The sequence below is a fragment of the Protopterus annectens genome, chromosome 2.part1 (assembly GCF_019279795.1).
Source record: "Protopterus annectens isolate FY-2018-M chromosome 2.part1, PAN1.0, whole genome shotgun sequence".
Classification (NCBI taxonomy): Eukaryota; Metazoa; Chordata; order Ceratodontiformes; family Protopteridae; genus Protopterus; species Protopterus annectens.
The window spans coordinates 1,431,495,658-1,431,567,746 of record NC_056729.1 but is presented as its reverse complement, the minus strand read 5'-3'; the positions used below and the strand labels follow the sequence as shown (position 1 = coordinate 1,431,567,746).

The following is a 72,089-nucleotide window of genomic DNA, read 5'->3' as shown; positions in this document are numbered from 1 at the left end:
TGCAAGATAAAATTCCTAGAAAAATAGGACAATCTGTCATCTCTCACCTAGTTGACAGACACTGAATCATTGACTCTCCCTAAAACAGGGTCTCAAACTCAAATGAGTGTGAGGGCTGTATAATTACTGGCACACACGCCTGGTGGCCACAGTCTCCAAAACAAAAAGTAAAGTAACCAGTGCAACTATAAATGTAGAGTTGTAGCTTCCTTTACCTAGAATCAAGCTGGTTTAAGATCTGCTTGAGGCCTGAGAGCCATGAGCTTGAGACCCCTAACCGGCCTAGAATGACAGCAGTTAGGGAGCCAATTGTCAAAGTCAATTATTTTTGGTTTATACTGTGCAGAGTCTGCATGTCCTGTTTGTGTTCATGTGGGTTTTCTTCAGGTACTCCAGTTTCCTCCAACAGTCCAAAGAAATATACTAGTTGGACTGGAGAGATTAAACTGACCATAGGTATGATATTGTGTGTGCACATATGTGTTACAATGGAATGACCTCAGCAGAGCTAGCCATTCAGCAGTGTGAACACTGGCTCTAGGTGATGTTAATTTTGATATGGCACCCAACCCCCCATATACAAAATGAGAAAATGGAGATAGATGCCTGCCATTTTGGTATTATTCACTTGATAGCACATATGGTCTAAGTGAAGTTCCTTTTAGCACAGTTATACAACTGTAATGGTACACTCCCTTGTGTGGCTTTAGTCAGATAATTTAATGTTGCCATGAGTTTCACCGCACTGTATCATACTGTGCAAGCCGGTGGTGTACTTCTCAGGAGGTTTTCACATTTTCTTCACTTTGGTGTGACAGTGGGATCGGTATATATAATTTCAGGGGTGTGGAAGGCTTACCCCCATGTAAAAAGGATTTGTGTTTTTTATGGTTTTTCACTTCACCGTTTTCACCATAGGAGGTTACTAGGCTATTGGCCTTGAGGCCCTTATAAGTCTAACTAAGAGTTTAACCCATGTTTAGACAAATCAGTACCCGATCCCCCTGTCCAGCAAGGACACAGGTGGAATCCAGGGGCATATTTTCTGTTTCCTATCCAGTTATCCAGGTTGTGCTTAAAAAGGGGTAAAGAGGTACTCTGCTTGATGTGGAGAGGGACTCTATTCCATAGATGGGGGAGTCTGTGGGAAACAAATCTGTCCCGCCGACAAGTCTTGTTGATGTCACAGACCGGGTTGAAGCCGAGCATGCAGGTTACTCGAGTGGAGCTTGACTTGCGGATATACAGCGGTCCCATCAAGGTGGCGTCCGTGATCACCTTGTATGCCAGACAGAGGTCACCTCTGAAGAGTCTGTATGAAACCTGAGTAGAGGGATAGGGCTTTTAGCCTATCTGTGTATGGTAGACGTTTGAGGACTTGGATTCTCTTGGGTGAGGAACCTCTGTGGTCTCTCCAGCTCCTACATGTGCTTTGCGAGGTACAAGCTGAAAGTGGAATTATACTCAATAATGGGCCTTATAAGGGAAGAATACAGGGATGTTATGACCTCCTTGTCCCTGGATGAGATAGACTTACTTATGAGGTGGGCCATGTAGAAGGCTTTCCATTCAATGGAAGCAACAAGGTGGTCAAAAGTCAGGTTGCTATCAACCTGGGTGCCCAAATCCCTCACGACTGATTGCGTGCTTAGGATGTTGTTATTAATATGATAATTTTTGGGACATCACTCTCCCCAAAGGGGATGATGATGCATTTTTTGGTATTCAGCTTGAGGTCATGTTTCTGGCATCTGTCATTTGTCTGAGTGAGACCCTCTTGGAGGATGTCCACATCACTAGGGGAACCAATGACAGCACCCAGCTTGCAATCACCTGCAAACTTAGTCAGCCATAGTCCACTGGTTTTGGCCTGCACCTCTGAAAGTATATCCCAAATAATAGAGGCCCCAAGACCAAACCCTGGGGTATGCCACTTGTTACGGGTCTACTACTTGAGGTGGCTTTCTCTATTTTGACTACGTGGTAACATATAGATTGATGTCTAGTTGAGAGTGTTTATTGAGTTGAGAGTGTTTACTAAGGATTTAGTCTTGGAAATAACCTACAAGCGCCAAATAGGATTTTACAAACCTATATAGTGCAACTAGGTCTAACATCACTATCCTAGCAGAATTGCCAAAGATACAAGAAGATTTTTTGGTACCACCTTTGAGTAAAGTGACACACTGTGTTGAACCTTGAGACACATACAGAATGAGTTTTGTTGTGACATTTAGTACTGACACTTTAGAATTAAAGAAAGTTATTGTGAAAAACTGGAACCTCCTTATAAACGACAATAATATACTTAATAAGGTTGGATATAAGCCAAAACTCACCTTTAGGAGGGGTAATAACTTGAAGAACTTAATGGAAACTTATATTATTAATGTAACAAGAAATCCAGGTATGTACAATTGTGAATGCTGCAACTACTGTGGATTTATAGCAACAGGACAGAGATTTACTATTAGAAACAGAACATATTCAAAGGGAGATACAACTGTAACACTAAAATGGTTGTATATCTAGCCCAGTGCGAATCCTGTCCTGCTTTCTACATTGGAAAAATGGATAGAAAGCTAAAAGAGAGAGTATACGAACATCTTTATTGCATTAGGAAAAGAAAAACAAAAAAACATACTGGCTAGACACATGGAATATTTACCTAGTCACAAGTTTAAGTTTAGAATTATTTATCAAATTACCCAGGACATACATGGAGGGGGCCTGTTTCATTACTATTAGAACAATCAGAATTATTGTGGCAACTTTGAGTTAATGTCCACCAATACCTAGGGCTTAATAAAACATGTACTATTCTTCCATATTTAAAATTGAAAAGTATGTGGAGATAAACTTCACTAAATGCTTGCTAGGTTATGAATAAGAACTGTGTTCATATTTAATTACTGTTGTTTATATAAGAAAAGGTGTGGTATACTAACCTACCTTATTTCATGTCATTAAGTTGAACTCCAGTTTTGGTTATTTATATACTTATGATTTGAAATGTGTATGGGGTATTTTCATTATAGTACTTTATGTGAACACTAGGTTTACTTCAGTTAGGTTAGGGTTAAGATTCCACCCCTATGTGTTTACTCATCTATTAATTAATTAAATCTCACACGGTCTAGTCACATGACATTTTTAAAACACTTTTTAAACAGTGATTTGAATGTTACTTGTTATCTGAGGAAGTCTGGTCATTGTACTAGACAAAAAGCGCTTACGAAAACTGTTCATTGTGTATTTTGCTGTTTGTGATTTTATTAAACCTTTAGTCCTTCAGTCCTCAAATTATCGGCTTCTACATCTTTTATTTTACTACTTAGTTTGGTTTTTGTGTTTTACTTAGTGTTTATCTATTATGCCTGACTGGGGAATAGTGTCAAAGGCTTTAGCCAGGTCAGGCTAGGTGGTGTGTACCATCTTCCTGTCGTCCATGGCTTTGATGACTGTCTCAAAAAGTAGACCAAATTTAGTAGACATTACCTCCCTTTGATGAAGTCAAACTATGTGGGATCAAGTATTTGTAGGTTGCCAATGTCCTTGTTAACGAGGTCCATGATAATCTGTTCCATGGCCTTACAGATAATTTCCCAGACTGGTGGACTTTCCACCTTTGTGTAAAGGGATGACAGTGGCTGTCCTCCATTCGGCTGGGATGAAGCCAGTACTCAGGCTTTGGTTGAATAGGGTACTTAATGGTGCTGCAAGTTCCTGCCCAAGTTCATGTAGGATGCAGCCTGGGATGTTATCGAGTCCCATGGAGGCCGTATTTTTTTGCCTTTGAGAGAGCAGTGATTACCTGTTCCCAAGATATAAGGGGAAGGGGGAAGGTACTGGCAATGTCCTGATTTACTGATTGGGCTGACAGAGGGGTAAGGTTTTCACTGAATCTGTCAGCCAGCAAGTTTGCTATATCTACAGCATGTGTATATGTGGTGTCCTTGACCACCAATTCTGAACTGACCTGGGTAACATGTAATTTTTGATAAATGGCAAGCCAAAAAAATGTGGTTTGCATTTATATAATGAAACTGTTCCTTTTTGGCTTCAGAAAATTCACTTTAGTTCAAGAAGACCTGCTTCCCTTTATATCTCCCAAGATGGAATGTCATTGAATCTTATGTGTGCAATGATCAGGTCATGTGTGTATTAGGGATGAGGCCATCTGACTACCTTGCTGGCATCACAAATGCTGACACCTAAGAGACAACTTACGATCATTCTTGTCTTGTTCATCATAGAGAGTGGTGCATCAGTATATCTGACTGTAGAATCACCTATGACTAAGACTTTGTTGTGTGCAGGAACATACTCACACAGCCTTAAGGACTTAAGAATACAGCTTAGTGACCCTCTGCTTGCAGTGACAGATGAAGATGTCATTCTGAGTGCTGTTAGCTGGAGGTGTTCTGAGTGTAGTAAGTGAGGTATGAGTGTGTTGGTGAAGTTTTTGTGTTGGTGCTTTGTCAAGGACACCCAGGAAGCTTACAGAGGGAGTTAGTACCACAGCATTTATGGGCTTACTGATATTGTTGTGGCAGGGTGACAGCACAGGTGTACTACTCACAACCAAACAGTGTTAGGCAGCCATGTGGTCTGTCAGTGAACATGAGGCATTTGTGAAGGTACCTCATGTTTGTATAGTAGCAAAAGATGAGATAAGGCAGAATACGGTCTTGTTGTATAAGGTACTTTAATGGGGGGTGGGGCACAGTATAAAAGGGTACTATGCTAACCTTGGCAATCAATCTGATGAAGTAAGGGTTCTATGATAATGATTCAGGGTATTGTGCCAATGAGATATGGTAATATTAATTTGAGTACTATATTAACAGAAACAAGATGAAATTTGCTGCAAGGTCTAACAGTGTACGCAAATGAGTCTATGTATATGGGTGCCACTAATGAGGAAGAAAACCAAATGCCACAACACACTGTGGAAAAGCTGAATTAGATACCATATACACAGTATAATGAGTCAGAAAGGCACAGAATATAGGCTACAAGACTAGCTAGCTCAGCACAATAATTCAAAAGGGATACTATGTGCCAGATGAAACAAAGATGACACAAGACCATAGAATGTACATGGCAACTGGGCTATGTGGCCATCTACAACTTGCCAGTACCCACCATTAGAGCTTACCTCCTTTTACAAGGAGCAACAGGCCAGTCATATCATGGCTGTGTTTATGGATATCCATCTAATTGTCTAATTACTTTTTAAATGGAAGATAGTATGTCACATTGCTTGACCTGGGGAGGAAGTTTGTTCCTTACTGAGTATAAAATTAGTTTTTCCAATGTGATTTGTTTATTTGATGAAGCAGGTTCACATCTCTGGTTCTAGTGTTCACAAGGCTGTTTACTTTGTGGAAAAATAAGAAGTCTTGGTTTGCCAGATTGCTAATGGCCAAAAGGCAAGACAAAGATCATCCCTAAGGAGTCTGTAATGCACCAAATACAGGGACAAGGCCTTTAGCCTCAACTGATAGCTCAGGTCCTTTAGTCTTATGATGTTTTTTTTTTTTTGTCAGGAACCTTTGGGTTCTTTCTAACTGCTTGATATGTTTAGTAAGGTACATCCCAAAAGGGGGGGGGGGCACTGTAGTCTATGAATGGCCTAATTAATGCAGAATATAAAGGAGTCAGGATTTGCAAAGGGTATTTCCTCTAGGTCTTAAGATCAGCTGTGCCAGATAGAAGGATTTCCTGACCACTATTGCAATATGATAGTCAAAGGAGAGGAAGTTAGCTACCCACATTCCAAGGTCTCTCACAGTATCTTAATTTTGGTGTAGGGTGTTTGCTGGGTGCAGTGCTTGATTGCCAAATGCAATAATATTGCATTTTTTACCATTTAGTTTTAGCACACCAGCTATTATCATGTGTAGGCTCAGTTTCTAGCTTCTGAATACCAGAAAGGGATTCAATGATATTACCCAGTTTACAATTGTTGGCAAACTTAGTTAACCAGAGTTCCGGATTTTTGGTTTGGATATCAGAGAAGCATATTCGAAAAAGCAAAAATCCTAGCATGGAATTATGCGGTATCCCGTTGTTTACCATCATGCTTTCTGTGGCTGTGCCTGCCACCCTCACAGTGTGGGTTCTGTCCCTCAGCCAATTAGTTACCTATCTAACTTCACAGGGTTTATTTGGAGTGCATTTATCTTGATAATACTGGCATGCAGTATAGTATCAAATGCTTTGGCGAGGTTGAGGAATGCTGTAAGGATAGCATGACCACTACCCATGACTTGCATTATTGGCACAGTTGTAATGAAACTAACAAATCAAGTATCATAATTTAATAGCGATGCGATAATGCAGAAATGGTACATGATATAATCTTGGTGTTCACAGGACTAGCAAGCACTGTACAGCAGTAAATGGAAAAAACACATAGGTGCCACACAAGTAGTAAGCATAGTAAAACAAAAACTGTTTCCTGCCTTTTCTGCAACTAGTCTAGTCCAGATACAGATTTGCTGTATCCTGGACTGCTTGTAAGCTTCTGTGATCTCCTAATTCTCTCCTCTCCTGCACTTTTACTAGCTTATTAGTCTAGCACTTTACCAGACCTCTTGTAGCAATTATTGTAGCACATAAAAGTCCTGCCAGCACTAAACATTCTACAAGGAAACAGCTCCAATACTTATTATTAATGCCCACCCCTCCAGGCATGTCTAAAGGTCAGTTCCCTCTGCTTTCTCCTATTATCCTGGTGAACCTGGGTATCCTGAGGCAATGTAGCAACTGCCTCACATACACTGATAACCCTCTCCTCTTACCTCCCAACACTCAGACTTCTGAGAGATGCACTTATATATCCAAACTGGAAGCCACACACTCTCCAGCCAAGACCAGAATAGCTGGTCAAGTGGAGAAGGTCAACACTTGCACAACACTACATGGAACACATAGCCCTCCAGAACACGCACCAGCACTGCCTTCACATAAAAACACAAACCACACACCCACCTTCGCGGAGGCTCTCAATAAAAATCTACCCAAAAAGCAGAGACTTCCAAGGCAGAAATGCATTCAACCACCACAACACAACACTAATATTGAGACACATAACCCTCTTAAACAGTGTGCCACTCAAATAAAGCCCTAAGGAAAAACAGCATGCCCAACACACTAGTGACTTAATAGTGAGGCGCACTGATGTCCCACTCACTAGGATGAATAAGGAGAAGGTAACAGTCACCTGCCTGTCAGGTGCCAGGATCCGCCACATAACGCATGCACTCAGGTCCCTCAACAACAGGTACAAATATGACTTTGTCACTGTACATGTGGGTGTGAATGACTTGAGACACACCTTCCTGGACTATATGAAAAGAGACATGGAGGAGCTCTCAGATTATGTAGCCCAGGCGGGTATGACCCTAGCCCTGAGCAGCCTCCTACCATCACCCAGAATGATACCACAGTACAAGCAGAAAATTATTGATTTCAACAACTGGCTACGTTTCTGGTGTCATTCTAAGGGGATCCAGTATCTGTCTGCCTGGGATGACATGATTGATAGACCTTGATGCTTTTCCAGAGATGGCCTGCATCTCTCACCCCTTGGCTTCCAGATACTGGCCAAGGCTCTTACCACCCCTATAGTGTCTTTTTAGGCGGTGTTCCAAAGACCAAATTACCACCACAACAGCTACAAACAAATGCAATCTGAGGATCATGCTGCTCAACGCTAGAAGTCTAAATCTCAAAATGCACTCACTCGAAGCACTCCATAAAATGGAGAACATCGACATTTGTGCTGTAACAGAGACATGGTTCAAGGCAGCAGAAAGCATCCCTGCACTACCAGGCTATAACTTATTCCACACCTTTTGGTCCCAGAACTTGGACCGAAGCTCCAAAGGTGGTGGTATTTTCATATTCATAAAGGATGCGCACACCTCCAGACTGGTAGCCCAACATAACTTATCAGAGATACTTCAGGTGCAGCTAACATTGGGTAAGACAGCGATTCAGGTCGTAGACTGCTATAGGTCCCCAACCATGTCCCAAGACTCACACTCCACATTCCTAAGCACCCTGGAGAATATCAGGGTCCAACCTAACACTCTCATACTGGGCAACTTCAACTATCCCTCCATTAACTGGGAAAATTACTCATGTACCAATACACTTGCCCAACACTTCCTGGAATTTGTTAATTCCAATGCCCTGGACCAGCTCGTTCTTACCCATATTAGAGGTAGCAACATCCTTGACCTGGTCATTACTAACATGGGTGACCATTGCTCTATACCAATAGTTAACTCCTCCCTGATTAGAGCCGACCACAAACTAATCACCTTGAAAATCCACATCCCTCCCACCCCCACCAAGGTAACCACCATGAAAAACTTCTCCAAAGCTAACTGGGCTCCAAAAACAGAGGTGGCTAACTTCACGGCACCCATGCAATTGGACAACAGCTACATGACCACCGAATCATACACTAATGCCCTGTACGAACACATACACAAATGCATGGATCTCACCATACCCAATAGAACCAAGATGCTCTCCTCCAAAAAAATGAAGCCAATCTGATGGTCTGCTGCCATAAACAAACTCTACAACAGAAGGAGGAAACTGATGAGGAATAAGGTGAAGTCCCTAAACTGGAAAATCTCCATTATCAGCCTCAACAAAAAGTTGAGATCCCTCATCAAATCCTCTAAAGCTAGCTATGAAAACAGAATTACAGCAGATAGTAAAGACAACCACAAGGCCTTCTATACTTATGTAAAGAATCTCCATGGCAATACCCAGATTTGCTCAGAGCTTCTGCACAATGGCAACTCCTCTACCGAGCCAACATATATTGCCAATATACTAGCCGACAGATTCAGTGCCAACTTTCCCCCTCTTTCCCCCACCAAAGTATTACTGCTGCACAGGTTAAAACAGCACAGCACTGTCCAAGGCCAAGAATACAGCTTCTATGGGACCTGACAATATCCCTGGCTGTGATCATAGGTTCATAGGTTTGTACTAGGCTATCAGCCCTAGGGCCTATATAAGCCTAGCCAAACAATTCCCTGGATATTTCTTCCCACAATATTTACTTCCCTGGACCCCTGTCTAGCAGAGCAACTGACATGATCCCCGGGGTGAATTTTCTATCTCCCATCCAATCATCAAGGTTCCTTTTGAAGAGGGCCAAGGAGGTGCTCTGCTTGACATTTATGGGCAGTCTATTCCAGAGTATGGGGAGTCTCTGGGTCAGGAACCTAACCCTCGAGCATGTTTTGTTCATTGTGATGACAAGGTTTAGATCCCTGGAGCGTGTGACTCTGAGGGATTGGGATTTCTTTAAGTGTAACTTCTCCAAGAGCTCTGGGTTTGACGTGGCCTTATATGTTAAGCTTCTATAAAGTTTCACGACCAAAAAATATGAGGCAACAGGGACAGTTGAGAATGAAGTAATGTCTTGTAAGACCCAACCATAACAATGCTTAGGGGGTGTGTAACAATTGTTAAAGACCTCTGAAGCACTGTCACATGTTTACTAGCTATGCTCCCTTCTGTCTAGACTATAAGGTAGTTTCCACCACTACCAGCCACTACTTATCAGCTACTTTAAGGCCCTTAGCAAAGGGTGGCCAATCCTACTGTATAATGTTACTGTTAATCCAAATGGTAGTCAGACCAACAACAAGGCTACTAGGAGTGGCCTGCACAGTGGAACAAAATAAATATGCAAGTATTCTCAGAGCTTAAATATATCTCACAAATATCAGCTACAAAGATATGTTGAAATATATTTAATAATAAATAATAAAATAACAAGACAATACTAAATATGTATTCACAGTGACTTCAGAGTTCAAAATCACAGGAAATATTTAAAACAACATTGCAGGACAGTCTCAAATAAATACAGAAAACATCTAAACTAATCTTTACTATATTCCTTGCTGAATCTAAAAGAATTTACTGTACCCTAGTTAACTTACTTATAGAGCAAGGCAAGTGTGGTGAATGGATCTTCTAGCGGATGTTGTTGTCAGGTCAAAGACAGGTACAAAATGCCCAGGCAGTCACTCTCTCTCAGAGAGCTCTTGAATTAATATCTCAAATATTGCTGCTGGGATATTTGCAACATGACATCACTTTTCTGTCACCTGACTTCAGTTCCCAGGCTCAAAAACACCCATTGCTTGAAACTGCTAGGATTTAACATCTCCCTGTGAAAATACATAGCCTTCAGATGTTTGCAACTGCTGGAGGACATAAAACAATAAAACACATACAAAGCAACACAGAGAATCCCCTAGTGTAGACATCCTGTCTCCTGTTGACTGAAACTGAAAGATAACATCCCTTCTTTATGGCCCAGCAATAAAGTACTTTCTCAATTATTCTTAACTTTTGCAAGTTAATCTCCTGTTAAAATACATACATCTAAACAATTACAATAGTCTATAAAAATATCTCATCAGCACCCGTCTATACAATATGACATACAGTTCTAATACATTTGCAACACAGGCCTATGAATCATGTTGATATTCACAATTGGCATATAATTATTTACAACATTCCAGATAGCTGGGCTGGCAGTGTCTCCTTCGGTCACACTTCTATATAAATCATATTCTTCTTCTTCTTCTTTCGGCTTTTTCCTGGTTAGGGGTCGCCACAGCAGATCACCTGTCCGCTCATGATTGGCAGTGGAGTGTTACAGTGTTGAGTTGCCAGCCCGGCGCCCAACCTTCCACAGAAGGCACTTCTATATAAATCATATTAATATTCACAATGACATATACGCCTCATAGCAAGAGGTTCTCTGGTTCGATCCTCGGCTGGGGTGCCTTCGGTGCAGAGTCTGCATGTCCTCCCTGTGGTTGCATGGGTTTCCTCCGGGTGCTCCGGTTTCCTCCCACATCCCAAAGACATGCTGTAGGTGGATGGGACACTCTAAATTGGCCCTAGGTGTGAGTGCGTGTGTGTGTGCCTTCTGTGGAAGGTTGGGTGCCGGGCTGGCAACTCGACACCATAAAACTCCACTGCCAATCATGAGCGGACAAGTGATCCACTGTGGCGACCCCTAACTGGGAAAAGCAAAAAGAAGAAGAAGATTCACAAATGACGTATAATTATTTACAAAATTCAAAGCAAGCTGGGCTGGCAATATTTCCTTTTGTGACGGTCACTATCTATGCATCCAAGCTGAGGTTCAGATGGCCACAACTATGTATTTTAAGTGACTGCTGTCATAACATGTATATAGCATGCCTTCTCACTCTTCATCCCTACCACTCAAAGGCAGTCACCTGTATTTGTGTCTGATGTGCTACTGTAAGAAAGTAAAACAAAATAACGATAACAGCAATCAACCTTCTTTGCACACTTCTGAGGTCTGTGAGAAAAGTAAGAGAAACAATGTCCAAGAACACAGCTCTAACACAAGCAATAATTAAGGTTTGATTGTGAGGAATATTAAAGAAGTAATAGCAATACCATCCCCAGACTGCTACACAAGCTACAGTAACCTTCGTACACACGTCTGAGCAGCACTGGTTTTAGAGTGAGTGTGGTAGAGGGTAGAGGCCATCACAAAGTCCATGTCAAAATCCATTTATACAGTCTGGGATGTAGTGACCAGTAGGCCCAGGGAAGCTCTAAAATTCTGAATGTTCTATGATGTATTTTATGCCTTATTTTTGAAAAATACTGCATTTTTTACTGCTACCCAAAACAGTTATGCATATGTTTCACTACTGCGTGTGTGTACATTTAAAAAACAGTGATTTTACACACACTGCATACTGACCATCAGGAAACTGAAGGAAATAAATTTCACTTAGAGGAAATCAGAGGACAAGGATTGGTGCATACAAAGAAAGGAAAGGAATACAGACTCCACATTGTTAAAGCCACAGCCAAGAACTCAACCAGAGCAAAACACTGTGACTGTGAAATGGCAGTGATACTCACCGTGCCACTATGACAACAACCAGTTGCTTTCACACAAATCCTCTTCCTGCCAAACCACCAAAGATAGCCACCTATCATAAGTAAGGCCTGTGCTTGGTGATTATTGAAAGAAATGAGGGCCATCTTAACCATACTGCAACCAGAACCCCACATACACAAGCATAAGGCAATACTAACGATGTTTGTGATAGAACATGAATGAAATTATAGCTAGTGTGCTACTCTTACACTGCAGCGTGCATGGAAGAACGCATACACACATGCACTCAAGAATAATCCAAAGTAATACAGATTTCACACTGATTTCAGCAAATGGAAATACAATGTGTGGTGCCAGCATTGCCACACCACATCAATTAATGCTGTTTAGCAAATCAGGGGTAATACATACCTTTCACTGTCTCTGAGTTCGCAGAATGTCTCTGATTTTGTCTGATATTTTCACCCTATCCTTTGTAAAATGTTGATTTGCTAGTAAATCATTCAGGATTGCAGGCAATTGATAATGCCAGACAGAGTTTCATATTTATTGTCCAAAAACGCATGTCGATGCAAAACATTTAAGTCTTGACTTAGCGTAATATGTAAACATGTTCCTGATTTTGAACCTTTATTCTGACATTATTTTTCACTTTGCCCAGAATTCTTTTTTTTTTTTTTAAACAAGAACATCTTTATTAAATTAAACTTAAGACATAGGCAATGGTACCTTTATATAAATAAAAACAAACCATATTGACATATTTTTAGTTACAAACATTACATATCCAGTCATTGTCAGTCAAACATTGCATAACTCATTCAAATCCTGCCTTCTTAAACCACATTCCTCCTCCAAAACATTATTTTGCATGCATTGTTCCCATAGTTCCCATTTTTTCTGTGTAATTTGCTCCTACCCTTTCCAGCTGTTTTAGCTCTGTTCCTGCATTCACTACTTGTAGTACAGTTGGTTTAGACTTTGATTTCCATTTTCTAATTGCTTTTTTTTTTTTTTTTTTTTGGCAGCCACCATAATTAGACTCAGCAAGGCCTTATTAGGTCTAGGCACTGAATGCTGTAACATATGATCATAGGAAGTTACTACGCTATTGGCTCGGAGGTACTTATAACCCTAGCCAAGAATTTAGCCCATGTTTAGACAAGTCCCTGTCCAGCAGGAACACAGGTGGAATCCGAGGGGTCTATTTTCTGTTTCCCATCCAGTTATCTAGGTTGCGCTTAAAAAGGGATAATGAGGTACTCTGCTTGATGTGGAGAGGGAGTCTATTCCACAGATGGGGGAGTCTCTGGAACATAAATCTGTTCCACCAAGTCCTGTTGATGTCAAAGACCAGGTTGAGGTCATGTGTGCGGGTTATTTGAGTGGAGCTTGACTTGCGGATATGCAGCAGTCCCATCAAGGCGGGGTCTGAGATTGCTTTGTATGCCAGACAGAGGTCACCTCTGAGGAGTCTGTATGAAACTGAGTAGAGGGGCAGAGCTTTTGTAGGTTCATAGGTGTTTACTAGGTTAACGACCACAGGAGCCTTTTTAAGCCTAGCTATGCATCCCAAATTTCTGACAAGTTCTGATACCCTTGATAAGTGTAAGCGTGGGCGTGGGAGATGAACCATTTACAGGTTACCTCTGTCCATTAAAGACATTGGTGCCAAACCAAGGGTGAATTTCTGGTTTCCCATCCAATTGTCAAAGTTGCACTTGAACTGGGTTAGGGAGGAACTCTGCTTCACATGGATGGGGAACCTGTTCCATAGACGGGATAGTCTCTGGGATACATACCTATCTCTCCAGCAGGTCCTATTTACATCACAGGCAAGGTTTAAGTCTTTAGAATGGGTAATTCTGGTGCTGTTTATTTTGTGGATATGCAGGAGGTCCATCAGAGTGGAGTCTGACAATGCCCTGTATGCCAGGCATATATCTCCCCTCAAAAGCCTGTAGGAGACAGAATACAAGGATAGGGCCTTGAGGCGGTCTGCATAGGACATATTACTTACACCCTGTATTCTTTTAGTGAGGAACATCTGTGGATGTTCCAATTGTTGGATATGCCTGGTTAGGTACATACCAAAGGGGACACTGTATACAATGATAGGTCTGATGAATGCCGAATACAGTGGAACAATGACTTCCTTGGACTTGGATGTTATACTTTTGTTTATAAGTTGTGCAACACAGAATGATTTCCTCACCACTGTAGACATGTCATCATCAAAGGCTAGATTACTATCTGTGTGTGTCCCTAAGTCCCTGACTACTGGGTCAACTCTAAGGGGTGTGTTATCAATATGATAGTTACCAGGGATGGATGACTTCCCAAAGGATACTATCATGCATTTCTTGGCATTTAGTTTTAGTCCATGGCTCTGACGCCAGTTGTTTGTCGGTGTCAGCCCCTCCTGGAGAACATTTCTGTCGGTGTGAGATTCAATGACAGCTTCTAATTTGCAATCATCTGCAAATTTAGTCAGCTAGAGACCACTGACATTGGCCTTGACTTCTAAGAAGCAAATGCCTAAAAGGAGCGGTCCAAGGACTGATCCCTGAAGGACTCTACTTGTAAAGGTGGACTCCCCAATTCTAACTTCCTGGGTCCTGTCTGTGAACCAGCTGGCTATCCACTGGCTGACATACGGGTTTGTAACTAACCTCCTGAGTTTTTCAACAATACCCGAGTGAGTTATTGTGTTAAATGCCCTGGCCAGGTCAAGGTAGACAGTGGGAACGACTTTGCTCTCATCCATTGCTTTGGTGACCTTCTCGAAGTCCACCAGGCTGAGTAGGCATGACCTGCACCTAACGAAACCAAACTGGGTTGGGTCCAGTGTCTGGAGGTTTACTATATTTCTGTTGATCATCTCCATGAGAATTCTTTCCATGGCTTTACATATAAGACTAGTGAGACTTATGGGTCTGTAGTTTTCAGGGTCTGTAGATGGCCCAGCTCTGTGCAGAGGGATGATTATTGCCTTTCTCCATTCATAAGGCACGAAGCCTATTTGGAGTCTACAGTTAAATAGTAATTCCAGAGGCCCTGATAGGTCATGTTTGATGGTATTCAGAAGGCATCCTGGGATATTGTCTGAGCCCATTGATGCAGTGTTCATGGTCTTAGGAGAGAGCATTAAGGATCTGTTTCCTAATGATAGTAGGGAGTTATATTTGAAGATATTTCCTGAGGGAAGGTTGAGAGGGAGAGAGGGGTAAAGTTGAAGCTGAATTTATCAGCCCGGAGGTTTGCTATATCTTTTGGCTCATTATAGGTGGCTCCATTTACAATGAGCTCTGCACACAGTTATGTATTGCCTTTGAGGCCGCCGACGTAGCTAAAGAATGCTTTGTGTTGTCCTTGGCCTGGGAGGCCAAATATACCTCAAATTTGGCTTTTGTAGACTGTATTTGTCCTCTTGAGTTGTTTGTTTAGTTTGATGAGATTGTTTTTATTCTGCTGGGTGCTGCACCTCCTGATGTTTTCATGATTTTCTTCCTCCTGTTATACAGCCTGTTTTAGCCTATCTGTGTAGGGTAGATGTTTGAGGCCCTGTATTCTCCTGGTGAGAAACCTCTGTGGTCTCTCCAGCTGCTGCATGTGCTTTGTGAGGTACATGCCGAAGGGGCCGTTGTACTCAATAATTGGCCTTATAAGGAAAGAATGCAGGGATGTTATGACCTCCTTGCCCCTGGATGAGATATGCTTACTTATGAGGTGGGCCACGTAGAAAGCTTTCAGTACAATGGAAGCAACATGGAGGTCAAAAGTCAGATTGCTATCAACATGGGTGCCCAAATCCTTCATGACTGATTGGATGCTTAGGGCATTATTAATGTGATAATATTTGGAGACGTCACTCTCCCCAAAGGGGATGATGCACTTTTTGGCATTCAGCTTGATGCCATGTTTCTGGCACCAGTTATTTGTTTCGGTGAGACCCTCATGGAGAATGTCCACATCACTTGGGGAATTGATGACCGTGCTCAGCTTGCATTCATTTACAAACCGGGTCAGCCATAGCCCACTGGTTTTGGCCTGCACATTAGAGAAGTATATAACGAATAACAGCAGCCCCAAGACCGATCCCTGGGGTACGTCGCTCGTTATGGGTCTACTGCTTGAGGTGGCTTCCGCTATTTTGATTAGGACGGTTCTATCAGTGAGTCAGTTTACTACCCATCTGGTAACATATGGATTGATGCCTAGTTGAGAGTGTTTATCTATTATGCCCATAACTTAAAAACATAATTTCCTTGGTAACACCTCCAACATTTGCTATCTACCTGAGGAAAAATTATTTGAAGTCTACTTGGGTATAAAAATATGTATGTAAATATTTCCACACAAAGGTCCTACATCTTCTAGCTTCTGTTGCATATTTTTGAGTCATACATATATTTCATACTGTTTCTTTGTGAATTGCAAAAAAAAGTTGAGAGTTGTAGTATCTGGTGCCCTGCCAGCATTTATAAAACTCCCTGACAGAGAAAACCATCCCTGAAGATCAGAAGCATCTGCTCTTCTTAAAAATCCTAGGCTAGCACTGAGAGAAGTCACTCTGGCTTTATCCTAACAAGGTCATAGTGCAAATGTGTTTAGAATAAAGTGCCTAACTGAAGACTGAGAAAAAAAAAAGATAATGCATTGTCCCCCAAATAACAGCAGCTTTTGCAGGGCCTCCACAAAGTCAAGGATGAGCTTGGGATCATGCAAGTGCAAGTATATGTTCCTTTCAGTGTACAGAATGTCCACTAGCATAATTTAAATAAATCAGGGGCAATATGCTAGTGGCAAAATATTTAACAAAATTAGGGAGCCCTGCTACTTGCAAAGGATAGCTCTCAACTGTACAGATTTTGCCGAATGTCCAGAATTTCCATGGAAGGTTGGGCGCTGGGCTGGCAACTCAACACTCTAAAACTCCACTGCCAATCATGCGTGGACAGGTGATCCGCTGTGGCGACCCCTAACTGGGAAAAGAAGAAGACCATTGCTGTAACGGTATCATAGCTCTCAACCTTTTATCTCCAAAATGAGGAACACTAGCCCTCATAATGTGGAGCAAATGGGCAAAATGTGGAACACGTACTAATGACTTACTAACAACTTCAGCTAGGAAGGTCATAGGATGGTTAAAATATGCTGGTTTTACTTATAAAGAAGATCTTTTAATGAATTAATATGATTTATTTCAATTTACCATGGATTTCACTTAAAAAAAATTCCCAACTATGTTACAGACCATTTCAATGTGGAACTTCGAGGAACGTGAACTTTTTAAGACCCCAAATGAGGTACGTTCCTCGTAATGAGGTACACTTGAGAGGCATGAACGGCATTGTGACAAATTATCAAAATTAAGATAACTCTCTGACAGTAGGGGCCCCCAGGGCCAAGTTACAGCAGGGTTCACTGGTGCCTAAAACCGGATATTCCTACACGGCATTTGTTTACCTTTTTATAAAATAAATATAACGCTTTCAAAAGTGACCGTGAGACATTTAACTAATAAACGTGTGCTGAAAATGTTACAGGTTTCAAAACAGCGTTACCAAAAACCGCATACAGCGCTGTTATAAACGGAATTATGCAAAATTCAAGGCCGAAGTCGCATTAGGATAGTAGTAATAACCTAGTCTATCATCTTGCAGCAGTTCTTGTATTCCTCTATATAAATTACTAGGTGTCGTTCAATGGTGGCAGACAGTACTTCTGGTTTACGGAAGCTATATGTTAATGTGAAAATTCTGCTTTTAACAATTTCCGCGTTGTTTCTCATTTGGTCGTATCCTGTGCTCTTTGTTCCTGAAACTGTCCCTGTAGGCAAAGTATTTCACGGGGCGCGACCCTATTGCTGAAGGAGTTTTTTTGTGTAGCTCCGAGTATTTTATTCCCTGAGTATTTACTCCAGGACGTCCAAGTAATAAGAAAGAATTGGAGTAGTCGAAGACAGGTTCAGCAATCTTAACAAAAGTACTAAAAAAGTCCAACGTTTTAGGGGAAGTCCCAAGAGGAAATTCCCACCCTCTTGAAAGAGTACTGTATTGCGTAATGTGCATATATCTGGCTTTTATGATTCTTGAGTAGTGCTTGCATATTTGCTGGCGGTACTCTTTCGTTATTGGGATTTTTTGTAGATGAGCAATAAAAACCTTAGAGCTATATTTTATGTTTTTTTCTGTTTATACTGCCCCATAACTATGTGACAACTCCTCGGCGCTCGCATTTAAAGAGTTAGCTGCTATCGGCCTTTGGATTGTAATTTAACGGTGGCCTCTTTTCTGTGTTTTCTTTTTTTTTTACTCGTTTCCCCAACAAGTGACCTTTTAATGCTTACAATGTCCTCTATAAGTAATGGAAGTACTGATGTCATGATTTTACGATTTAAACAGTTGGAAGATGTAGTGGAAGCATTGCAAAAAGAAAACAAGAGTTTGAAAAACAAATTACGGACTTTAAGCACTTTTAGCACTTTTTACCACGAAGCGCGACAACAGATGGGGGAGCTGAATACACAATTATCTACTAAAGACAATGTTATTGAAGATCTGAAGGCTAGGCTAGCTAGGTATGAAGCCACCAGTGTGCAAGTAGGGGGAGAAGAACGGCTGATAACTTTTGGTCCCTCAAAATCTTTAGTGGAAAACTTAATTGAGGAGCTCGCCAAAGTAAAACAACAACTCAAAGACTCCGAGAAGCAAGTTGGCACTCTCTCCCAGGTAACCACGCTTTGTTGTATAATTAAGGGCAAAACCACAAAAAGTGTTTGATTTTATTCATTGAATGTTTTCGTGCCGGTATTGCAGCAAGGTACGTGCCTCTCAACTGCACACATTTGTGCAGATTTTTGCATCAGATACTTGGTCTCTTTCCCATAACATTTGTGGTTTTCTGGCAAATCACGGAATATTGAAGTAATTAAATAATGAATAATGCCATATGTTTGTGTTTCAGACTTAATTTCCTTTCCTTCAGAAAATGCATGCTAACACAAATCCCGTTCTAACAACTTTCTAAGTTTATAAAAGCAGTTGGCTTTCCATTATTTCAGGCTTTGTCTAGATTTCTTGCATTACGAGGTTGAGAGCTATGCCCATTGGTGGAGTTTGTGTAGTATTAGTGTAGTTACATTTAATTTATTTTTTAAGTTTAGTAAAATTACCCTTCACAACAGTTATACTTGCATACCCACTGTAATATTGATATGTTAATTGCTTCTCTTCTGGCTCTTTAGTGTAATGGGTCATTATTTTGTATCTTTTTATTCCTGTAAAACTTCCATTTATTATGTGTTGAATGCTGATGCCAGGTGTGTAGATAGATTACCACTGTGTTTTCATATCTGCATTCGGAAGTGGTAAATATGCAGAATATCTTAAGTACCTGAATTAAATTGCATTTTAATTTGACTGCATAGTTATCTTCCCCTGTTTAAAATTGTGTAAGCTTAAAATGACTTCTCTATGAACCTTGCACTGCAGAGACGCTGCTCAGATGAACTCCTGAAATGCAACATCCCAGCTATCTGAGATGATAGTAGTACATGGTAGATCAGGCTGATGCAGATCTATCTATCCATCCATCCATCCATCCTCAACCCCCTTTTTCCCGTTTTACCCATGGGGTCGGGGTTTCACTTCAACAGTGACTATCATCTTAAGCCAGGGGTGGCTAGCCTTGCTGTGGTAGTTCATCCGTACCACTCACCCGCACCTACGTCCAGTTTAGTGTCCAGTCTACCCACTGGCACTTAATTATGACCATTTTAATGTATTTTATTTTTATTATTTTTTTTTTTTATTTGTTAATTGAGTCCACTAGACATTTTCTGGGATGATTCAGGAACACTTTGTGGTTAAATAACTTGCTCAGAGTCACACAGTAGATACATGGAAGTGGAAGGAATCCTATAACCTGAACTACAGAAAGCAACTCATCAGCAGCTCAATTTCATTGTGCTAACTTCTGTCATTCATTATAAACAATCACTTTTGGTTGACCAGTAGAAAGAACCATACTCTTAGAGCGAAAAGAAGAAAAATAAATAAATAAATACATTAATCAATACACAGTGTTAAGGTAGTAATGACTTGGGTTTAATATCATATATTGGCTTTGCAAAGGTATTGGGATAGATACAAAATATATGCTGTTACAGACTCTAGTCACAAGAGGGTCAGCTGTCCATTTATGTCTACACACATTTTATATAGATGCCAGTCAGTATTGTTGATTATGAAACAGAATTACATCAAATGTTTTCACAGACTGCACTAGTTTTCTTCCTTATCAATACATACATTTAGAAATAAGCTTAGAGCTAAATTAGATATCCTAAAATCAGAAGAAGGTGCTTTACAGGTGATTCTTTTGACACCAGGGTTAGTCTAATTTTAGTTCTAGATTTTGCAGAATGGATCTTCGTGTACAACACTGATCACTTGTGTTATTTATAGTATGCACTTATGCAGTTGCGTGATCACGTATGTTATCTATAGTATGCACTTGTATGCCTTGTACCATATTTTCTCTTTTAACTGTTGATACAGGTGCACTTATGGCCAAGTACAATATGCTTGTAAGCAAGACTGATAAAGATGTTTTTTATCCGTTTTTGTTTTCAAATGATATCAAATGTCATTGTTAGAAGAGAATATTCACTGCCAACATTAACCTGATGACACTTGCTTCATCTTAAAATATTTGCCCATAATACTTTTAAGTACTTCCGGTGTTCCTCTAGAAATTGTAATGAACTCTCTCTTAAGCTGTCATAATGTAAGCATCCTGTAGAGGGGGATGTATTCATATTTCTTAAAAAAAAACATAAATGTTAGATTTATTTCTAGTTAGTACTGTCTGACGGTGGTGCAGTAGTGCTGTCACCTCACAGCAAGAGGTTCCCCCTGTTCTGTTTTCAGCTGGGGTGCCTTCCGTGTGGAGTCTGCATGTTCTCCCTGTCTTTGCATAGGTTTCCTCTGGTGTGTTCATTTTCCTGCTATATTCCAAAGACATATGCAGTATGTGGATTGGACACACTAAATTGTCCATAAGTGCGAGTGTGCATGTGAGTTTGTGGTATGGAAGAACAACAGCGGCAGGGCTAGCCATACCATTCAGCAATATGAACCTTGGCTGTAGTTTTGTCACTGTTAAAGTGATACCCCGACCCCATGTGCAAAAATGGGATTGTGGATGGATGGGAGGATTGTGTGATTAAAAATGCGATTGGATGTCTGTAATGTACTTTACTGACATGTTCATAGTCAAGTCGCTTAAATACTGTTTGGCCAATAATCCAAGTATTGGAGCAGTCCTTCTTCCATTAAAATTGTGCCTCTAAAGAGGAATGCATGTATAATATCAGTATAAGGATTATGGAAGTGGGCTAACAATCTTAGGCTGCCCCCAGTAGACTGCGGCACTGAGCCAATGCAAAAGATTGCCTGATGCAGTGTAAGCATAATAGGTGCTTTGGTAGTAAATTTTATTAGTGCAGTGAAAGTGAAATTTTGGGCAATTCTAAATTGCTGCCATCCAGGACATGCATTTCCTGTGTTCTTTCTTTACTGTCAGTGCATTCTAGGAGCTTCTAACAGAGTTAATCTTAAAGTCAGCATCAGAATATTATACATGTGGTTTACTACGGAATTCACCAGATAGCCCGGTACCTATTTCTTCTATAAATTTATGCATGTGCATATTATTTATTTGCATTTACGTAACTGGAAAGTTTCACTGCCATGGCAGGTTCCTTAGAGGAAAGACCCAAGAAGTATGAAGTACTTGTAATTTTTGCTCAGAATCATAGTCTGTACTAAAAGGAGCAAATAAGTGTCAAACTCTATTCTTTAGGTTTGCATTCCAGCACTTTTACTCACTGAAAAAACGTCCCTAGTCACAGCTGTGACCTGTTAAGGAGTGTAGCTGCTGATCTTCTGTTTAGAAGCCTATGTATTGTTTCCAGGCACCATTTAAGTGTAATTTTTCCTCTTAAAGAAGACCATTATGAAACTGAAATTCAGTTTTTATTACACATTCATTATATTAAATATGATAGCATTGCATATACTATTTCATTTTCACTAATTTATGTTTTGTAAAGATTGACATGGAAAGCAGAAGTAATTCTTTCATGTAGTTTGACCAGTTTGGTACCTGATATAAGTTATAAATCTTCTTTTAAATCAAATCTTTTGCATTTCGCCTCTATTTCAAGAATTGTTTTATGCTTGTTTCATTCATTCCAAAGTTTGCACTTTACTTTTGATTGTGCAGTCTCCTTGGAATGTCTTTTTGAAAAATGTGGCTGTAGATTTTCCTTGAATCATCAGTCCTTTATCTGGTTTATTTCAGTCTGTAGTCCAGTATCTGTCATTTATTTTATTATTTACTTTTTGTTATGAAGATTGTTTTTCATTTGCATTCCACGTGAGAGTTTATAGTATCCCTTGGTATACTCAGATTGTCCTCGTCTATGCTTGCCCCCCCCCCCAAGTTTGCATGTGATTCATTCATTCATTCATTCATCATTGCATTCATAATTTATTTTCTAATATGATACCTGTGTTATCATATTCATACAAGTAGTGGAGTGACAGCCTATCCTAACAAGCATTGTGCATGAGGAGTAAAACCATTTCTGTATGGGATGCTAGTTTGTCACAGGTCACGCACACCACAGAAACATGGGCAAGTTAGAGGATCACAAATTCACCTGCCCACATGTCTTAGGATCATAGGAAGTTACCAGGCTATTGGCCCTGAGACCCTTAAAACCTAGCCAAGAATTTAGCCAATGTTCCAACAAGTCAGCACCTTCGGCCACTGTCCAGCAGGACACAGGTGAAGTCCCAGGGGTATATTTTCTGTTCCCCATCCAGTTATCCAGGTTGCACTTAAAAAGGGTTAATGAGGTACTCTGCTTGACGTGGAGAGGGAGTCTGTGGGGCACAAATCTGTCCCGCCAACGAGTCCTATTGATGTCACAGACCAGGTTGAGGTTGTGTGTGCAGGTTACTCCAGTGGAGTTTGACTTGCGGATATGCAGCAAGTCCCATCAAGGTGGGGTCTGAGATTGCTTTGAAATGTGGAAGGAAACTGGAGCACTCACCCACATGGATATAGGATTGACATGAAGGTGCTCTGAACAGAAATTATGCTAGCCAGGAACCAAACTGGTGAACTAAGCTTCTTCACTGTGCCATCCGAACTTTTGTTATCTTTAAGTATGTGACTTCTTTTACAGGCTATACATGTTACTTGCCTTCCTGTGAGCTGCGTCTATACTGTTATTATGTTGCTGTGAAAATTAGCAGATCAACACAGTATACGTGGAACCTTTTGCCAGCTGTCTACACAGATGGCAGATGATGATCTTGTTTTTCTGATGATGGTATTTTTAGTTTTACCTGCCTTTTCTGCAACTTTCTTTCTTGACCTTATAGATGATAAATATCTCTCTAGGCCTCTGCTGAAAAAGGGTTTTATCCCAGTCGGCCACAAAAGGAGCTGATTTCCCAGTAAACAAAGATAAATGTGATATCCCCATGCCTAGTTCCTGTTTTATTTTATTGCTGATGCAGCTTCTCCATTTTTTTCTTCTTCCTTTATTTTAGTTTTCCACATATACGTATCTGCATTACATTTAACCTGTCGTGCATTTTGCATTTTATTCTGCCATGCTTTCATGCTTGGTTTGGAGGTTGTTTGCATTCTAGAAAAGAAGACCGTTTCTTCCAGCTGTACCAGTTCATCACAAATGAATGGACCATGTCCAGCTCTGTTGTGTAGAGGGATAAAATACTAGAATATGCTATGAATAACCCATGTTCAAATAACACTGCAGATGGAGATGCCATGGGGTGGAGGGTGACTGTAAGCATCTGATGCCAGTTCACCCTTCCTGGGGGAAGGTTGAGAGGGTGGAGGTTCAGTCTGCTGCAGTACAAATACCTGCAGAAGTGTGAGGTGTAGTGCATAAAGCACCACAGGTCATGGTGGCAGCCACACTGCAGGAATCAAACAGGAATGGATATGTGATGCATGTGTCTCTATAGCGAACAACTGTAATGGAAATGGCAGCTTACAAGGGGAAGTGGGGTTAAGATGGGAAGTTTGGATGACCCACTGTCAGTGCCATACTCTTGCCTTTAAGAGAAAACGAATAGGTCAGTTAGACCTAATGAGATCTTGCCCTAAGCACCATTACAGTGGGTCTGGACTTGTACCCTGATAGGGAAAATGAATGAACCTGGTATTCAACTCCAGAGAGGAACACGTGTGTCTAGCAGTGACCAAGGTAGGGGCTTGATGGCCATTGGGACCAAAAAAATATAGCATTAGTATTCTTTAGGGAAGACTGCATTTACTGTTTGTGTCACACTGTGTTGTCATTGTTAGCAGTGCAACACCAGTCTCTTTACTAATCTGCTGTGGGAACCATGCGGCACACCTTGCTACAGTATAGCAGTGTTATGTCCATAGCCTCTCACTGGCTTATAATGTTGGTTATGAGAGAAGTCCTTTAGGTTAATCTTGATTACCTTTTCCCACTGATTCCACTACTTATAGCATGCTTCTAAATAATTTGTTTTTTTTTTTCCTTTAGAAATGATTGCCTGATTTTCCACAATATACCAATCAAAATGATTGATGAATGCAGTGTTATAATGAGTATTTAAATCTTCCCTCCTCCTTACATTCTTTGATTTCATTGAATAATCAACTGTGTGTATCTGTTTGTGGCATTCCTAATAATTTTTCAAGATTTCAATTGTTAGTTCCATCAGACCACAAAATGTTTTGCACCATAAATTTTCATCATTTTATTTACCTTTTTTCTATTAAAGGAGTAGGATTGAGCCCTTTCTCTGTGGAGTTTCTAGTCACTGTTTTTGCTAAACCCTTCCTTTCTTTCATTGGTGGGTACTAACAGAAATGTCAGTTTAATGTTGCAGTTTTTCTCATTCTTTCTCCTCCTACTACATTAAACCTCACCTTCCCTTGTTATCTTATTTGTTTTGGTCCATTTACTTAATGCAGAAAAGCAAAGGACAACAGTTTGGGTTAACTATCAGAATAAGATGATTTCAGAATTTTGGTATACTGCATATATTTGCAAAAGGCAGGAAAGGTTATTTCCTTACACATAGGTAGGTACTAGGTTATTGGCCCTAGGGCCTATACAAGCCTAGCCAAAAATGTACCCTGGCTTTCGCCACACAAGAAAATTATTTTCCTGTGCCCCTGTCAAGCAGAACCACAGAAGTGAACCCCGGGGTGAATAAAATAAACTGCCTCTGCAAGGTTCAAACCCAGGACCCTGCACTCCATACACAAAGTGATTTACCACTAAACCATGGCAGATATACATGCAATAGTAAGTTTATTTACAAATGCAATTTACAAAGGTCAGCTATAATATGTAGCTTACGTAAAGTTTTACCAACAGTTAACACAAGTGGAAAACATGTTCATGCTGATATTTCATATGCCAGCTTTTTCCAGGTTTGGCATCTAAGTGAAGAATTTAGGCTGGGAGCTCCTCAGGTTCTTGTGCTAATTCCGTCTGTCTCCATTAGCTTGCTGTTTGACCATGAGCAAGGTAGTTAAGTTACCAGTGCTCCTAGGTTAGCACCGAAAAGAGGCACTTGTGTCTGTTTAGCTAGTTCACAGGTAAGTAAATGCCACATTACCAGTCTGCTATTTTTAGGAGATTTCTTATAAATGTACAGTCCAGATTATTGTTATTAATTTGTTGTCTTTTACATTATTTCCTGTCTTAACAGAAAGAAGGCAGTCTGCCATCACAAAATCTGCTTTGTGGCTTCCTCCCTTCCACTTCTGTACATTCCCTGTACTTCGCTACCAGATAGATGGTTAATCAAGCAGATGTAGTTTACATACATTGGTGGCATATCTCTCAACCTCTTAAAGCAAGAAATCTGGGCAGAGCCATAAATAAAAGTGGGACAAAGGCCCAGAAATAGGGAGAATTATTAAATATTGCTCTTGCAAACCTAGAAGGTTGATAGAATAACAGGTTTTGCTTTAGATTGCATTTTCTGAAGGGTATGAAGTCTGAAACTCAAATGTTTGTCATTATTTTCTATATCAAAAAGGGGAGCCCAAAGAAATCTGGCAAAGAAAATAGTGACAGACTTACCTGAAACACAGCTTGAACAGATATATCACATCCATACTCAGCAAGTGCCAAATGAGGTCTGAGGTAATGCTGGGGACAGGAGGTATTCTAGGTAAGTGACAGAGCCTGAGCTACGGATCCTAAGTCTGGAAGAAGTGGCCAAAGTTGAACCTGAGGTTGGAGATGAGACTCATCAGTTGATGGATGAATGTAGAAGACAAAATGAGATCCCTAGGTTTGGAGTAAAGGAGTTCCAGAGAAAAGGAGTTCCACTGCCACGCATATCAGTTCAGGATAATTTCCAGTACCCAGGAATCTATTGTAATCTGATTCCACAGGAGAAGACAGAAAAAAAATTGACTCCAGGGTTTAAAGGGTGGTTAGTGTGGGGAGGATAGTGGGTTGGAAGTAGAAGATAGCCATTTTTCTTGGACTGCCTTTGAGATTGGGCATCACCCCCTTTTCTCTTTGAAATGACCTATCATTGTTTCTTGTACTGTTTCCCAGATTTGTGTGGGTATTGCTTAAAAGGTTTTCTGTGGAAGGTCCCGGGACTTCCAAGGGTAATTTCTGCTATAGTTACAAATAGAAAAATCTGTTTAACCACTTGGATGAGTGTGTCCCTCTCATCAAAGCTTCAACTAAGAGTGCCAAACAGTTCTTTTGGGGGCGGCCGCGGTGGTGCAGTGGTTAGCATTGCCACCTCACAGCAAGAGGTTCTCCAGTTCGATCCTCGGCTGGGGTGCCTTCTGTGTAGAGTCTGCATGTCCTCCCTGTGGTCGCGTGGGTTTCCTCCGGTTTCCTCCCACATCCCAAAGACATGCTGTAGGTGGATTGGACACTCTAAATTGGCCCTAGGTGTGAGTGCATGCATGTGTATGCCTTCTGTGGAAGGTTGGGTGCCGGGCTGGCAACTCGACACTGTAAAACTCCACTGCCAATCATGAGCAGACAGGTGATCTGCTGTGGCGACCCCTGACCGGGAAAAACCGAAAGAAGAAGAAGATTCTTTAATGATTTGCCACTAAGTTGTCAGAAAACTACTATTTCATGAAAAACGGAACAAAAATGTGAGACAAAAATATGGAGATTCTGCGATAATCTATACAGTTGAGAGGTATGATAAGTGGTGGTGTGTATCATAGATCACTGGCAATTGTGAAGTTAGGCAGACATGCTTTCAGGGTTTGTACTTCTGTTGATTTGAAGAGTTTGAAAGCTTTGTGGCATCTCAAGAGATGAACGATTATTCTATCAGATGATGGGAAAGAAGTGGAAGAGTGTGCTCAGATACTGATACATATGTTGTGGCAGTACATTTTAATATTTTATTGTATTGCATCAGAAAATGGACCCTTGGTAGAATAAGATGATGTAGAATGCAGTCTATCCTCTCATCTTCATACAGTTGATATGGTGAGCAGCATCCAAATGTGCCTCTTTGTCCTGAACTGATTGGGATTTGTAGATCGTTCCCAGTGCATCCTTATTACATGTAGACTTTTAGATATAAGAAGCAGTTTGTAATTAGCAACAACTAATAGCTTTAACACAAAACTACTGAAATAAAATTGCCTGAAGCCTTAGTCCTGGACCAGTGGTATTTTAATAGTCATTGCAGGATTATTTTTTGGAAATGAGCAAAAGGTACAATGAGAATGGCCACTGCTGAGAGGACTGCTGTTCTCTTGATGGAGCCTTGCTTAGCTAAGAGGAGAGAGAGAAGTGCCATAATGTCCTTTATCTACTGAGTGGAAGAAATGCCTTTGCAAAACAGATGTCTTAATAACAATGCATGCATTATAGCAGCTGCTCTGGAACAAGATTTTGTTTTTGGGATGTTGTAAAGTATTCCAAAGACATTTGTACATTACATATCTCGCATGGATGTTGCTAAATAGCAGCAAGTTCTCTATGTGCAGGCAAACCTAAATCTGATGTGCTCTCAAGTGGACTGTGATGAGAGCCATGCAGTTTTTACCACAGTGGGTAGAGAAAAGGTTGAACACATTGCAGAAGTGGAAGTGGTCTCATTCTGTGCATTCACTGAAGCTGTACAGTGACATATTTTAATGCTCCTTCCTGATCTTGATGTGCAAGTTAAGAGTTCAGAGGGTCCAGAGAAGTATAGCCTATTGCCTCTGTTTGAGAGGAGAATTATCCTTGAAGGTGATTGTACTGAACTTTTGCCTTGCAGAAAAAGATTTAGACCGAGAAAGTCTGCAGCCCTAGCCTTTTTAATGACCAGAAAAACACGACTGGTCTAATGGGACTGGATACTGGTTAATTTAGGTCATCTGCACCAGACATTGTACAGTGTGATGTGGAATGCAAAGATGGAAGAACTGGCAAACGAGGGAAGAACAAAATTGTACCTCATAGCTATTGTTACCCATTGTCCTGTTGAAGAATGTTCTTTCTCCACCCTCCTCCCTTATTGGAGTGTAGAACATGAACACTGTCCGCCTTCTTTAGTGGACGCACTGATGACATGCTGAGAACCTCAGCAGTCCTATGATAATGGACAGTTGGCTGCATCATGTATTCCTCGAACATGGCTACTGCAGTTGAGACTTATGTCTTGACCTCTCATTTGATTCTGTAAGTAAAGGTGGTATGTGGAATGGATATTTATATGAGGGGATGGGAGATTTTCCATGCATGAAAAGTAAAAACTTGTCTTTTTAATATTAATTGAAAGTTGTTTCAGATATATTTCTTTTGGGTGACTTTTTAGTTTGTGTTGCTTGCAGTGAATATTCCAGGATTATTTCCTGTATTTTGCAGGGCAAATCAGAAACAGGCTGCATGCTCTGTTTCTCAAGACCCCTGTCTTCTGAAAGTGTGTGTGTGTGTGTGTGTGTGTGTGTGTGTGTGTGTGTGTGTGTGTGTGTGTGTGTGTGTGTGTGTGTGTGTGTGTGTGTCCAGGGTAGAGAGACTGTGCTGTTCCTTTCTCATTTGCACGCACTTCCAGCACCTTGAGGCAACTTTTTTGTGAGTAGGATAAACAGGACAGTCGCTATCTCTGACGTACTGTCTTTGGGGAAATATTTTCAGTCCTTGTCTAGGTATACGTTAATTTATGGATATATGAAGGTAGATATGTTTTGTTAACCAGGTTATCCCACTAGGCATGTGGCTTATATTCAAGAAAGACCTGAGGTGGTATTCATACTGAATTTGGCAAGAGTATGAGAAAAATTCTCCCACTTAATAACGGGCTGCCAGAGAATACCATTTATTTATTTAACATTTGCTAAGCGGGAAAAGTCCAACTTGGAACAAAGCTAATTTTCAGAGGAGGCGCAGGGAGAAATGCTCCAGGGGCATGTCTTTGAACATGAAAGGAAACCGGAGCACCCGGAGGAAACCCACACGAACGCAGAGAGGACATGCAGATTTTGCACAGAAGGGACTCCAGCCGAGAATCGAACCGGAGAACCTCTTGCTGTGTGGCGACAATGCTACCACTGCTCTGTCCAAGTTAGTCCATTGGTAGTTGCTAATGGATGATCAAACTGAACTACTGGCAAATGAGGGAGCTTGTTTTAAATGAATGTGGTTTGGAGAATAGCACTTTGAAATGGCTGGTGGCACACATGCCACAATTTCTGACTCCTTATAGAACAAAGTGATGAGTTTTTGGATCATGAGCAGTGTTTTCAGTCTGATGGCACAGAGGAACTGTCCTGGCAGTATACTGTTGCATCTGGGACTTATTTGCACACTGGACTAGGTTTGTAACGCTGTTTAACATCAGAATTCTACAAGACTAGCTGCTTTGGGAGATTCTGCATCTTACAAAAGGTTTTGCTGCACTTGTTGCTAATACAGGTAAACATTCATCTCCTGTACTGTTTTGTGTGTACTGCTGCTCACCAAACAGGTACTTTTTTGTTAACATCTCATTATACAGTTGGACTTTACACCACAGCAGAGTAGAGCATGCATGTTCCCGAAGAGCCTGTATATGTTTGCTCAGATGACTTGGATTATGACATGTTTGCAAAAATAGTTTTTTATTTTTCTGTTGGCTCCTGGAAAGACTTTTTGGTCTGTGACTGCTAATTCTAGAAACTTGGTGCAGTTTTTTTCAAAGACGGAATCAGATGTCCATCTTACTTTTGACTTTGCGTGCTAAAGAGCATTATTTTAATTTTTGGGAAATGCATTTAAGGACCAGACTTCTGATCTGTCTTTTGATTTAAATGTCCTTAATTGTTTGCTTGATTTAGATAATCTGCTTACTATTAAAGGCTGGAAGATGATTTGTTATGGACCTAAAATAAGAGCAAGTTGGACATGCACAATATTTTGCTAAAAACTGTCCAGATTTTTTTTAGTTGGAGTATTTTTGATTGGAATGCAAGCCTTCATATATGTGTGAGGATGTAGGTCATTTCGGACGGGACTGCCACATTAAAAGGCCATAGGAGAGAGAACAGATCCCTGAAGAGGTGAAGGTGGTAACTGCAGCTGTTGCACAGCCAGTGATCAGCCCCAGCCATGTCTGCTATCTTTGGGGGTACCCCATAGAATAATATCCTAATTCCTTATTGTGTTGCTCTCTGTGGAGGAAACTTGTTCTTTGGCAGATTTTGACAGTGGAGATCTTTCTGGGGAACTGATGAGGTTAGTTCTGCTACAGGATAATGTGTGAAGGTGATCCCTTGTTAGGGGATGGGATGAAGAAGAGGACGCAGAAGTGTTAGTATGGTAGCTGGCATAAATTAGTTTGGTTAAGCTCTGTTTTTAAATTTTAATAGATTAAAGATAAAGTAAATATGGATATTTGTTGATTGGTTGAAGGCTCAGAGATGTGACATTGTTTTGGTTGAAGGCTCAGAGATGTGATATTTTGCAGGATATTCTTTTTTTTCACATCATGCGCAGAATAGGTTGTTTCAATTTGAATGTAGGCAAGTACAGTAGAGAGTAGATTATCCAAACTAATTGCGGCCTAGGGTAGTTCGCATAATCAATCATATAATTGAACTGGATAAAAAAAACTTCTAAAAATGTTTTTGATTAACATTAAACAAGAACAATAAAACAAATTTACTGTAAGTACAAAACTGTACAGTATATTTTTGTAGTACAAGCTCAAAAAAATATACAAGCGAATACGTAAAATGTTTAGGCATTCAGACTTTGATTTTTCCTACCCGAAAATTTTGGAAGGCTACGTGCGGATAATTGATGTTTCAGATAATAGACTGCACTGTAGTACTTTTCATTTGTTTTTGAGGAATGTTGTGGTTTTTGTATCTGGGTCATTAATACCACTGTTGAGGTTATGGATTGCAGAATTGGGGTAGACAGTCATCTGTCATTTGTCTGTTTGTAGATTGAGGATTTTCTTTTTCAGAATGTGGAAGCCCTGTGGCACAGTGGAAGATGCTTCCTATTTGGAGCGTGTTAAGATATTAGGTTATTATATTCAGACGAGATCGCATGCTTTTATTGTTGACCTTGTTCCTTGCAGTATCCTTTGTTTATGGAAGAAGATGCAGGATCCTAGCATTATGGACAGTTGGACCACCCTTGTTTCTCCTGCCAACCTTGTTGACTTGGGTCTCTTGAGGCAGTGTAGCAATTGCCTCATGTACACAGACAACCCTCTACTAATAACACAGTCTGGTACAGAGTGCAAGAGGTGTATTTACACAGAGTCTAGAACCCATGCTCTGTCTCACTCAAAACAGTCAAACGAAAAAGGTGTCCACTTACCCACCACTACATATTCACATGGTGCCACTACTCATACACGTAGTATGCATCAAACATGTAAATCCACATATGCAGATGTTCTCTCAAAAAACTTAATGAAACACCAGAGACCTCCAAAACACAAGTCTGCTGCAGCTAACAGTCTCCACAGCACCCATGACGCATAGCAACACCAGTCTCTCACCCAAAAAGCCTGTAAGGTGTAGCACTCAAAAAACAAGTTTTTTTGTCATTGGAGACTAGGTAGGGAGACACATGGATGTCCCACTCACTAGGATGGACAAGGATAAAGTCACTGTCAGCTGCTTGCCCGGTGCCAGGATTTGCCAAACATGTGCACTCAGGTCTCTCAGCAACAAGTACTGTTATGACTCTTATCGTAGTTCATGTTGATGTGAGTGACCTAAGACGTATCTCACTGGACTACATGGAGAGAGAGAGAGAGATACTTGAGCTATGTATCCCAGGCAGCTATGTCCCTAGCTTTGAGCAGCATACTACCCTCACCTAGAATGATGCCACAGTATAAACAAAAAATATTAATTTCAATAATTGGCTTAGTTTTTGGTGTCATTCCAAGGGCATCCAGTTTCTGTCTGCATGGGAAGCCATGGTCGACGAGCCTCGCTGCTTTGGCAGAGATGGTTTGCATCTGGCACCCCTAAGCTTTCGGCTGCTAGCAAAGGCTCTTGTCTCCCACATAGTGCCTTTTTTAGGCAAGGTCTTGAAAATATTGTTTAATTTCACATCAGTAATCAGAACAAAATAAGGGTCATGCTGCTAAATGCTAGGAGCTTAAACCGAAAACTCTACTCCACACTGGAGGTGCTTCTATCACTAGAAGAGTAGATGTCTGTGCAGTCACAGGAACCTGGTTTAAGGCCTCAGAGAATACCCCGGTCCTGTAAGGCTACAATGCCTTCCACACCTTTAGACCACAAAATGAACATGTGAAAACCAAAGGAGGCAGCGTTTCAATCTATATTGCAAATAAATTCACCTCCAGTCTAGTTAGACTTGACAACTCCATGGAGTTACTCCAGGTCCAGGTTATAGTTGGTAAGACCCCCATTAAATTCCTAGATCCCCCTTCATGGGTCATGACACCCACGAAGCCTACTTAACCAAACTGAAGATAATCCAAATGTTACAGAACACATTGGTTATGGGAGATTTCAATTATCCCACCATCAACAGGGAAACTTACTCTAGCCCAAACTTGCTAGCACAAAAGTTCCTTGACTTTGTGAATTCAAATTCTCTGAAGCAAATTTTCCATACCCCGTCAAGAGGAACAAATATTCTAAATCTGGTCCTCACCTACATGTCAAACAGGTGCACTGCTGCAACTGTTAGACCCTCATTAGGTAAAACTGACCACAAATTGGGCACCTTCGAACTGATACTAACATCAGAACTTTCAAAGGGTGAAATCAGGCTAACAAACTTCACCAAGTCAAACTATTACCCTCCTAGGTGAAGGTATAAATGCGTTCCAAGCCCCCACCCCAAGCTGAAAGTGGTAGCTGTGCCGAAGCTTACATAAAGCCCTGTACAATCACTTGCATAAGTGTATAAACTCGGCTGTACCAGATAGAATCAAAGCCAGAGGCCAAGTAAAATCAAGCTGCCATGGTGCACTCCCAGCATCAACAAACCATACAATAAATGCAAAAAAATTGCTGTCCAGGAAAACAAAGACCAGGACCCAACAGTGGAAAAGCACCCTACTCAGCCTTAACAGGCAAATAAGACAACTTGCCAAATCCTCCAACAGCTTCTTTGAGAGAAACCTAGCAAGTACTGCCAAGGATAACCATAAGGCCTTTACAGCTATGTACGTAACCTTAAGGGTAGGACCCAAGCATGTGCAGAACTGGTGGCCAAACTGTGTCACACACTGGCCCCACAGAACGAACCTGCTAGCAGATAGGTTTGGTGAAAATTCCACTCCCTTATTCCCTCCTAACTTACGACACACACTCCTCCAAACTTCCCCCACCTTACATATCTGAAGAGCAGGTCCTCAAAGCCCTGTACAAGGCAAAGAACATAGCCTGTATGGGACCAGATGACCTCCCAGGCTGTCTTCTAAACAGGCTAAGGCATGAATTAGCATCACCACTAAGTATCTTTTCAATCCTAGCCTTACCACAGAGTTTGTTCCTGCAGAATGGAGAACAGCTGTAGTTATTCCCCTCCACAAAAGTGGCCGAGCAACAGGACCCATAAGCCTGACCAGCCTCATCTATAAGGCTATGGAACATATCATTATGGACCTCATATTAAAGAAATAGATGACCTCCAAATCCTGGATCCTAACAAATACAGCTTTGTGAAGGGCAGATCCTGCCTGTTAATCCTGGTGGATTTCTTTGAAAGTGTGACCAAGGCCATTGATGAGGACATATCTGTGCACACAGCATACCTCGACTTGGCAAAGGCTTTTGACACAATCCCAAATTCAAGCATTACAAATAAACTTGGCAAACTGAATGTAAACTCTTTCTTTGTAAGATAGGTTGCCAACTGGCTTATAAACCGGACACACACACGCTATCAAAGTGGGTGACTCCACATAAACCAGCAGACCTGTTACCAGTGGGGTGCCACAGGGGTCAGTGCAGGGCCCCCACTGTTTGGTATATACTTCTCAGAAGTTCAGGTCAAAACTAAAGGCTTGCGACTGACCAAGTCTGCAGATGACTGCAAATTAGATGCAGTCATTGAATCCCCAAATGATGTCAGTGCACTCCAGGATGGTGTCACACAGACCTACTGGTGTATTAGTCACGGTTTCAAACTGAATGCAAAGAAATGCATCATCATTCTCTTCAGCACAAAGAATGTCCGCTCACACTATCAAATCAATAATAATACCCCAAGTACCTATGAATTGGTAAGGGACTCGGGATCACAGGTTGACCGCAACCTTAACTTCAACCACCACGTGTTTACCATTGTAAGGAAAACTTTCCATGTAGCTCACTTGATTAGTAAAGGCATCGCCTTGAGAGCAGAAGAAGTTTTAACCCCCTATACTCAGCACTTATCCAGCCCATAAATGACTATAATGCCCCATTCTGTTCGTACCGCACTAAACACCTACAGCAATTAGAAAGACCAAAGAGGTTTCTAACAAAGATGATCAAGGGCCTCCAGCATGTGCCTTACATGCACCAACTAAAATCCCTGTCACTATACTTCGTATCGCATAGACTTCTTGGGGAGGCTTATACCTAGCCTACAGAGCACCCCAAGACCCAAACCTAATGAACATATGCATATCCATATATCAAATGGGTCCAGGGCTACCCGTTAGGGACTTAAATATGCCCTTCGACTTAAATAGGACATGCTGGAGGAACAGATTTATCTCCCAGCAACTGCCATGTCTTTGGAACAGGCTACCAATTCATGTGAAACAGAGTACCTCTATGACACTGTTCATGTGGAACATGGATGAGTGGATGGGGCACAGACAACCTTCCTGGACATGGGCAGTCATCACTAAATGCAATCTTGGGTATTGACTAGTACTTCAACGGTATTACATTGGGTTGAAATGACTAGGCTTAAAATGGCCTCCAGGTCGATAGCCTAGTAATCTTCTATGATCCTATGTGTGTAGTTTGTTTTGGGTTTGATGGATTTACATCTAGCTAGTGGATGCAGAGATGACATATTTTTGGGAGGTATTGGCTATAAAAAAATTTATTTTTGGTTGGCCTCAGAGAATTTGTGTACAGCTGGATTCTGCCAACGGCTGACCAGTTTATCGGATTGTCTGGTATTATTTGGTGGATATTTGGTTGATATCTGGTTGTGTTTGAATCGAATTAGATGACTTTTTTTTTTTTTAAGATTTCCACTGATATTCTTTTTCAGGCTTGGTATAGGTGGTATTTTTTTCAGGGTATGAGCGAATCATTTGGGGATGAATGGTTTTATGATTTTTTGGACTTGATGGATTGCATTTAAACTCTGGTATGATTTTTTCCTTTATGTGGTGACATCATTTAGACCTATCCATATGTAAGTGGAATAGTTTGGACAGGATGTCTGCTAAGTTAGAGGTAGGTAATTTGGTGAAAAGGCAGTTAGTCTTAAGCGGTTGTTGGAGATTAGATGTATGCACATATGTGTTGCTATAAAGGAACAGGTATGTTCATTACTGTACAAGTAAACAAAAGGGCAACAGTATATACCTAGTGTATTTAAGAAGTTGGGAGAAAGTTGTTAGAAATAGCAGATCATTGGTCATATAGCAGTATTTCTTGATTTATTTATTTATTTATTTTTCCTCGCCAAGGATACTGGAAAAAAAAAGATCCCAGGTTTGTGTGAATCCTTGTGCAATGCGCAGGGCTTTGTTTTGTGCACATGCCAATCACAGGTTAACAGTTACATAAATATCTACATCATAATTTTACTGCCATGTGTTGTGAATGACTCTGTACAAAGCAACACCTGATCGTGCACTGAATTAGGTCTGTATTGTCTCACGTTTTTGGATTCCATTATGATATGTAAATGTTCACATCTTGATCAGAGTGCGTCATGAACTGATACCAGAAACTCGTAGTCATACACTTTTAATATAAGACATTTGTCTTCTTTAGTGTTCTCTCACGTGTTCATAAAATGTGCAGTTAAATCAGATGCCCTTATTCCTGTCGTAGCATTCTTAATAACTTGAACAAGAAATATACGGGTTGTGAGCCTTTGAAATTATCTGTCCTAGAGATTAAGGAAAGACATTTTTTTTTCCTTTGCTTGTTTGCTGTGAATTGCTCTTGGAATTTTTAGCCCTCTCCTGCTCCACAATTTCTACATTATTTATTTATTTATGGATGTATGTATGCACGTGCGTACTTACTTTATTTGCGTTGTTTTTTTTGTTAACTGAGTAAGTGGGCTGGTGTATTGACTCTTGTCAACCTCTGAGAGCAATTGAAGAATATACTGTTATAGAAACAAGCACTGCAGAGTGAATTATGGCACAATACATTTGTCCTAATGTGCATCAGAAATGGGACATACATTGCAAAGAAGCAATGGATGATACAGAAGCAAGACACAAAACATATTGATAACAGAAAGCATATTATATCGATTATATACATCCAATTTTTATATCATTGCTGAGTGGCGTAGGTCAAGGTGGTTGAGAGAGCATGTAAAACGGCTATATTTAGTATACGTGTAAGAGTGGAGGTAGTTTTCTAAGCCTGCATCTGCCTGTGATTGTTTTGTATGGTGTTGGGCCAGATAAGTTCCAGAATCTAACCTGGTTTAAGTGAATGGATTACTTTCTAACATAGTATGCCTTCTTGCCTTCTTTTCATAAACTATAAGTTATTTTCTTTTTTCTCTTTTTTTCATTTGATCTAATAATGAATTTATCTGTCCATTCTGTTTTCCAGCAATTGTTTAACATTATGGCAGTCTCAGATGTAAAATTATTCCAGCTAGTGTTGACCAGCAGAACCATTCTTAAGATGGAGAATGACAATTCTCCTTTAAATTTCCATAAAGGTTAGATGGAGATCAGTGTGTGCTGCCCATTCTGTTAAATAAAGCTTAATGTATTTGTAGCATTTTTTTAATTATGTCCACTCAGATTAGTAATATTTTAAATTGTTTTAACAAGATAATAATGTTTAGTTCATGCAACAGCTGTCTTTGCTGAGCTAGTCTGTAAAATGAGGAAGGAAGTAGATGTAGAACAACCAGGAAGTGCCCTCTGATAAAGTAACTTTTAGCCATCAAACATGGTACTCCAGCCATCTAAATGAGCAGAGTTGTGTTTGGGTCATACAATATCTTGAGCTGCTCTGTCTTGTCCTTGTTCAGTTTGTATCCAACTGTGTCTTCCGATCTTATGTACGTTAAGACAGTGGTCATGTTCATTGATGCAAACCAGTGTTTCATCTGTAAATTATGCTTGTTGTTACTAAATTTACTGCTTGTTAAACGATTTCAGCAAGTTTTGTCTTTTATCGACTTTGCTGTCAGGAATGCTTTAACTTTTGCTTTGCAGCAGAGAGCCTACACGTACATTAACTGAATCTTTTGCCAGCTGACTGTGAGATTTTAGCCCCAATCCATGACTGCATGTGTGGGTGTATCAGGAGTTATCCATCAACCATATTTTTGGCTAGGCATGTAAGAGCCTCAGGGCCAGTAGCCTAATAACTTTCTATGATCCTATATAGCAGTGTAAAGTCTGGCCGCTCAAGAATATTTGAATGGTAGAACTTTTTTTACATTGATATAAGCTGGATTTACAATGGGCATGCTTATTGTACTGCCCAGTTAGCTTGCATATTTTTGCATAAAAATGAGGTTTTACTGCATAATTATATTATTAAATTCAGGATATTTGAACCTAGCACTGCCATTTAGTGTCATAAATGTTTATTTTACTATTGCCTTGTATGAGGCAGTCATAGTTCTGTTTGAGCTAAGTACTTCTCTTTGTGTCTGTGTTGCTTGCACATTACATATATACTTTGTACAGTCTAGTTATGGTGTATTCAAAGCTTTCTTTATGAGGAGGCAGTTTTACTAGTATTGTGTCTTGTTTACCAGACTTTTGAACAACATAACTGCCACTTGTAGTTTTTGTTTATTTGATTACTTTTGCTGATTGGGTTAGCATATACCGACCTGTTTTCAGGTGTGAATGAGAGTGTTATTTGTAGAGATTGGGAAACTTGACATGGAAATTCCCATACTATACTCATTAAGTTCAACATGATTTGTGCATCCACCTGAGTTAATGTCAGGATGTCACCTCAGGAATGCAATATCCCTAATATTGCACTGCAGTGTCAGTACTGTCATGGTGTGAGGTTAGAACCCACATCCACTTTCTTGGCATGAAAGGCAAGTGTCCTACCTGCTGAGCCACTGACAGTGATGCATTCTGAGCAAATAATGAATTTTATTTCATTTTTATTTATCCCCAACACTTCATCTTTCATTGATACCATTTCTATGTTGGTGACGTTGGTGACCTCTGTAACCAGAAAAGCTGATATTCTAATGCAGCACAAACTCACAGTGCTACAGAGTTACAGCTGTGTAACCATCTGCCCCTATGTAGTTATTACCATCTGGCATATCTACAGTGAACCTTTGAAATGGTACACAGGCTGTTGTCTCTTAGCAGACTTCAATTCAGAGTGAGCAGCAGTTCAGCCTAGCTAGGTTTGTGTAATAGCAATGATCTTTCCATCTCTGAATAATTTAACACCAGCTGTTAAACTGCCAAATGGATGTATCTGGGTTCTAGGAATTTCCTTTAGAAGAGTCTTTCTTTACATGCATTTTTGTAACCAGTTCCACACTTCTCCCTCAGCCTTAAGGTAACTTGAGATCACATTTGCCTGACATTAAATGGTTAGGGGATTTGGCAACAGTCTGCCCAGGGTTATAAATGGCTTTACCTCCTATCTTTATGTAGGGAAACCCATTTGGGCAATGATTTTTAGCACACAGTGTGCAAGATCGAATAATTTACTATAGACAGCAGCAAGCTACAGTTTTATGAAATCCAATATTTATTTCTATGTAAATAATTATAATGTGTTACTGAGTTTTAATGCTGTTGTTAACCTACAAGTTTAAAGTCTTTATAGGATCATAGGAAGTTACTAGGCTATTGGCCCAGATGCCCTTATAAGCCTAGCCAAGAGTTTAGCCCAGGTATAGACAAATCCGCACCCGATGCCCTTGTCCAACAGGGACACGGGTGGAATCCCAGGGATGTATTTTCTATTTCCCATCCAGTTATTCAGGTTGTACTTAAAAAGGGGTAAAGAGCTTGACATGGAGAGAGGGTGTCTATTCCACAGATGGGGGGAGTCTCTGGGACACAAATCTGTCCTGCCAGCAAGTCCTATTGATGTCATAGACCAGGTTGAGGCCACGTGTGCTGGTTACTCGAGTGAAGCTTGACTTGCAGTTATGCTGCAGTCCCGTCAAGGTGGGGTCTAAGATCTCCTTGTATGCCAGACAGAGGTCACCTCTAAGGAGTCTGTATGAAACAGAGTAGAGGGATATATTTGCTGTCAGAGAAATTCTCTGTTCTGATTATTTAGGTACTTAGGTTGTCTTGGCACAACTTCACTGACTGAATTTTTGGCATCATCTCTGTCCTTTATTCAGTCACTAGGTGTGGGCCCCAGTGATTTTTTTTTCTTTTAACTGCCATGAAGTTTTGTGAAAACATCCCATGATGTCTGGGTAAATCCTGATAATTAATTCCTTATCATACCAAATTAGGTACAAGTATAGTATCTTCTGTAGAGTTATACTGCATTTCTAAAATTATGGCTTTTTGACATTCTTCAGTAACTGAGTTGAAAAGGTGAGTTAATTGCAGAGTTTTCTCTCTCTTTGAACAAGTGGTCTCTGTAATTGATATAATATACCAGTGTTAATAATTCTGATGCTTTAATGATGTGAGACAACTAAATGTTGTCCCTCTGTCTAAACTCACATCAGGAGTGTAGCCAGAAAAATATATTTTTGTACTCTTTCTTCTACCCTCAACACCCTTCTATGTTTAATGCTGCCCCTTTACAATTCAGAAAAGGGCACGCTGTTTTCAAATGTTACCAGTTAATAACCATACAAAGGTTAATTTTAGATGCACATTCTTAATATGTAGGCATGGTTTGTATAACATTATATAGTATACACTAATTCACGCAGTTCTACACATTCTTGCTGACTGAACCATAAAATTACCAAGAGATGCTCAGAAAAAATGTACTCCCTTGAATGGACTGAATATGCCTAGCTAACAGTATCCCACACTACTCCTTTCACTTGGTGATTCTACACCAACTTTTTTCCCATTAAAAACTTGTGTTTTTCTTAAGGTGCATTCAAACAGTTGATGAAACTTTAAAAATTCCACCCTTCGAGCTTTCTTACACAGCTTAACACCTTGTTACAAGAACATTAGTGTCATCTGTTTCTGTTTGGAGATGACCAAGATACACTGTCATAGTCTAGCCTTGCATCAGATTGTTTACCATATGCATCTGGCATATGGAGTCCTCTTACAGTTCATAACCTGAAGAATATTAATTGGTGACTTGTCTCTCTGTTTTGGTGACCTGTCTCTCTGTTTAAGTGGTGTTCTAATCACACTTCCTTACTGTCTTGTTTACGTGCTTGCTATACAAGCATGTGCCATACATTCAGATTTATATACATGTGGCAGTTAAATCCAGTCAAAGTTCAAGTTCATTTTGCATTTGGACTGGCAAAAATCAAAAAAGACCAGTTGTAATTACTTCAGCTGGTGTGTGTGTGACTGGTGTCAGGAAATAAAGATGTCTGTAGTATTCATGAGAAACATGGTTGGCAGGCACTTTGCTGATTTATTTATTGTTTTGGTAGTGATTTGAGTGTGGTGTTTGCCCAGCAGATTTCATGGTACTGATTGCAGAATCCTAACCTTGGCTGTCTCTACAACATTGTCAGATTCTAAATGTTGACAAACTACTGCTTTGCTATACTTCCCTCTGTTGTTTAGGAGACTTTTGTGACTTGTTAAATTCCGAAAAGTGTGTTTCTTGTGCGCAAGCTATGATGTAGGTAGAGGACATGTGACATTTCAGGTTTGTCTGAGTGTTTCATATTACCCCTTCCATATCTTTTTTCCAGTCCACCTGTCTTTGGACCATGGCATCTGTGAACTGCTACAGTGAACTATACTTTGCACTCCCTTTAACAATTGCTCCTCAGCCTTATCATCCTTTCTGTGTGTGAACTCTTAAGTTCTTAAGTCTACTTTAAAGTGACTTCATTAATTTGTTCCCATTATCCACTTGTTCCCTTCCATAGCCAGCATACCTCTCAACTGTCCAGATTTTCACAGGTTCATAGGTTGGTACTAGGCTATCGGCCCTAGGGCCTATACAAGCCTAGCCATAACAATTTCCTGGCTATTTCTTCCCACAATATTTTCTTCCCTGGACCTCTGTCTAGCAGGGCGACTGACGTGATCCCCGGGGTGAATTTCCTATCTCCCATCCAATCGTCAAGGTTTCTTTGAAGAGAGCCAAAGAGGCGCTCTGCTTGACATGTATGGGCAGTCTGTTAAAGAGTCTGGGGAGTCTCTGGGTCAGGAACCTATCCCTCCAGCATGTTTTGTTCATTGTGATGACAAGGTTTAGATCCCTGGACCATGCGGCTCTGAGGGAGTGGGATTTCTTTGTGTAGCGTCTAACAGCACAGAATGTCCAAATTTTTGGCTCACATTTTTGTTGTGTTCCACATAAAATTTGTGGTTTTCTGGCACATTATTTAGGAATGAAGTCACTAAATAATGACCTATATTTGAGTTTCAGACTTCATATCCTTCATAAAATATGTACTAATTCAAAACCTGTTTTCCTAGCAACTCTCTAGGTCTATAGGGGCAATATCTAAAACGTGTCTCTGATTTTTGGGCCTTTGTCCCCCTTTTCTTTTTGGCTTTGTCCGGATTTCTTGCACTTAGAGGTATGATAAGCCAAGCATACACCAGTATCCTGTTGAATATGTGTCAGTGTGGTTTCATACAGTCTTAGACTATTCTTTCCTTGCTACCGACTTTTTGTTTCCTTTAGGCCATCCCTCCTAAAATGTATGCTTTATATGGATTCCTATCCCATATATCTCTATCTACATATCCATCTATCTGTGTAGTAATACACACACACACACACACACTGAGAGAACATGTTTGTTATGAATGAAATGAGGTTACTGTACAGAAGTGAAAATGATGGCTAGTGTGAATTTTGTTTTTAAAGTTAAGTAGGAGGAATGGGGCACGTGTTTGTTAGCCAGACCTCCAGCTTATACACTTCTCCTGGCCAGAGAGAGAGTCATTGTTGTACAATGTAATTGTTGTTTGGAAGTAGAAGGTACTAGGCTAAAAGAAGTATTCAGTAGAAACTTGGATCAGGGCTAGATTTCTCCTTTTGTGTTCCTTTTTTCAGAACTGCAGTACAATATAATAGCTCTGAGTGAATTTCCCAGATAGTTCAGGGAAGCAATTTTTCAAGAAGGAAATGTCTGTATTTCTTCTCAGAAGAATTTGTTTGCAGCTCCTTAGTGGTGGAAGTTCATTAACCTCCTCCCAGAATGTAAAAGAAAATAAAGAACTGAGAGCTCCACACACCACCACTCAGTCAGACTTAACGTACAAGCACAATTTTTGTAGAATTTGTACCATAGAGTATAGACTGCTATTGCTTTTGATCCACATAGTGTTTTGGTTACTGTTCCTGACAACACAAGTTCCAGTATTTGGAGTACTTCTAACAAAGAAATACACACTATGTATACTGGATAGGTCTATGTTATGTACTTGTTCGTTGTCTGTGTTGTGTTAACTAGGTAAGGTTTCACTGGCAGCAAGGATTTTGAGGGAGCTCCAGAGAATTACACATAGTGTACCCACTCTGCCTCTATCCCTGTCAGACGAGCAGCAGGCCTTTGTTGGCTAGCCTAGCTTAACCAGTCATTTGCCATTTTTGAGTCAAAGTTGGAGTAGCTTTGTGCTAAAGTGTTATCTTCCCTTGGAAATTATAGGTTTACAGAAAAGTAGTTATTTTTCCATAGGGGATGAAATGATAAAATTGAGCCTTGAGTTTATGACATTGCTGAGTGTCATACTTTAATGTATATGATTGTATGGGTGCAGAAAGAATGTTTTGTGTAGGTGTAAATAATGAAATTTCGTCTGTCAGGAAGCAGCTAAAAGGACAGGACATAAGCAATCTTTATTGCAAAATCAGATGTTTGCTGTTACACATCAGACGTTCAGCTGGGAGTTTGGAAATTTCAAAACACAGAAAATTCTGACATTTTGACACAATTAAGGATATAAATGGAGAACTTAATCTCTCCCTGTTTATTAAAAATGGAGCACCAGTTTAATACATCACTTCTGATGCTGAGGGAATTCCAGATTACAGATAAAAGTACATTGTGTAATTGCCAATGTTTGATGTGCCACAGCTTGTTGGTTCTTTAGGAATTATAAGGCTGTCATTGCCCAAAGTTAATGAGTACGGGTCCACCAGTTATTTTGAATTTGGTAATATTTTTAGCCTCCAACACTACTTTTTGGAAGATTTAGGTATACAGTGGCAACAGAAAAGGGGCATCCACTAATCTGCTTATATATGCAGCATTAGCATTACCCACAGCCTGTCCAGGATATGCATGCTTCTCTTCATTTTCTGGCAAATCGCTGACTATTGAAGTCACTAAATGATACATTTGAGTTTCAGACTTCATATCCTTCAGAAAAATGCATGCTAACTCAAATTGTTATTCTAGCAACTTTTGAATTTATAAGAACAGTATTTAAAATGTGTCCATATTTTGGGGTCTTTGTCCTCCCATTAATGTAGTCTTTGTCCAGATTTCTTGTGCTGGGAGGCTGAGAGTTATGTTTCACTTCTTTGGGAGCTGGCAAATGTAATGCATTTCTCCCCTTCTTCCACTGCAGCTCATTTTCCTGCCTGGAAGAACGGGATTTTAAATATTGTTCTTACAAATTCAAAAGTTGCTAGAATAACAATTTGTGTTAGCATGCAGCAAGAGGTAACTTTTAAATAAAACAAAAAATAGAAATGGGGTGTTTCAGCTGAAAAAAAAACACCTGAGTAATAAATATTTACCATGTGTTTTAGAATGTGCATACTGTATTACTGCAGATGCAGAATATTTTATAGTATTTAAACAATTTGTAGCTACCTTAGATTTGGGACTGCTGAGAACAGAACTGGAGGGACATGCCTCGGTGCATCAGTTTTCTACTTTGTAACAAATTAAACAAGAGTTTTATTTATTTGTATTATGAGCAGGCGTAGGCTGCAAAGGCCTTTTTTTCAGCCATAATCATGAATAAAATGATGACTGGTTTTACCCATCTTTCATAAAAGCTTACTTTCTCTTGATAGGTCATGTTAGACTGTGCCAGTCATTCATTTCCCCAGTGCTGCTAGTGCTGTTTGTATCCAGTTCAGGGACAAGATTAGCCAGAGGCCACCACTAAACACTGGTATGGGGCAAAACCAAGAAAATAATCCTAGAGAAGATGCCTGTTTGTTTTGGGATGCACATAAACACATTTACATGACCCATGATCTCTTCTTAACTATGACTTGTCTATAACATGTGATAGGAAATTAGAACACATTGGCAGAAGCCCTTATGGACAGACTGATATTCAGAGTGCACACAGAAGGTACCATAGGATTCAAATTGGAGATCATGCTACAAACAAAAAAAGAGAGAGAGAATACAAACCTGCCTCATTCATAACTGTCTTTGTGATTCTGAATAAAACTGAGTTGATTTGTTTTCTTGCAAAAATAAATTCCTGTTTGGATTACCAGCCACTGTATCTTATGGAATAAAAGAGCAGTCGTCCTGTTCAGGAACATTGTTTCTTAAGCACTTGACATAGAAAAAGGGTGCAAAAGGGAAGGTCACCCCTGTAAATAGCAATTATATAGGGAATAAAAATTATCATATTGAAATGCAGTGTTAGAACTTCCTTGCTACCTTAATGTGTTATGACCTATCACAAGGATCCTTTGCAATATTTTAGAAATATTCCGAACACTTAGTTATTTTTTTTCTTTTTTTTTTTTTTCTCTCTTTCTTAAGGAGGTGCAAACTCTACAACAGCAACTACAAGAAAAATCCAGAGAAATCCAGCGAATAATAAACAGTCCTCAGAATGAAAAAGACATTGAGATTTTTCAACTACAAAGACTTTTGAAAGAGACAGAGGTGGCTCAAGCTACGAAGGAAGTGCTATGCCGTTCCTTGACTGAGGAAAGTGAACAGCTTCGATTGAGACTAGCATCCACAGCAGATATGTGTCAGCAACTTGCCAAGCGACTTGCAGAGGAAACTAGGTTACGAGGACAGGGTACATTAGAAGAACAGATTCACACTCAACAAACAAGTAAGGTGTGTTTACTTATATATTTATATATATATATATACATATTTGTATTTATATTTGTACTAATGAATAATATGAACTCGAGTGGGCTGGACACTTAGAGTACATTGTTCTTTAACCCCGTCGTGCATGTACTGTGTAAGATCTATCTTTTAATGCTTCCAAAATGGCATTTAGACAAAACCATACACCACCAGCTGTTTTAATTCTGCCAGAAACCATTTTCCTTATTTTATAAGATTGATACCTCATTGTATAGTATATGGTTGTGTTGTGAAGCAGTTGTGTATACAAAAGCACACACACACACACACACACACACACACACACACACAAAGTCATTATTCACCCCCATTTTTAGGATGCTATGTCAACTGTCACTATTTCTATTGATTTTGATGACATTGTTCAGTCATGCTTGGCTGTCACAGGTCTTCTCTCACATAATATATACATCTCTTTGCTGGGCCACCTTGTTTTCTTCTTGCCTTATTCCTATTTGTCCAAAATTTCTTTACCAGATTGTCGTCTGCTTTCCTGTACATAGGAACACACCACTGTAATGTGTTCTCTCTGATCTTCCCTGCAATTGGGGCTGCTTAGGCTTCTGCTCTAATATTCTTGTTTCTTCACCTGTCCTACATTGTGCATCCTAATACCTGTCTCAGGCACTTCATTTCCATCACCTTTATCTTCTTTAACTGCTTTGCCTTCACTGACAAGGTTTCTGTACTATACAGTAGTACTGGTCACACCACTGTTTTGTTCACCTTTCTTTTCAGCTTCTTTGACATTCTTCTGTCATTCAATACACCTGGCACTCGATGCCATTTGCCTGTAGCCCCTCTGATTCTAGCTTTGACCTCCTCATTCAGACTTCCTTTCTCCTTAATAACCCCCTCCCAGGTAGTTGTTAACCTGTTCCACTGTTTTCTCTTCTCTCTCAATTTTTCAGCTTCTTCTGATTTAACGTTTTGCTGCCATTACATATTTGAACTCCGTTTAATCCCATGTGCCTTCAATTTTGCATTCCATTCTCCTATCCTTTGTTGAAGTTCTTGATCAGAGTCTGCCTGCAATGCCACATCAGCTGCATGCAACAACTTTGCTGATCTGTCCCCTTGTACCTGTTCGCTAATATTGTCCATAATCAGTATGAACAGCAGTGTACTCAGAGCTGAACCCTGATGCACACCCACCCCAAGTGGGAATCCCTCTGATTCTGAAGACTAATCATACTTGTGTCATTGGGTCTTTGAATGTAGCCTGCACTAATTCTACCAGTGTTTAATCATTGCAGGGCTGTCCAAATCAGCTTTCTTGAGACCTTGTCATATGCTTTCTCTAAGTCTGGAAATGCCCAGTTGGACCACAGTTCAGGATCAGACCTTGTGCATGGGGGGGGGGGGGGGGGGGTAAAAACCTTAACCACGCAGGCAGTCTTGGTTGATTTTCCACATTCATCTTGCAGACATTCATTGCAAGTGATGTAGATGTCAGACACTGACACACTTTTAGGACTAGGTTATACATTTTATACTTGCATGCACATCTGTTTGTAGGATGCATAACTATTAGTCAAGGATGAATTATTTGCCACTTACTTATGACACCTGCACAACTGAAAAGCATTTACTGGGATTCATAGACAAATAGTGCAAACTGCTAATTATTGGCTATGTAAAATGTGCAGGCATTTAAAGATAATGCATTCTCTAAAATTTCTGCGAGCCACTTTGCAAAGAAGATGCTGAAATATTGATGTGGCTGACCCCTGCAGCACTTGTGAATGAATCCCAGCCATTACATTTGATGTTAAAGGTAGTGTTTGGTCAGTGAATGTTGTTGCAATATGTACAGTGTGTGATTTCACAATAGTAAAGTTTAGAGGACTGCACAGGCAGGGCTGTCTGGCATGGGTTTGCTTATGGAGTGTTTGACTTGAATGAAAGTAAAAATATGTATTGTTAATCCTTGTCGGCACAGGATTGTTGTCTGCAAGTGTTAGATCTGGTGTTGAATAATGATACATTCTTGCTGGTATCTTGGAAAAGCATAGTTATGTGTGTGATTTATGGCTAGATGAAGAATTGGTTTCCTACAGCTTGTTCACATGTATTTGCTCCTTTTCTAGATGTATACTAATTCCATAACTGACTATGCTCTTTGAGGCTAGAAATCATTCACTGTCAACATTCAGTATTTTGTTAGCAGTTTTAAGATGAGTAGTAGTCTCAAAACTTTCTCTCGAGTCACAAAGCCCTTTTCACCTTCTTGTTTATGCAGGAGTATATTTGTGTGTCTATGTAAATGTGTGTCTGTCCTGCCTGTTCACATTGAGAATATTTTTCCTTTTTCTTCCACTTCTGTAGATAAGACTGATAATGGACCTTGTAAGACTAAGGACAAGCAGAGAAATGTGTGAGACTAACAGGTAGTTTAAACAAGACCTGCTTAATAGGCTAAATGTTTGCAGCTAATACTGTTCCTTTAATCTCAAGGTCTGTGCTAACATGTACTCTTGAGAGTCAGAATAGGCTATTAAAGCAGGTCTCACAGGCCTTTCAGACTGATACTTGGTAATACAGGCTTTTAAAAATAAATAAGAGCTGTTATTTTATTGTATTGCACAGTGTGGAATGATACTTTAAGGAGGTTAGAGCTGAGAACAGGAGAACTGTGTGCTAATGAAAAAAACACACGAGAATAAATCATGAAGCACAATTACTAACAGACACATTTTAATAATTAAAAGCTTCCATAAAAATAAACATTTTGGTAAGGTTTACAAGAAGAGACGTGTAAATATATAGTGTCTGGTTTTACTGCTTGTAACATTATCTGAATTAAAATTATGTAGCTAATTATCTTGGAAGGTATCACATAGATTACAGGACTACAACCACTATTTTTGATGAAAGTTAAGGACATATCAGTGGTACACTAGTTTTATAATTTTTGAACCTTGTGACTTGTTTTTGGATGATGGACTAATACGTATTACACCTACTCTTCTGGTCCCATTAATCATAAATGATTAGTGAAGTCATTAGAGCTTTTGTTTTAAATAAATGTGGGTGGCTGGGGAGTGACATAGTGGTGTGGCAATAATATGGCTGCTTCACAGTGCTAGATTCTCCAGTTTGTTTACTGGCAGGTGTACCTTCTGGTTAAAATTTGCATGTTCACCCTCTCTCTCTATTTTTTTTTGTCTAGGTATCTGGTTTCATCGTAGGTGAGTTTGCAGTCTGACAGAATGTCTAGTGTGTGTGTGTGTGTGTGTGTGTGTGTGTGTGTGTGTGTGTGTGTGTGTGTGTCTTTGTCCTGTAGTGGACTGGCATCCAAGCTCCAGGTTCTTTGCAACCTTAAATAGAAAAGTGTGCAGTAGGAAAAGAATGAATGGCTCACTGATAAGAGTCCACCTAATCAAAATGGGGGAAGCCACCTCAAGCAGTAGACTTGTAACGAGCGGCGTAACCCAGGGATCGGTCCTGGGGCTGCTGTTATTCGGGATATACTTCTCTGAGGTGCAGGCCAAAACCAGTGGGCTATGGCTGACTAAGTTTGCAGATGAATGCAAGCTGGGCACGGTCATCCATTCCCCAAGTGATGTGGACGTCCTTCAAGAGAGTCTCACCCAAACAAATGACTGATACCAGAAACCCGGCCTCAAGCTGAATCCCAAAAAATGCACCATCATCCCCTTTTGGGAGAGTGATGTCCCCATATATTATCACATTAATAACAATGTCCTAAGTACCCAATCAGTAGTGAGAGATTTGAACACCCAGGTTGATAGCAACCTGACTTTTGACCACCATGTTGCTTCTGTTGTACAGAAAGCTTTCTACATGGCCCACCTCATAGGGTATCTCGTCCAGGGACAAAGAGGTCATAACATCCCTGTATTCTTCCCTTGCAAGGCCAGTTATGGAGTACAATGCCCTCTTCAGCATGTACCTCACAAAGCACTTGCAGCAATTGGAGAGATCGTAGAGGTTCCTCAGCAGGAGAATCCAGGGCCTCAAACATCTACCCTACACATATGGGCTAAAAGCCCTGTCCCACTACTCAGTTTCATACAGACTTCTCAGAGGTCACCTCTGTCTGGCATACAAAGCAATCTCAGACCCTGCCTTGATGGGACTGCTGCATATCTGCAAGTCAAGCTCCACACGAATAACCCGTACGCGTGACCTCAACCTGGCCTCTGATATCAATAGAAATTGTTGGCGGGACAGATTTGTGTCCCAGAGACTTCCCCCATCTGTGGACTAGACTCCCTCTCCATGTCAAGCAGAGTACCTCATTATCCCTTTTTCAGCTCAAACTGGATGGGAAATAGATAATACACCCCTGGGATTCCACCTGTGTCCCTGCTGGACAGGGGCTTTCGGGTGCTGACTTGCCTGAACATGGGCTAAACTCTTGGCTAGGCTTATAAGGGCCTCTGGGGCAGTAGCCTAGTAACTTCCTATGATCCTATGTACGTGATCTGACTTGGATGTAGAACTTGGGTGCTAGTAGTAATTAATCCACGCATTTTCAATAATGGTGCACAACTTTGCTGTCCACGATTTTCTTTTTGAATATATTTTAAATTTCTGTATTAGTAAAACATCTCCTGAACACTTTGGTCATTTTTTTCATGTTTTTATGGGGCTTTTCTTCTTCATGGAATGATGTACACATACCTGTCCTGTGACTGGTAAATGTATTTACAGTCAATATCTTGTGAAATAAAGCAAGCCCAGTCAATTAATTAATAATAATTAATGTTTCACTGAAACATGACTTGAAATGAGATGTTTTTCCTTTTTATGATATGGCATCATCGTTGGCTTTCATACCCTAAAAATGCATTCAATACCTCTCATTTCATTCATATCGTAGTAGTAATGGATTTTGTGGTGATTAACAAAGATACCTAAAAAAGATGTCTCAAAACCAGTGATGTAATCTATGAATGAATGAGAATGATACAGGACATTTCATTCTTTGAAAGGGAAATGTCAGCATAATTTTCATAGAGACTGGTTATCAATTCTTTATAGCACTCTACATGTCAAGGTCCATTCTGTTTACAAAGCATCGGCAGCTTGAGAAACTATAGAATGAAGTAGGGCACACTACAACTCTCAAACACAGAAAGCAGTGAAAGTAGGAAGGAGGAGTACATTATGAAAAGCTTGTAAAGAAATTTTGACTTGGGTTCAGAGAAGCCTTTTTTTAAACTGCATCTATAATGTAAAGGGTAAGTGTAAATAGCTGTCACTTTGTAATGCAGTTTATTACTGCACTGGCTGCCATGCTTATTAATGTCATGAGCTTATAAAACCTGAAGTCCCCATTCTTTCTACAAAAAGTTCTTTAGGGCTTTCCAGCGACAACACAGAAAAGAAACGATGAAGTAAATCCCCACATTCACTTAAGATTTTAATAAAAGACTCTCGGCATTGCTAATGGCTTTGGTTTGGTGTTTTACCATTACGATCAAGAAAGAAACCCCAGAGGTGCACTGATGTTGCAGATAAAATTTCTAGATAGCGGTTACCTCTTTTAAGGACACTGTATGTATTTTTTTGTCCTGACACAGATACTAATATTGGATTTTTTTTACAGGTACGATGTGCTCAGCAGCCCAGTGTAATAGATAAACTACAAGAAGAAAACAAGGTTTTAAAGAAAAAGTTGAGCTATGTGAGTAAGCCTTTGCATTTTATAACATGGTTAAATGTTAAAAATGTGTCCATTTATGCTTTAGTCTGAAGTATACATTTTCTGTAAAATGTATTGCCAAAGATATGTATCGATTTAATGGAAAATATGATATTTATTCAGTGGACAACCAGTAGTAATATTGAATGATATGGTAGCCATGACTGTAGGTAATACAGAGCAATATAATTTAATCTATTTATTCCTTTGGTAACAGGATAAGTGAAGTAAACCAGAACAGGACTGTTTGCATTTGTGACCTGAAAATGCATAAGCATGCATCATACACTATATAAAAGCAAACTGTTTTTTTTTTTTTTTTTTTTTTTTTTACACAGACTGAACTTAAATTATTGTCAGAGTGATTGCAGAAAGCAGCCACTATGATTTGGATGCTGCATCTCTAAGCAAGCAGCTTCAAAGAGTGGGAACCTAATAATTCTGCAAAATTTCTTTGTGCCATTTGTACAAAGTTAAATTGCTGAAACCACTTTCAGCACCAGTTGACTTTGTACTATTGCCTACTGTGTGACCATGGAGTCGGTTTGGCAGGGTGGGAGTAGGGCCACTGGAAGTGGTTTTCATTGATTTGCTTTGCTTAAATGTCAGTCATTGAAATTACCTTTGGTGAGTTGACGTGAATCCCATAGGACTATGTATGGCAGGAGTATGTAACTTTAGTTTTAATTTCATTTTAGAAGAGACATAGGTGATGATCCTTCCTTCCAGAGCTTTATACCCCAGAATGGAGAAGATTTGTTGCCTAAAAAGAGTTTATTCTGAGCTGTAGTGTGAGTGAGTGGCTAAGAGGTGTAAGAGTGGAGAACTGAGGGTGGTTATGAGAGGCATGATCTAGAAGGGGACAATAATTTTATTGGCTATTGAGTCGAAGTATAGTGTTCCATAGTGCATGTGGAAAAAGGTTGGCTTTGTTTAAGGTAGAGCCATAGTGCTCATGCCGGGGTAAGAGATGGTTAAAGGGGAAAACTTTTTTTAAACTAATATTTGGCATTCTTTTGTTGGCTTTAATTTGGAAGGCCATATGCTGTTTCAGGAAAAAAAATCATCCCCCTTTTAAAATTGGTAGGTCAGAAGGCTGTAGAGACAGAGTAGGTTCATCTACATTGTAACATAATGTTTGTAAAAGGCCATCAAGGTGATATGAACAAGGTCATGCTTAAATTAGTCAGAATTCCAGGCATTTATATTTATTATCATATCATAATATGATCATTTGTCTGTTCATAAGTTTTTGTTAATGCTTGAGAGATTGCACAAAGATCACAGAGTAAAGAAAGCTGAACAAGTCATCTATATTCCTATCAACACAAGAATTTGCAGGAATTTTTTTTGTTTGTTATAATCAGATAACATAGTTTGCTTCTTCCATGTAATCCTCATGTGACTGATATGCAGGAAGCATGCTGCTGAGCAGTTTTTTCATGCAAAATCTGCTCAAGTCCCAACTTTTTTTTTTAATGGAAGACACATTTTTTACTGTTAATTCTTTGTTAAGCTTTTGGTTTAGAAATCTTTCTAAGTCACAGTGATAAGGTAGTTATGTTGGGTGTTTACCATCAACTTATTATATGGATGAAACAAATGGCATCCAGAAATCTGACCAGTACTTTTGTCTCATGAAAGGTTGGTTATGAACTTCTGTAGTTAAGCAGGCCTTGTTAAACTGACTTCCCATTGTTTTTCCTTTTATCGTAAAGGCAACCAAACTACTAGACCCACCACCAAGGTTTGTTTGTGTAGGGCTCATACAGATTTTTTTTCTGTATGCTTTTTGCCTCCATGCCTATCAGCCTTGAGTCCATTTGTCCCCACCTGTATTGGGTATTTCTACCAAAAACATGAAGACATTTATGAAGAGGTCATAACTCCACCCCTGGTAGCTGGAGTAAGTACTTGCATCAGGGCATCTAGCGACCTTCCAGTGCATGTGAGTGCATCTTCCTGCATCATTATGAGGGCTGCCATCAGTAGTATGGTTTTTCCAAGCTCATGTCCTCAGTCCAGGCCATTCTGGTGCCATATAAGCCTTTGCTTGCATGGTGGTGGCACTTTGGGTGACCAAAACCAACCTCTCTCTCTCTCTCTCTCTCTCTCTGTCTCTCTCCGTCCACAGTGTGCAAGCTAGTATTGACCACTCACCACCATCCTTCCCACCCAGCCCTTCTGACACCTAAGATGCTATTTAGACTCAAGTTGTCAGGGTTGTAGTTTGGGCTTTATCCCTCTGCACTGCAGAACAAGTGCGTCTGCAGATTTTAACATGGTTTCTGCCCAGAATTTGCAGACTAGTTGTCCATCCACACATTCACTGAATACTACAAGCTCAATGCTTATTTTGAAAGCCGGACAAGCTTTGGTAGATCACTGCTGCAAGAATTCTGTCATAAATGTCAGTTCTAACTTTGCTGCAGGACTTCTCCCCAAATAAAGTTAATGCAACTTTGCAATCATCACAATGCAATAGCAGTCAAGATATGTCCCAGTCCTTTGGATTTCATTTTGAATATGTTTACTGCTCTTTGCATCTCTCCCACTGTAAACTGCATATAGTTGTCAAAAGGAAACAGTAGAGTAACTGGAAAAAAAAAAAAACTAAGTTTTTTTAACTATATTTTGTAACTTTCCTATTAGACGAATTGCAAATGCTATGGTGTACTACTGTTTTTGTTTTGGGAGTGTGCCATGAAATGCTTCATCGGACACCAAGCAGGAAGCCTTTAGCTGCATATGGCAGGTTCTACTCCATGCAGGGCAACCTTTGGCTGCCTTAAAAAATAAACATGCAGCTGAATCAATACTGTTGCAAGAGTCCTTCCTGAAGGATCCACTGTTCTGGAGAGTGATATTGGGTCTATAGTAAAAGAATGAATGTTCAAAATTGCGAACGCTCAGATGAGCAAAAATGCAGCAACTCGAAAACGTTGTTGTGGGGGGTTGCGCCCCACACACACCCCGCAAAATATATATATTCCAACTCTGAGATCGCACTACAGTGAGGAAAGGGCACATATTCCAATCTTCACTGTACTGCTATAAAAAAAAAAAAAAAACCTTGAGTTACTGCATTTTCGCTCATCTGAGCATTCGCAATTTTGAACATTCATTCATTTAATATACATCCGCAAACATTAGCTGTAGTACTTCTGCCTGTCTGTCCTGTATTTTTACTGCAAAGGTAATGGTGGTGTTTTCTCCAGTTCCACGAAGTTTTACTTTTTGAATAGGAGGACCTTAATTTCAATTGTCTTTCTGCTTTGCACGAGTTGTCTCATTCACATTATCTTAAGGTATTGATTGTTATTTCTATTTCCCACAGGTTGAAGATTTAAATGCAAAATGGCAAAAATATGATGCCAGTAGAGAGGAGTACGTAAAAAATCTGCATTTGCAGTTGAAGGAGTTAAGATCGCATACAGAAGTTCAGAAGGGTCTGGTTCCAGTACAGACAAATGCTGAGATGATGCAACAGGAAATACTCAGACTGAATAAGCTACTAGGAGAAAAGATTAAAGACTGCAACCAAGCAAAGCAAAAACTGGAGGAAATAGTAAAGGACCAAGTGCATGACAAAGAGCAAATTCAAATGCTGCAGCAGCAGGTACATTTTACAGTTTTTTTTGTGGTTCAGAAAGTTTGCAAACTCCTTAAATTAACTTATGAATCATGGAATTGTAATAGGAGATGAGTACTTAATGCAGTGCTTTACCACAGTGTCTGACAAGGTCACCAAAGACATTAGTTTAGTTTACTGCTGCGAGGAGATCATTTTTGCAGGTGGGTTTAAATATTTTGCCATGGTTAAAGCTACTTATTTGTACTGATCATATTATACCAGAAACCTGTGCACAACACAGCTAAGATGGGGCTAGCTTCAGACTGTTTTTTTAATTGGTGAAATGCATGGTCTTTTATTACGCCTAATATAGACTTTCAGGAAGGGAAAAGGTCAGACAAACAGGAAAGGGGAATAATTTTTGTGTTATATTTTATTCCACTGCGGCAGACTTTGGTTTAATATTTCCAATGAAAGTTGCATTCCCTCTGCAAATCTAAAACACCTTAGTGGTGTTAGGCTGATTCTGGTATTATTCCAAAGTTGTATCAAGTTAGAGCTTGTATCCCTCATTGTGAAATTAGGTTAAAACAGAGTCTCATTAAAAGGATAAAACCTCTCTGACTCATATAGCCCAAGTTGGATTAGCATTTGAGGAGCTAGAGGAGCATTTTACATGGGGACACAGTTGGCCTGGGTTGCAAGTCTAGGCTTATAAAGGCCCTGGTGGTCATTGGCCTAGTATTTACCTATGAACCTATAAGACCCAGGTCAAGAAGATTATAAGTGAGTGGCAAGTTGGTCAACATACTCTGGGGGAAAGACTGGTGGGTCTGGTAGCTGTTCCATTGCAGGCAAGTAGAGGTTTGCAGATAAAACTGCTGTAGCTAGAGATTTGCTTGGCTTATGAAGACGGTGACAGCAGTCCGCATTAGCTTGTGGGTGAGACACTCATATGCAGGGATAGAGCATAGTAGTCAATGGCGGAATGGAGAAGGTGAGTGGGGGAATTTTATATAAAAAATGTTAGCCATGTAAGTAAGCAAGGTATTAGCACTGATAATCACTGAAACTGGCCTACTGAAACTTTTGTCTGTTTTTGAATGTGGAATATATATATCAGTTGACATTTTGTTAGTTCATTGTTGTAGGAGGTTGTGCTTGGTAATAATCCTAGTGGGAGGGGATGTTCTTTTGGATGCAACACCGTTGGGTTACACCAGTTACAGTACAGTTGTGAGAGGTGGGACCAGGCACAATGATTATCACTAACACAAAGAGTGGGTTTATGGCCATGTCTATCATTTAAACCATTAAAAAATGTTTTGTACTGTATGGTATAACCGTGGTTACTGAAGTATTTGCAGAAGTTATATACATAAGGATTTTCTGGCACAGTGGCATAATCTTCCTAAACCACCATGTCCCCCAACAGAAGAAGTACATTTCCAGTTGCTTTGTCTTCTTAATGTATTTGCAGAATTGCACATGGGATGCGACTGATTTCATTGCTAGTATTGAAACCCCTTACACCTGGCATAGAGACTTGTGCCATGTTGTAAATATTTTATGATTGCAGGCAGGAATGCCTAGCCTGTAGCATATATTCATAACTGTAGGATAGATTTTATTACTCTCGTATAGCGAATTCTAAGAACTTCGTTGTTATGGCAAGTCTGTTTTTTCTCAGCAGACCGTGACAACCAGCTTGTCTTTTTAAATGCACTTGTTGGACTGTATAGTTAAAAACCTGCACATGTCTATTAGCGTTACTGTTTCTGTTTAGCAGAGTATACAGCAGAAAATTGACTATGGTTTGTAATAGTCTTCAGTACTAATGATTGTATGATTATTAAACTTGAAGTTCTTTGTCTGGAATTATTCTCTTCCTCACATTGAAAATGGTTTCAGAATTATGTTTTTACCAAAATTCAGTAAGTAAGCATATGTTTATTTATTGAGTGACTGATTTTGTTGACTAGGGTAGTCCGACTGGGCTGTGGCAGCCTCTTTACAAAATAGGCTGTTTTATTCTATAGCTTAGAGTTACAGAATGGGCATACAATAATTGAAAGGTAGCTACTATGTTGCACATTCTGTTGCACAGTAATAGTAATGCTGCTTATAAGGAAACTTATTTTCTGTTCGAAGTCCACCTGTTTGTTCCTGTTATGATCATTTGGATAAGACCTGGTATAACAGTCTGATAAGCACTTGGACAATTAGTCATTTTGCTTGATATATATTTTGTCTGTTTAATTCCTTTTACCTTTTCCTATAGTTAGCCTTTAGTTTACTGATGCTCGATTACTGCTTTACTCTTGTATTGCAGTGGCAGTGTGATTTCTCTGGCATTGATGAATACTGTATTTCTTTTTTTTTTTTTTTTTTTTTTCAATATTTGTTTCTTGATTACTTTGCTTATGTTCTCCTTTTTGATGTACCTGATTTGTGGCTAAAAATAGCACTACATGGGTTAGTCTACATACCTGCTTAAAAATAAATTGATTGTTGCTACTTTGTGCTAGCACATGGCATATTTCCATAAATGTGGCACTTTTAACAACAGTAGCTTGTGTTGAGCAGCAGTTACAATTCTTCTAATCCTCTTAACAAAAAAAAAAAAAAAGAAAGAAACCCTATATCTAGTAATAAGTAACTACTTTAGTAGTAAACTTTGTTTTGTTGTACATTACTAGTCCATAAATTGGATGAAAATATGTCTTTACTGCTATTTTTACAGGTTCTAGTATATAAAGATGATTTCCAATCTGAACGCAGAGATCGGGAGCGAGCACAAGGCAAGATACAAGAACTTCAGGAAGAAGCTGCCCGTTTACATCAACAGCTTACTAGGAGAAAGGTACTGACCATTAAGGATAAAACTCTGATCTTGACTGTAGTTGGGCAGTTTAATATCATGCAACTTAAAAAAAAAAAAAAAAAAAAAAAAAGTGATGATCAACTGCGGAGTAAAAAACTGCTGTTCATTTGGTTAGTTCCTAACTTATAGCACATAAACGCTGTGATTGTAAACATGAGACTACATGTAATAGCATTTTGATGCCTTCTACTGTTGTGATCAACATGACATTACATTTTTAGAGACAAAGTAAATGTTTGGGCAGGCTATTTTGGCTGTTGTCCTGTATTGATTTTTTTTTTCTTTACACTTTATGGATGCCGGGATGAATAGCATTGTGTTTTATTACGGTACTTAGCAAATGATGCCTTATATGTGTAAGCATATCCTGTTTTTGTCCAAAGACATGGTGATAAGTGAAGTGGGGTTCTGTGAATTGCCTGTATGCGTCAGCACAGAGTGTGTGTGTGTGTGTGTGTGTGTGTGTGTGTGTGTGTGTGTGTGTGTGTGTGTGTGTATCCTGCAGTAGTTGGATGTCCTACCCATAATTGGTTCTTTGCCTTATCCCAGCTGAGAGCTAAGCTGTTGTCAGGTATCACACATATACACATACTTACATTCATATAAATATGGATGTGTGTGTGTGTGTGTGTGTATATGCATCCTGCAGTAGTTGGATGTCCTACCCATAATTGGTTCTTTGCCTTATCCCAGCTGAGAGCTAAGCTGTTGTCAGGTATCACACATACACATACTTACATTCATATAAATATGGATGTGTGTGTGTGTGTGTGTGTGTGTGTGTGTGTGTGTGTGTGTGTGTGTCTCTCTCTCTATATATATATATATATATATATATATATATATATATATATATATATATATATATATATATATATATACATATATATATATATACATATATAATGTATAAAGCATATATATATATATATATATATATATATATATATATATATATATATATATATATACATATACATATACATATACATATACATATATATATATATACATATATATATGTATGTGTGTATGTAGCTGCGGTGGTGGTGCTGCGATAGCGTTGTCGCCTCACAGTAAGACTTTGTCCTGTTCGATTCTCAACTAAAGCGTCTTCTGTGTGGAGACATGCGTGAATGGGCGTACCTTCGTTGAAGGTTGTGCGTCAGGCCTGGCAAGTCGGTACGTAAAAATCTACTGCCAATCATTAGCGGACCGGAGTTCCACTGCAGCGGCGACCCCTAACCGGGAAAAGCCGAAAGATATAACAACAACTATATATATATATCTATATATATATAATGAATTGATTGACCTGTACAAAGAAGAATTAATATTTCCGTTGCTTACATTTTTAAAATGTAGTCTGTAGTCCTGAAAACTGTCACGGAAATGTGATGCAGTATAGTGACCATTATATTGTGATAGACATGCAATTCTCACTGTGAGAAGGCATGCTTTAACTTTTGAGGCCAAAATGCCATATTGCCATAGATATGTCATATTTGAGGTGGGTCTTCGCCATGGATAATGTTGCCTTCGGACAAGCTCTGCTTATGTGACTTTGTAAGCCTAGGTGTCAGCTTTGTGTCTTCATATTTATTTCTAAATATTTAGATATGTTTTTATTTCAGCTGCTTCAAGACTCTGTGTTGGTTCTGTTAATGGATAGGTGGCTAAGTACAGAAATGTAAAATTTGAACTACAAATTTTTTTTTAATTATGTTGTTCCTCTTGTTAGTGTGCCCTATTTTGTTGCCAAAAGTGACAGAAACGGTGCATCACAATGCGGTTGAATTCCTTTTAGAAGGTATATGGGGTGCCTGGCATACAAATGAATTAGATTCTGCATTTTACTCCAAAATGTCAGGGAGAGACTAGCAGGCTCAATATGTAACTGTTCTCAGTTGGCACAATTCCCAAATACAGAATTTGGAAATTACACAGACTACTTTCTCTAATTATAATTCAGTTTTGCTGGATATTAACAGTACATTAATCTATTTCAGACATAGACAATCAGTTTGAAAAGCTGGCTTATTCAGATTTGAGATTGTTATAAATTGAAACGTATTAAAAAAAGTACACTTGTTGAAAATAAAACAGTTCTCCATTTCATCCACCTACTCATCTGTCTGAATGTTTGTACATGCTGTGTACATGCATACAGGCATTCACTTTCACTGCGTTTACTCCCCTCATGGTCGTGGAGAGCTGGGAAGCTGGAGCCTTTTCTGGTAGGCAGTGGACACAAGGTAAAAAGCACTCCTGGGTGGGATGGTATTCCATTACAGAGCGTGTGCATTCACCCACTCACTGCGCAAGCACCTAGAAGTGTTGAACGTTGACAGTCCACCTACCGGCTTACCTTTTAGACATGAAATGGAACCAAAGCCCCAGCAGAAGATCTGTACAGAGGACATGCTGACTATACACTGGACAAACTCCTGCCATGTTATGTTTGCAAATTAGCTAATAAGCTTTGATTGGTGTCAGTATATTCCAATCTCTTACAAGTAAATAAGCTCAGAAGAAAGTATTCTATGGTGGTATGATTTTTGTCATAAATGTAGTCCATGATGTTACAATCCCTCTGTGAAATGTCTGTCCATTGGGCTTTAAATAATGTGTTTGATTACTCAAGTGACCTTTTGCAACAGAAAATGGAATTGTTTTGTTACTTGGAGATGTATGAAACAGAATTCAGCCTGAGTCACTTGTTACTGTTGTTTTAGAGCAGATCAGTTAATCTGACGGTTAACTGTCAAAATGCATTTTGTGTGTGTGTGTTTAACATTTGTTGACCGGGAAAGTCCCGGGAAAGTCTGACCAGAACAGAGCCTATTTTCAGAGGAGGCCTGGGGAGAAACGCTCCAGGCGCATGTGTAATAAAAGAATATATATATATATATATATATATATATATATATATATATATATATATATATATATATATATATATACTTACACATACATGTATATATGTTCAGGTAATATTTTCTGTTAGTTCCATAGCAGTTATTTCAAAAGGATAGTGTCTTAAATGAAAAGAAACAAGTTGGGCATTAATTGTTAAAGTACTTACCTTATCATCAAAAGGTGCAGAGTTTGATTCTCAAATGGCCCACAGGGACAGTTGGACTAGTCCTGCCCTGTGGTGTGGATCGGGGCGCAATGAATGTTTACTGACATTCTGTCTCCTCACAAATTAATGAGCAAATTATAGAAAGAATGACCAAAAATGTGTATCTTTTGGGCATAGTGCCAGCATTGTCTAGTAGTAATGTCAGTACTTATGTGTATGGTGGCTACTTACTGGCTTTAGAAACATCTCCACACAGTTTTGCAGGCTGCATATTCCATAAAAGTGATGAAAAGAATACAAAGTATTCAGTAAATGAATGAGAAAAAAAATATTAAAGACATTATACTTGTTTTGTTTTAATGTTCTTTAAATGCATGAATAAAAAATTACCAGAATGGTTTAACTAAAAAATAATTTGTCTTCTTTCAGGATGCCCGAGAATCAGCAGGTCAGGTGAGAATACACTTTGGTAACAGAAAGCACATTCACATAGAGACTGATGTTACAGACCCACTGTTAGGCAGCAGTTCTCCTCAGCTGGGAGTAAACCGATGGAGTACATCTGCAGAACTGGAAGAACCAGTAGTAATCAATAGGAGTTCAGGATCTGACAGGAGAGTTCAAGGTGAATTACAGTGCCCCCAGTGTCAACGACTGTTTAATGATGGTGAAGAATGCCTAAAACACATTTCAGAGTGTTTCCATGAAACAAATCACTGATTTTTAAGGAGTCAGTTAACCAGTGGAATCACTACTTGCTGAAGGTCTTTGTATAGACTGGTACCAGCTATTTAGATGTTAACAGCAGTACTAGTTGCAGTCTGGTCTAGTCATGTCTTTGTCGTTAAGTTACAAATCCATCTGGAAATTCCAGCACCAAAGCTATCTCCTGTGTTGTATGGACCTTATTTAAAAGTTTCAAGTGATTGGGAGTCGGTAGCGCACAGTTTCCTGCCAGCAGGAGCCGATGATGCCGTAAGACTTGAGAAGGAGTCTGTGGTTTGACGTACAACCCTACAAAGTGGTGTGTTAAACAGTTTGGTTGAAAGTTGCGAGAGAAGCTGTTTTCCTCCTCTTCCCAGCTTATTTGAGGTTTTCTATGATGCCATCAGAAGTGAAAGGGTTATTGTTTTCCTGTATCCCATGCTGGTGATACCTGCAGTTTGAGTAGCTATAGGCCATATAGCCATGTATGGATTAATAGACTGCATATTCTACATATGTAGGCATTGAATGGATAGACCATACACTCAGACTGATGAACACAACCTGCACCCCATGCTGCTTATAGGAAAATGTAAGATACTAAAGACAAGCAAAATTAAAAAAATGAAATATCAAAATGTGTTAACTCGTATGTAGTTTAATTGAAATTCTGGATATAAATTTGGACTAGATAGAATATATGGTTTTCTGTCAGACTTAAAAAAATCTCATAAGAAATTGTGTACTTGTTACAGCCATTATAATAACCACTCCAATAAGTTAATAATACAGAAATAATTTATTTGGGAACACAACAAGGGTGAGTCGCAAATGGGCATGACTTTATGGGAGTGTGTAGACAAACACTGCTTTATTACATTTTGTTTTCAGAAAACTGACTTTTAAATTATTACATTTTGATTTTTATTTATAATTATTGTACATTTAGCATCTCTAACTATCAGTTTGGTGCTACATTTTATGGAAGTGCACTTGAAATGTGTACATCTGAGATATGTTTATAATTAAACGGCTTAGCCACAGTTTATTTATCAAAACAGTGCCTGTATATAACAAATTACTGCTAAATGCACTGAGGGTACTTTAGCTGTGAATACAGTGTTGCAGTTCTTGTGAATATATTGTGTATAATAATTTTCAGCTTCTATTAGTATGCTAAAATAGTGATAACCTTGCCTTCTATGAAACTTTGTTTTATCATTTTGTTTTGATTTGTTGATAATATTTAAGACTAAAAGACTTTTCTCTATTTTAATGTTTGCTTTATGTTAACAGATGTACTGCAAAGAATTTCATATGTATCTAGGTAGTAAATCTGTTCAGACCCAAAATCTGTTTCCTCCAATGTTTAACCTATCCTTTTTTAGTAGTGAGCTATTTCATTTTAGCACTCTGCCATTAACATTGTCTTTATTTAATTTAGGAATTATAATTTTGATTTGTTTGTGTCTGTAAGGAATATGCACCTTTTGCACCAAAATTATTGCACAGATTATTTTTATATCATCTGAATTTTGAAAAGTGTTGTAGTTAACATGGCAGACAGCTCTCTCTAAAATGTTTAAAATACTATTTTTTTAATAAAAATATTGAAAAGTTTTATGTTCTTTTGGTGTTTTTGATGGTATGTGTGTGTTTTATAAGGTTGTGATGAGTAGATAAAATTGTTGTTTATTTAAACTGTTGAGGTGGATATTATATATTTGGACAGATTCCAAAAAAAAGGTTGCTGTTGGTGTTAAGTCTGTCCTGATTCTGAAAGGCTTGCTCTCTGTTAGATCTTACACCAAATAAGTCATTTATCTATAAAAAGGCTTACACCTGGATTCCAAAATACTTGCAGTAAGTGTTAGTGGTTACTTGCACTGACAGCAATTCTTTGTACTCAGGCCCATTTTTTTCAGTTGTTTTCTTCTCTCCAAGTCCTGAAGGATAACCTTCAGTTTCCAATAGTCCATAGTTTTCAATAGTCCATACTGCTGATGACAGGCGAGTACTGGTGTGACGGGATACAGGTTCCTTCAGATGACCTGGTAGTCACTTGGAAGGGATCGTTACACTTGCCTGTCTTCTACCATTCATATAGTTGCACATTATGTGCATTGTCCCACTGTATTCAGTTTTCCACTGCATAAATCCAAAAATCCAGTAGAACAGACAAGAATGAAATGCATGTCCTTGCACAGATGGTACCCAAGGAGGCTGCCCCTCCCATAACCAGTGCCAAGGGATATATTCCACATACTCCTACTGAGATAAGAGACCTGGCTTTCAGATGTTAAAACCCAGTCCCAACCCCTCTAGGTGGTACTTCTGCAATGAGCTGAACTTGGGAGGCCAGTGGTGTAGTTTGCCGGTCTGTCTACGTAGCAGAGCTGGATGAGTTTGTTTTTTATTGTAGTAGGTATGAGAACTTTACTGTTTGAATCCTTTGACAAAAAAAAAACTGGAGAAGGCTTTGTCAGAAGAGGTTTATGTAAAATATTCAGTTTTAAAAAGTATGGTCTTGGCAACAGTCATGGGGCATTTGACCCGCCTAGATTTCTATCTGGGGTCTATGAACAGTGGACAAATTGCTTGTTTAACTTATTTTATTAAATGGGTAAACTCAACAGGTACAAGCCTCTATTCAGCATTGCCTGGTTTAGTGACTCGCTCAAACTTACAAAAAAAAAAAAAAGGCAAATTGATGCTGACAGAATCAAACCTGGTGCTGCTGGAGAAAGTTGGTTATCAGTTCACACCTTAATCCTCTGTTCTGAACAGCTTCATCAGTTGTAATCTCATAGTACAGCAAATAGGTAGATAGTAAAGTTAGGGTTTTGTGGATTAGGATGTTATGGTTCATTTTGAAGGGTAGTATAAAGGATGGACTTAGTAAATTATTTTTATAAAATGCGATGCATTGTACTAATGAGAACATGGTAGAATAAAGGTGACTTCAGCATCACACATTGGTTTCTACAGTTGTTACACATGCTGTATCATCAGCAGAATTTGCATATTCAAACAGCATAGAAAAAAGGCAACTTTTCATAGTTCATGTTTGACATTGCCCAGCATTTTAGAAACAAAAAAAGAGTATATTGTTTCAGATAAAGATCATAAGCAGACTCTTATATTCTATTTAAGCAGCATGGAGAAAAAGCAGTTATTCTTGGCTCCTCTTACTTCATCCCTAAATATTGGAGATTTTTTTATGTTTTAAACAAAAGAAAATCATAAGAGTGTACCTCCTAAGCACAATAGATGCCTCAAAATTTATATGGTATTTTTAACCATAAAAAGATTTATACCTTCAAGAAATTTGAGTGTAACATGGTGAACAAAAAATTGTAAAAAAAAAAAAAAAAAAAAAAAAAGTTCATTTGAACGCCTCAGTTTATTTTGCTAAGAAGTACCCATGCAATATTTTTGAAGTGCAGAATCCAAATACTTGAACTCATATTTAGACAGTAACAGTGGTGAATTGTTTCTCCGAAGAAATGGCTTCAGTCACATTTTTACTAGCCGGTGATGTGTTAAATAATAAAGCAAACTGAACACTGTAATTGTATCCTTGTATTTTGCCTTTGAATACTCTATCCACTTAACACTAGTGTTTTTCTTTTGATATTTTTGTGTGACTTTAGAATCTATAGCATCTCTTAGATATAATTTGCATTATTAATTCAAACTACTGTTGCATCTAGGTTTATTTTACAGCAGGTTTTCCCTTATTGGATTACAGAATACAAAATCCTAGATATGTAATATGTTATAAAGCTTTGTAATGTACCAATTTATATTGTAAACATCATTGTCTTGTTTTGTTGTTGTTTGTGGAGCTTTTCCCCCCGGGCCTCCACTGAAAATGGACATACATCCAGCTGGACTAGCCCGGTCAACAAATGTAAAATAAAAATAAAACAGTAAGAGTAGGGTACTAAGGCTGTGTTTTGCTGATCACAGTACTCCTACAGTATACTCAAAGTGGGGGTGGGGCTTGCTTCTAGTAGAAGATGGCTGTTTAAACCAGCCAATCCATTGTCACTTAGGGTAAACTCCAATAGTTAATACCTGCTGAGCAGTTTCCTGCTGACTTCACTCTGTAGGAGCAGGAGGTGGTTATATCCGTAAATCAAAAGGGACAAGGACTACTCATTCCAGGGACATAAATATGGCCTGTGACATAAATCTATCCCTCCAGCATGTTCTGTTTATCACCCAGAGACTGCCATGTCTTTGGAACAGGCTACCAATTCATGTGAAACAGAGAACCTCTATGACACTATTCAATAGGAACCTGGAAGAGTGGATGGGGCACCATAAATTTTTGGGTCTATATTACATTGTCGAAACTGATAATATCGAATCTGATATTGTCGACACGACAATAGCAAACGCTTAGAATATCGAACGTGTAAATGGAAATCTCCGTAAGGGGAGATTTCCGTTTACTTCAATGTAGTGCAGTCTCAGAGTTGGTATATTTAAGTAGCGGGGGGTGTGGGGGGCAGCCCCCTATGTAGGGGGGCTTGCCCCCTTGCCTACACCCTTTTGTTTGTTTTGTTTTAAAAAATGTTTTAATGGTGATTCGATGTTTTACTATGATCAGTAGTGTTCAATGTATACTGATTCGAAGTAGTAAAACTTTGATCATCTGATATAGACCCTAAATTCTTACTGGGGATAGTGTCTACAACTCTCCTGGACAATGGACAGTCATCACTAAATGCAGTCTTTGTTATTGACTAACATTTCTATGGTATTACATTGGGATGAAACGGCTAGGCTTAAAATGACATTCGGGTTGATAGCCTAGTAATCTCCTATGATCCAATGTTCTGTTGATGAATCTGTTTGGGTGTTTTTTTGTGCATAGAATGCTATGGTTGTTGATAGTGCGATAGGCATTTTGATGATGAAACTGCTGGCCAGAATGACGTTTGAATGCTGCAAAATGCAACGGCTCTTATCTGACGTAAGAATCGCAGATAGTCTGTACCTGTACCTGATATACCGTGGGTATGAGATGGTCTGTACTTGTACCTGACATACAGTGGATATGAAAAGTGTACACACACCTGTTAAAATGCCAGGTTTTTGTTATATAAAAAAGAGGCCACAATAAATAATTTCAAAACTTTTCCTACCTTTAATGTGACCTATAACATGTACAATTCAATTGAAAAACAAATCTGTTAGGGGAAAAACTATAAAAAAAAATAAAAAACATACAATAAGCTGGTTGCATAAGTGTGCACACCCTTAAACTAATACTTGGTTGAAGCACCTTTTGGTTTAATCATTCAGTCTTCTTGAGTGCACACCTGCCATGAATTAAAGAGACTCTGATTAACCCCAAATAAAGTTCAGCTGTAGTAGTAGTGTTTCCCTGACATTTACGCAGTTATCTGCTACAGCAAAAGCCATGGTTCGCAGAGAGCTTACAAAGCATCAAAGGGATCTCATTGTTGAAATGTATCAGTCAGGAGAAGGGTACAATCAAATTTCCACAGCATTGGATATACCATGGAACACAATAAAGACAGTCATCAAAAAGTGGAAAAAATATGGGACAACAGTGACATGGCAAAAAACTCGGTCCCTCCAAAATTGATTGAAAGACCAGATGAAAACTGGTCAGGGAGGCTGCCAAGAGACCTGCAGCAACACTGAAGGAGCTGCAGGAATTTCTGGCAAGTACTGGTTGAATGCTACATGTGACAACAATCTCCTGTACTTTCCATATGTCTGACCTATGGGGTAGGGTTACAAGACGGAAGACTTTTCTTACACAGAAAAACATCCAGGCCAGGCTAAAATCTGCAAAACAGTACATAGTCTCCCAAAAGCATGTGGAAAAATGTGTTGTGGTCTGATGAAGCCAAGGTTGAACTTTTTGGCCACAATTCCAAAAGGGACATTTGGCGCAAAAATAACACTTCTCATCACCAAAACAACACCATCCCCACGGTGAAGCATGGTGGTGGCAGTATCATGCTTTGGGGTTGCTTTTCTTCAGCTGTAACTGGGGCTTTAGTCAAGGTGGAGGGAATTATGAACAGTTCCAAATACCAGTCACTTTTGGCCGAAAACCTTCAGGCGTCTGCTAGAAAGCTGAAGGTGAAGAGGAATTTCACCTTTCAACACAACAATGACCACCAAGCATACATCCAAATCAACAAAAGAATGGCTTCCCCAGAAGAAAATTTAAAGTTTTGGAATGGCCCAGCCAGAGTCCAGACCTTAATCCAACAGATAATCTGTGGGATGACCTGAAAAGGGCTCTGCACAAGAGATGCCCTCACAATCTGACAGATTTGGAGAGCTTTTGTAAGGAAGAGTGGGCAAATATTGCCAAGTCGAGATGTGCCATGCTGATAGACTCTTATCCAAGAAGACTCAATGCTTGTAATTAAATCAAAAGGTGTTTCAACAAAGTATTAGTTTAGGGTGTGCGCATTTTGTACATTTTTTATTTTTTATATTTTTTTCCCCTAACAGATTTGTTTTTCAATTGAATTGTACAGGTTATAGGTCACATTAAAGGTTTATTGTGGTCTCATTTTTTTATATCACAAAAACCTGGTATTTTAACAGGGGTGCGTACACTTTTTCTATCCACTGTATCTCACTCCTTTTAGTTTACGTTTCAGCCACTGTAACTGTATACTAAACCATTCTGTGAGCTGCATAAAAATGGTTTTGAAAACGATCTTGGTAAGTAAAAATAAACTTGTGAAACTTGAATACATTTATGTATTTATTTTATTTTTCCTTTGTTGACGAATTTATTCAAACTAGGTTAGTGGCCTCTTTTCAGAAGAAACCTGAGGTGGTATTTATACTAGTAGGGGGGAAATTTACCAGGACCTCAGGAACTTCCCTTATTCTTTCCGATAGATGGTAAGGGAGTTTTTTTTTTTTTTTTACATCCATAATAGCTACCACATACTTGGGCAGATGGAACCTCAGTTTAACATCTCATCCAAAGGTTGACACTCAGGAGTATAGACCCCCCCCCCTTTATGCTGAGCTGCAGTGTCAGCAGTCCATCCACCCAATATGGGAATAGAATCTACAGAACTGTCACTGCATTCACCCCACTTAACCTCCTGTATACCTCTGTCTATTCACATTCTACAGCCTCTACTTAGTGTCTTGGCATTAATTCTAATTCTTGTAAATATTAGAACATGCAAGCTTTTCAGCACTGTGACTAAACTGTTTCTATGTTTATATTTTTAGTACTTGCACTTTTTTACGTGACTACTATAATTTGTTCTGTATACTGGCATTTCAGTTTACTTTTTATTAATGTAGAAGTTATTGGCGCTTTTCTCCTCAGGTCTCCACTGAAAATGGTTTTTTTTTTTTTTTTTTTTTTTTTTTTTTTTTGGAACTCAGCTGGCCCAACCCGGTTAACAAATGTGAAATAAATAAATGAAATGGAGGCTACTTGTACCACTGACATCATTTGAAATGTCACCCATGATCCATTTAGTTGTTCAAAAATGAACATTGTAAGTTCCTGTGCTTCAAAAAGCACAGTTGCTACCTGCACTAGGGAGAAGCTATCAGAAGACCATACACAGACTAGATATTTTTGAATACTGCATAAGACTTGCTGAAAGCAAGATTTCTGATTAAGTGGAAGTACTACAGAAATTAAGGGACTGATTATTCTGATCTAGATTTTTTTAAGTGTGGATTTTCCTTTTGTTAATTCTGTATTATGGCTAAGCTCTTTCCTTTCTGTGCTTCATAATAAAATATACAAGAGATGCGTTGAAGGGCGAATATTTAATAGTGCACATAATTGAAACCGGATTCATTTAAGGACCTGGTATATATGGAGTAGACCCAAGTTTGAGTTGTTCTGATCATATCAACCAATTGGTTAATGATGGTTATAAAATGATTTATGAAGTCAAAACAAATCTGAAATGACAAAATTATTTATTTTCATCAGACTCAAACTAGAGTTTGACATAATAATATGGAAACCTTGTAAGAAAATTAGCATTAGTAAATCGGAAAAAAGTATAGCAGAAGTAAAATATGGGCATCTGTGGATCTATAAGTTTAGGTTATTGTGAAAGATTAAATTATCTAAACTTGTATAGTGTCTCATATAGATATTTAAGAAGAGACATTATACAGATATATAGGGCATTTAGAGGCAGCTCAGCTACTTCTGGGAATATTTAGGGTTCATAGGAGATTACTAGACTAATGGCTCAAGACCCCTTGCAAACCTAGTCAGTTTTACCCAATTAGGGGTCAGCAAGCAGGGTTTGACAATTTTTACTGACTGCCTCTGCCCAAAAGGGACATGGGTGTCAGTCACCACAGGAGTGAATTTGCGATTTCCCATCCATTGGTCCAGATTGCACTTGGAGGTGGTCAGGAAAGGGCTCTGATTCAAGGGAATAGGAGGCCAATTTGAGAGGAGGGGCAGTCTCTGGAACACATCTGTCTCTCCAGCATGATCTATTCATGTCAGAGATCAGGTTTATATATGTTTATATATTTGGAGTGGGTGAATATGCAACATTTTCATCAGGGCTGGGTCAGAGACTGCCTTATAGGTCATCCCTCAGTTATTGGTAGGGAACTGAATACAGTAATAGGGCTTTTAATCAGTCTGCATATGACATGTTGGTTATACCCTGTATTTCTTTTTTCATGAGAAACCTCTGAGGACACGCCAACTGTTCCAGGTGACTGAAAAAGGTGCATGCCAAAGAGTGCACTGTACTCTATTATTGGTCTGATGAGAGCCAAGTCCAGTGGCATCATGACATACTTGGATCTGGATGCCATGCCATTACTTATAACCTGAGCCACACAGAAGGATTTCCTCACCACTGTGGACACATGGTGGTCAAGATTCAGATCTCTCACCTCTGGGTCCTGTTGTAGGGTGGTATTTGATTTCCCAAAAGGTATTAATATGCATCACTTCTCATTTAAAGGCCATGGCTCTGACACCAATTAATAGTCTGAGTCAGACCTTTATGTAGCATATCAACATTTTTGGAGAGCTTGTGATTGCCCCAACATGTAGTCATCAGCAAACTTGGATAGCTAAAGGCCATCTACATTTGCCTTAACATCTGATATCCCAAACAGGAGGGGGTCTGAATGGAGAGATAAGTCAGCAAGCAAAGGAGAGTAGTATTGCTGAAATTGAATTCATCCTCAAATCTTAGTTTGTACCTTCACAAGGTGAACCCTGTTTTTCACAAAATCTCACCAAGATGACACTGATATATAGACTATGATATATCATAAACAGAAGTAGGTCAAAAATTAAAAGATAGTTTTGTGCACAAGACCCAGGATAAAAAAGTGCCCAACCCTGTTTGTCGCATTGGTGCCAAGACTGGAAAAAAATGACCGTGTAGAATCCTGAAAATACAGAAACATTCCTACAATGGGGCCAGGCCCAGGAGGGCATGGCCCCCTGTTGTAGAAGGAAGTAGCAATCCACAAAAACTGATAGGCCAAAGAAGAGTCATAGTGGACTATTGAGGATAAGAAAGAAATTAAGTATTGTTACTATTATGCAAAAAACTCAGAATTCTCAGACACAAGATGTACAAAAAGATTGAGAGAAATTGGAGGAAAGAAAAATCTTCAGATAAAAATTTGTGTTCATTAATACAACTGATTTGTGAAATAAATAGTATATAGAACAAGAAATGTTGATCTGTTTGCAAAAGGAAGCATCTGAGGAAGTATGAAAATATAAACCACAAAACCTAGAGATTTTTGAAAAGTATAAAAAAGAAATATGGACAGAGGGAAAGGAGGAGAGATTTGATATAGTGCAACATTTATGCAAAGGCCAAAAGCCAAATTAATCAATATAAAGAAGGCAGCCCCAAAGATATTTGAACAGAAATACAGGCAAAGGCACCCAGATATGGAAAATTTCACAATAAAAAAATATCTCAAACAGGGAATGTAGAAAAGAAGATTAGTAAAGTAGAGGTTAAAAAAATAGAAGTGGAAGTTGTGGAGTGCCTGTGAAGTGAATGTTTTGGTGTAGAAGGTCTAACACAGGTTACATCACAGCATGATGGAGTGAGTCCCTTAAGTAAGGAGAAGCAGGAAGATCAGGAGACATCTGAAAAAGAAATAAAGACATGGGAAAGAAAAAGAGATTTAATATGGTGTAATATTTATGCAGAGGAGAAAGCAAAACTAATCAATGCAAAAAGAGCAGCACCAAAGATATTTCAATAGAAATACAGGCTAAGGAATCTGGA

At 39.3% G+C, this 72,089-nt stretch overlaps 1 protein-coding gene across 1 annotated transcript; it reads left to right on the top strand.

The window, feature by feature from the left end:
* Positions 1 to 17,881: 17,881 nt before the first annotated feature.
* TNIP2 (TNFAIP3 interacting protein 2) lies at positions 17,882 to 63,427 on the top strand. Its single transcript, XM_044062899.1, has 6 exons — positions 17,882 to 18,684; positions 45,537 to 45,845; positions 51,463 to 51,540; positions 54,896 to 55,177; positions 57,876 to 57,995; positions 61,531 to 63,427. Exons 1-6 carry the CDS (start codon positions 18,295 to 18,297, stop codon positions 61,819 to 61,821), a joined length of 1,470 nt encoding a protein of 489 aa, XP_043918834.1. The 5' UTR covers positions 17,882 to 18,294; the 3' UTR covers positions 61,822 to 63,427.
* Positions 63,428 to 72,089: the final 8,662 nt, after the last annotated feature.

Excerpts from the sequence above, each read along its gene's own strand:
- TNIP2 (XM_044062899.1), top strand. The coding sequence starts at position 18,295 with ATGCTTACAATGTCCTCTATAAGTAATGGAAGTACTGATGTCATGATT. Across the intron at positions 45,846-51,462 it reads ACACTCAACAAACAAGTAAG|GTACGATGTGCTCAGCAGCC; the intron begins GTGTGTTTACTT and ends TTTTTTTTACAG. Across the intron at positions 55,178-57,875 it reads TTCAAATGCTGCAGCAGCAG|GTTCTAGTATATAAAGATGA; the intron begins GTACATTTTACA and ends CTATTTTTACAG.